At 32.4% G+C, this 72,089-nt stretch overlaps 1 protein-coding gene across 1 annotated transcript in view; it reads right to left on the reverse strand.

Annotated features, from left to right (window-relative positions):
- Positions 1–218, reverse strand: part of LOC139890690 (uncharacterized) — a 5,520-nt gene extending 5,302 nt beyond the window's left edge. The window contains exon 1 of the mRNA XM_071873598.1: positions 1–218. This exon is cut by the window's left edge and continues 95 nt beyond it. Coding sequence (XP_071729699.1) covers positions 1–98 — 98 coding nt within the window. The 5' untranslated portion in view covers positions 99–218.
- Positions 219–72,089: the final 71,871 nt, after the last annotated feature.

Below are 72,089 nucleotides of genomic sequence, written 5' to 3' on the forward strand. Positions count from 1 at the left end.
TAATTTGTTAGGGTTTCTTCTGAAGATACAACATTGAGAAACAGAACCAGTAGTGTGACGACGATGCAGATTAAGAGACGTCGTTTTGGTGCCGCCATTGGAGTCAAAAGCGAGCTCGCAAAAAGGTCGTTTCCCCCAATTTTATACTCCGTCGTAGTAGAGTATCCGGTAATGGAGAAGAAAGCGGAAGCCTAGATTAGGGGGGGCGTTTAGCTTATTTTCTAACCTTTAAGTTTACTCTGTAATTTATAATTAAGTGCTCGTTTATTTGCTGTATAGCTTTTGTGTTGTTTCGAAACTAAATGGGTCCGGTTATTTTGGAAACCTATCTATGTTCGGTGGCCTAGAGTTCGTGATTCTGATTGTCGAAGGTTTGCCGAGTCCAACAAGCGTAGCTACTTCAATCTTTCCTCAAATCCGTTGTTTAGATCCCGTTCGGAAAGATGTGTTCTTCTGGTGGACATGGTACAATTTGAAGAATCGAAGTTGAGAACTTTTCTGGTAAGTCATAATGTGCTTGTTTCTTCGGTTTCTAAATTTGGTACTTATGGCTGTGTTGTAGATTGCTTGGATGATGTGAGCTTGACTAGATTACTGGCATCTTCACCTGATTGTGATTTTGTTGTTTTAACTTCTCTTGCGGCTAAATCGTCTAGTTTTTTTAGATTTGTTTGGATTGAAATACGAGGGGTCCTGTTGGATTTTATCTCTGAAGTGAACGCTTCCACTATAGCCAAGCACTTTGGTGATGTTGCTTTTGTGGCAAAAACCTCGAATAGTTTTGAATGCAATGGGTCTATGTTTATTTTTATTGAAACAAGGGCGGTTAAACATATCCATGAATTGATTGACGTAGCATTAGTTGACTCATGAACTTGTTCGAATCCAAATGTGTGGGTTAATGAGGTTAATGATCCCGTGGTTCTTAATCGAGTATTGTATAATGGTTTCGATGCGGATTGGGTGAAGACTTTGAATAGTGTAGTATCGGCTAGTGAGGAGGATTGTGTCGGGGTTCGTGATAAGGAGTTTGGGCATTGTGTGGATGATATAGGGGATAAAATCGAGAAGGGTGGAGCTGACTTAGATTTAGGCTATAAAGATGTTAACTTTGGGTCTGGTACAGCAGGAGAAAAACCTGTTTATGCTACTGATCCGGTCATTGTTTCTGAGGGTACGTCCACTTTTGCTGCTGCTGCTGCTGATGTGGGTTTGAGTGGGCTGTTTCCTGATGTTGCGGGGTCGGGTGTAGCATTGTCTGTTGGGGCAGGGTACGACAAGTTGGATGGTTTGGCTACCGGGTCAGGTTTTGAACAGGGAAGAGGGCATCAAATGGCTGTTCAAAATACAGGGGAAACGTGTGGTGTCAAACCGGGTCTTTATAATCTTCATTATACGGGTATTGATAGGGGGCTTGGAAGTCAAGGTTTCGTTAATAAAAAAAGGGAACTTAATGAGCTCGTGAAGTTTGCTTAGGAGTTGGATGCTTCTCAATCGAAGGGTACTTCTCGTGAGCCCGGGTTAAAGATTCATGGTGCAAAAGGTAAGGCAAAGGATAAGGTTAAAAAGAAGAATGCTCGGGTTAATTCGTTTGGTTTACAGGATTGTATAGATGATGAAAAAGTGGGGAATGCGATTCAATCGTCTTTCAAATATGCTCAGCAAAAAGGGATTTGTAAGTGGTCGCGTGTGGGCGTGGGGTCGGGATGTTCGTCGTTAGGTCAAGGGGGATTTTTCGATGAGTTCAGAAGTGGCGGTTCGAATCCCCTTTGGTCAAGTCCTACCAAGGATGACGGGAACGGAAATGGTGAGCTCTTTTCGTTCAAGGCTAGTGCGGGCAACGGCGTCAACAACAATAACATCGAGGATGAGGTCATTCCATCTTCTTCAAAAAATTGTGGTAAGGAAGGTGATTTCGGTTAGAGAGGTCGGCCTTGTTAGTTAGTAGGGGTCTTTGCCGTTATGTAGTCTGTATTTTCGGTTTTTTCCTTTTCAATTTATTTGTAGGGTGGTTTTTAGTTTCGTGGCGAGGTTCGGGGTTAGTTAGCTATAGTTTTGTGCCGGTTATGTTGGTAGGTTAGTTTTCTGTCCTCGAGCCATGTCCGTATTTTTTTCTTTTTTGTTGTATCATGTTATTTCTCTGTCTCTTCCCCAGAGAAAGTTTTTTGTTATAAAGTTTTCGTTTTTTGCCACACAAAAAAAAAGAAGCTGTTGTGTTGTTTTAAGAGTATTCAATTCAATTATTCATTTATTTACCGTGGTTTTATGACTAAGAAAAGAACAATAAAAGTCGGCACAACCAATTAGGGTTGGCCAGACCCTGACTTGGTCACCAAGTAAACTCCAGGCTTGTTTTTATTGGGCTTAAATACCGAAGCCTACACCTCAACAATCTCCCACTTGGAGGCTTCGAATAACATCGATCTGCACTCTTGTACTTCTGCAATGCAAGACTCAGCTCATCTCTTCTCTCTCTAGTTCCTGCCTTCTCTTCAATGTTCCTGAAGGCTAGTTGAAGCTATGCACAGCTTCAACTTATCCAGCGTTACTGGTTTGGTGAACATATATGCTGGATTCTTTGAACCTGGAATGCTCTCCAGATTAAATGTTCCCTTGCTTATCCGTTCTCTGATAAAGTGATACTTCATGCCAATGTGCTTCGTCTTAGCATGATAGACTGGATTCTTTGCTAACTTGATTGCGCTCTCATTATCACAATATAAGACAAATTCTGTCTGTTTGCTGCCCAGTTCTTTCATGAATGTCTTCAACCACACTAGTTCTTTACTGGCTTCAGTCAAGGCCATGTATTATGCTCATTACTTACTCAAACCTATGATTTCACCAACGTTTTCGTTGACAGATTTCTATGTTTTTCTCAGGTCCTTGAACATTTGTGTGATACATGCTTCCGCTCATTACTTTTGATACTTGCTTGGATGTCGAGTAAACATGCATGCGTGGAGCGTCTTTTGGCTACTTTCATTTGTGTCGCATATGTTTAAATTGTACTTTAAACTTTGTTATGTAACTAGTTGTCGAACTACCTTGTAAACTTTGAAACATCTTTACTTTTGAAATGAATGCGAATACTTTTGGTAAAACGTTGTTTTAAAGACTTATGACCACGTAACGGGACCTAAGTAGACGGCGCCGTCAATGACGATTTTGTCGGATCGCTACAGATGGTATCAGAGCGTTGGTTGTAGGGATTTAGAGTTCATTGGTGTCAACCCCGAGTCATAGGGTACATTAGTGAGTCTAGACTACAACCGGCATATAGACTTGAAGTAGGAATTACTTGACTACTTGTGCATTATACTCGAACGTTTCTACTTATATCTACTCTTGTTTCATCTTAACCTCGCGTTGTTTAATTTGATTGACGCGCCACCTTGACTATATGAAATGATGTCGAATGCACATATGAATCAGGGTAATATAATTTCCGGGATTATATTACGGTGACTCATATGAACGTTCCGATATTGTGGCATAAAGAATTTAAGGCGAGTCAAGGAAAATTTTTTTTTCTCTATCCTTATTCCATATCATGATTAGTATTATTGAAAATACTAATCAACGGTATTCTTGTGTTTTGAAGGAACAATGCCTCCTCGTCGTGTGCTACGCCATGAGACTCCCGAACAAGCTCTACAACGAATGATAGCCACCACCGTGGAAGCGGCCATGGCCGATCACTCCTCCAACAATAACAACAACCACAACAACAACAATCAAGGGGCCGGTAACTCAAGCGAAGGGTGCTCCTACAAAGCCTTCATGGGGTGTAAACCTCACACTTTTGATGGAACCGGGGGACCGGTTGTACTCACTCGATGGTTCGAACAAACGGAAGCCGTTTTTAGCATAAGCGGTTGTCGAGACCAAGATAAGGTCAAATATTCCACTCACACTTTCGCCGGTGTCGCCCTCACATGGTGGAACACCTATGTACAATCGGTGGGTACCGATGAAGCTCACGCCCTCTCTTGGGCCGACTTGAGGGAAAAGATGATTGTCGAATATTTCTCTCGTGAAGAAACCCGAAGGCTCGAACAAGAGCTAAGAACTTTAAAGGCGGTCGGAAATGATCTCAAGGCTTATAATCAACGATTTTCCGAACTAGCCTTGATGTGCCCAAATCTTGTGAACCCCGAAGCTTTAAGGGTTGAACTTTACATGGATGGTCTTCCAAAGAGCATCAAACACGGAGTAATGTCATCCAAACCCACTAATCATCAAGAACTTTGAACATGGCCCGCAAATTGATAGAAACGGTGGACGAAATTGTAGTGCCGGCACCTAAAGCCGAGGATAAGTCGGGTAACAATAAAAGAAAGTGGGAAGCCCCCCAATCAAGCAACAACAACTTTGCTAAGAAGCCTTACACCTCCGACGGCAAGAAGGGTTATGCCGGGAACCTACCTCTTTGCAACAAATGCAACAAACATCACTTTGGTGAATGTGGCAAGTTAATTTGCCACCAGTGCCAAGGAGTTGGTCATAAGGCCAATGAGTGTAAAAGTGTTGCCCCCATCGCTCGAAAGGGGCCCAATGCACTAAAAACGGGCACTTGTTATGAATGTGGCCAAACGGGCCATTATAGAAATGCATGCCCGAAGAGGAAAGATAACCCCAATACGCACGACCGAGCTTTCAACATCAACACCGAGGAATCCCTAGATGACAATGAATTAGTCACGGGTACGTTTCTTCTCAACAACACTTATGTTACTTGTTTATTCGATTCGGGTGCCGATAAATGCTTTGTATCCGAGACTTTGATTCATTCTTTTAGCACTCCACCACTCCCACTAGATACCACTTATACCATTGAAATGGCCAACGGGAAACTATTGAGTGCCGACACATATTACCGGGGGTGCACATTAAACATTTTGGGTAATGAATTTGAAATTGACTTGATACCCATGGAACTAGGAAGCTTCGATGTAATAATCGGTATGAATTGGCTAGCCAAAACGAAATCTCACATCCTTTGTGATCTTAACGCAATCCGAATTCCTATCGAGAATGGTGAACCTTTGATTGTTTATGGCGATAAGAGTTGCACCGGACTCAACCTCATTTCGTGCCTTAAAGTTAGAAAACTACTCCGTAAGGGTTGTTTTGCGATCCTTGATCACGTTAAGAAAGTCGAGTCCGATGAGAAGCACATCGATGATGTGCCAATTGTTAGTGATTATTCCGATGTATTTCCCGATGAATTGCCGGGTCTTCCACCTCATCGACCGGTAGAATTCCAAATCGATCTTATTCTGGGAGCCGCACCCGTAGCTCGTGCACCATATAGACTTGCTCCATCCGAAATGCAAGAATTGCAAAGTCAAATCCAAGAACTACTTGACCGTGGTTTTATCCAACCTAGCCATTCACCATGGGGCGCTCCGATTTTGTTTGTTAAAAAGAAATACGGATCCCTACGAATGTGCATTGATTATCGTGAACTAAACAAATTGACGGTTAAGAACCGATATCCTCTTCCTCGCATCGATGACCTCTTTGATCAACTACAAGGGTCTTGTGTATATTCAAAAATCGATCTCCGCTCGGGCTATCATCAATTAAGGGTTAAGGGGGAAGATGTCTCCAAAACCGCTTTCCGAACTCGTTATGGTAGTTATGAATTCCTTGTCATGCCATTTGGTCTCACTATTGCACCGGCAGTGTTCATGGATCTTATGAACCGCGTGTGCAAACCGTATCTTGACAAATTCGTTATCGTGTTCATCGATGATATTTTGGTTTATTCTAAAAGCGAAGAAGAACACGAGGAACACCTCCGACTGGTGCTTGAACTTTTAAGACAGGAACGACTCTATGCCAAATTCTCCAAGTGTGAATTTTGGTTAAAGGAAGTTCAATTTCTTGGTCATGTTGTAAGTGACCAAGGTATTAAAGTCGATCCAACGAAAATCGAAGCCATTAGTAAATGGGAGACTCCTACTACTCCTACTCACATTCGTCAATTCTTGGGTCTCGCCGGATACTACCGTAGATTCATCAAGGATTTCTCCTTGGTTGCTCGTCCTCTAACCGCTTTAACTCACAAGGGAAAGAAATTCAATTGGGCGATCGAACAAGAATCCGCATTTCAAATCTTGAAAACAAAGCTAACCACCGCTCCTATCTTGTCACTTTCCAAAGGCAATGACGATTTTGTTGTGTATTGCGACGCCTCGAAACATGGTTTTGGGTGTGTGTTGATGCAACGAACGAAAGTCATTTCTTATGCTTCTCGACAACTCAAAATTCATGAACGAAACTACACGACACATGATCTCGAACTCGGAGCCGTTGTCTTTGCACTTAAAATGTGGAGACACTATCTTTATGGAACCAAGAGTACTATCTTTACCGATCACAATAGTCTCCAACACATCTTCGACCAAAAGCAACTAAACATGAGACAACGAAGGTGGATTGAAACCTTAAACGATTACGATTGCGAGCTTCGTTACCATCCCGGGAAGGCAAATGTAGTAGCCGATGCCTTAAGTCGAAAAGAAAGAGCGGTGCCTCTTCGTATCCGAGCCTTAAACATCACCATCCACACCAACCTTAATAGTCAAATTCGGGTAGCCCAAGATGAGGCTCTCAAGGATGAAAACCTTTCACACGAGCTCTTGAACATTCTCGTCTCTCGATTTGAAATTAGGGAGACCGGACTTCGATATTACGCCGGAAGGATTTGGGTGCCTAGATATGGGGACCTACGAAGCCTTATTTTAGATGAAGCCCATAAGTCACGATACTCGATTCACCCCGGTGCCAATAAGATGTACCATGACCTTAAACAACAATATTGGTGGCCGAACATCAAAAGGGACGTAGCTACTTATGTTTCCAAGTGTTTGACCTGTTCCAAAGTCAAAGCCGAACACCAAAGACCGTCCGGACTACTTCAACAACCCGAGATCCCGCAATGGAAGTGGGAAAGGATAACGATGGATTTTGTCACCAAACTACCAAAAACGACGGGCGGTTATGATACCATTTGGGTTATTGTTGACCGTCTCACCAAATCCGCACACTTTCTCGCCATGAAGGAGACCGACAAAATGGAGAAACTTGCACAACTTTACATCAAGGAAATTGTAGCCCGATACGGTGTACCTTTATCGATCATCTCCGACCGAGATGGCCGTTTTGTTTCTAGGTTTTGGCGTACCTTGCAAGAAGCGTTGGGAACGCGTTTAGACATGAGCATCGCATATCATCCCCAAACCGATGGGCAAAGCGAACGTACCATTCAAACCTTGGAGGACATGTTACGAGCTTGCGTGGTTGATTTTGGAAAAGCTTGGGACAAGCACTTACCTCTCGCCGAGTTCTCTTACAACAATAGTTATCACGCGAGTATTAAAGCCGCACCTTTTGAAGCGCTATATGGCCGAAAATGTCGTTCACCGCTTTGTTGGGCCGAGGTAGGCGACGTGCAAATCACCGGACCCAAACTCATTCACGAAACCACCGAGAAGATCGTACAAATCCGAGATAGGCTTCAGACGGCCCGGAGTCGTCAAAAGAGCTATACCGACAAACGACGCAACGATCTCGAATTTCAAGTCGGCGACCGAGTAATGTTAAAAGTAGCACCTTGGAAAGGTGTAATTCGTTTTGGAAAACGGGGGAAATTAAATCCGCGGTATATTGGTCCTTTCGAAATCTTGGAGCGTATTGGAACCGTTGCTTATCGTTTAGATCTTCCGCCTCAATTGAACTCCGTTCATCCTACTTTCCATATATCTAACTTGAAAAAGTGTCTTGCCGAACCCGATATCGTCATTCCTCTCGAGGAACTTACTATTGATGACAAACTTCATTTTGTGTAGGAACCGGTTAAAATTGTGGACACCTCCGTCAAGACATTGAAACAAAGCCGAATTCCGATTGTTAAAGTCCGTTGGAACGCCAAAAGGGGACCCGAGTTTACTTAGGAAAGGCAAGATCAAATGCAAAGGAAATACCCTCACTTATTCCCGGTTCCGGAAACGCAAGATTTCGAGGAAGAAACAACGACTACTACGTCTACTTAAATTTCGGGACGAAATTTCTTTTAAGGAGTAGGTAATGTAACATCCCGCCTTCTTCCGTTTACTTTTCCATTTAATTATTTAAAGTCCGTTATATGACTATAACATCTCCCGTTAATACGCGTTTTAAATTATCTCGTTTAGGTAATTCACGCACCCGAACGAAAGTTGAGGGACTAAACTTGACAAGGGATCAAACCATTGACTAGGTCAAAGGGTCAAACCCCTTTCATCTATTCATTTTCATTCTCATCTTTTACTACTTCCAAATCCTCTCAACATTCAATCCTTAATTCATCATCTAAATCCGATTTTGGAGGCTAACATCAAAATAAATTACATATTTGGAATCCACTCTTCATTCTCTACGTTTTGATACTAATTTCATCTCGATTGGGTAACTTTCTAAAAACTCTAAATTTCATAATCTTAGTGTTCTTGACTTAAAGGTGTGTTAATTAGTGTCTATGGCTCATTGTGATGTCGTATATGTAATTTGTATGCTCGATCTTGTGAATTGACATAACTAGCATGAACTTGAAAAAGAGCTTGTTAAATCTTTGATTTTGGATGATGAAATGTGTTTAGATGTTAATGGTTGTGTGTTCAAAGTGTTAGTTATTTCATTAGCTTCGTTTTGGTGTGTTGATTGACATGAAAACCTTACATTAACATGATTATTGGTTTTGAGATTTTGGTTAGGGTTTGATAAGCTTTATATGAACTTTTGATGTATCAAATGCTATGAAATATTGTTGATAAGTGTTTTGTTGCAATGTGTATTTGATTACCTTCGAAACGGCATATCATACATGTAAATTGGTTGCCCGAATCATGAAATGCGTTTTTAGAACTTGAACCTTTGATTATGAACGTTTAATGAGGTTTTGGGTTGTTGTAAGTGTTGAATTACTCGTTGAAATGTGTCTATTCATTTTCCTCTTCAAAATACCTTTCTGATGATATAAGATACATGTTTTGGTTGTTTGCGGATCATAAAATGTGTTAGTTTGGTTTTTGGTTCGTGCACTTAGAAGTTTTCTGCATCAGACTTGAATACGGACCTGGACGCCGTCCAGATCCTTGGACGCCGTCCCAGTTTTCAAAGCTGGACGGCGTCCAGATCTTTGGACGCCGTCTCAGCCTTCAAAGCTGGACGCCGTCCAGACAATCTGGAAACCGTCCAGATACCCTGGCAAGCTTCTGTCTTCGCTGGTCATTTTACGGAAAATGTTTGCTATACTATGGACCTCCGATTCACATGTAACTTGTTCTAACATGCTCATATATGATTAAAAACCTCAAAAAAATAGTTCGGGACCCGACCCGAATGTGTTGACTTTTTCGTTGACTTTGCCCCAACCTAAGTTGACTTTTAATCAAACTTAACCAAATGTTTGTGCAATCGTTCTAACATGCTTTTATACTTGTACCTTGCATGAAACATGACAATTTGATTCACATGCTATTATGATCGAGTCTTAACGAGCCATAGGACTAATTGAACATCTTTGACCAATCGTGACTATCGTTATTGATACAACCTATTTGTTTAGGTCAAGACTAGCATTGTTCTTTGCACACATTACTTGTTGAAGTACTAATTACTCGTGCACACAAGGTGAGATCATAGTCCCACTTTTACTCTTTTGCACTTACATTTGGGATGAGAAAACATAAACGTTTCTTTTTACTAAGTGAACACAAGTACAGGAAAACAAATATTCTACATACGAGTTTGAACAAAAATCCTCAATTCGATTATCATTAGTTACACTTGCCGGGTGTAAGCGAGAACTTATGTTATATGGCCATATGAGTTTGACAAACCCTCATTCAAACGGTTCGCTACCGTTTACGAATGAAATATATTTTCGAGAAACAGTGTATGTTCTAACACTATTGTGATGGGGTTCTATGGAAGGGATGTTAAGCATTGATAATTGGGTGCTCGTGAAACAAACTTTTGGAATGTATTAATATTATATCATTGTTGCAAATCTTGTGGTTCACTTGTACTTACTTACTCAAACCTATGATTTCACCAACGTTTTCGTTGACAGATTTCTATGTTTTTCTCAGGTCCTTGAACATTTGTGTGATACATGCTTCCGCTCATTACTTTTGATACTTGCTTGGATGTCGAGTAAACATGCATGCGTGGAGCGTCTTTTGGCTACTTTCATTTGTGTCGCATATGTTTAAATTGTACTTTAAACTTTGTTATGTAACTAGTTGTCGAACTACCTTGTAAACTTTGAAACATCTTTACTTTTGAAATGAATGCGACATACTTTTGGTAAAACGTTGTTTTAAAGACTTATGACCACGTAACGGGACCTAAGTAGACGGCGCCGTCAATGACGATTTTGCCGGGTCGCTACAATTGCATCTTCAAATTGCATATTTCAACTATATCAGAACCTGCAATTAACATATCATCGACATAAAGAAGCAATATAATATAGGAGCTCTTGAACTTCTTCAAATAACAGCAATGATCTGTAGAACTTCTCACAAATCCTGTCTTCTCCATGAAATTATCAAATTTCAAGTACCACTGTCTGGGAGCTTGTTTCAAACCATACAAGCTTCTCTTTAGATTACACACAAGACTCTCCTTTCCTTTGACACGAAACCCCTCTGGTTGAGACATGTAAATGTCTTCTTCAATGTCGCCATGCAGGAAGGCTGTTTTAACATCCAACTGTTCTAAGTGTAACTTCTCAGCTGCAACCATACTTAGAACCAATCTGATAGTCGTCATCTTCACTACTGGAGAAAAGATTTCAGCATAGTCGACTCCTTTCTTTTGTTGAAATCCTTTAACAACTAATCTTGCTTTGTATCGTTTAGAACCATTCGCTTCATCTTTGACTCTGAAAACCCATTTATTCTGTAAGACTCTTTTTCCTGGTGGTAACCTGGTTAACCTCCAAGTTTGATTTTTCAATAAAGATTCCATATCGCTTTTCATAGCCTGCTCCCACTGGAACGAATCTTTCACCTTCATTGTCTCAGAATAACTTTCTGGTTCCTCATTTTCTGTCAAAAGAAGATAGTTAACTGTTATACTAAACCTTTCTGGCTGTCTTGTAACTAGTGTAGATCTCCTGACCCAATTTGACTGGTCAGATTGTGATGGGGGCTGTGGGGGCTGCTCATCATCAGAATCTGAGCTCCCACTATCTGAAGTCTGCTCGTGATCAGACTCTGAGCTTTCACTGTTAGGAACTCCCACTGAAACTTCAGTTTCATACTCTGGAGTTTCCCTTTCATCTTCTCTAGTTGTCTCTGTGTCAACCTCAAATTCAACTGATTTTTTTTCTTTTGGTGTTGAGTTGAAATCCTTGTACAATTCTGCTTCATTGAAGGTGGCATGTTTACTTCTGATAACATGTTTTCCCTTGTTATCCCGTAACCTGTAACCCATGTCATCTCCCCCGTAACCAATGAACATGTACTTCTTTGCTTTTGCATCAAGTCTGTCACCATCTTTATTAATATCATATGCACTGTACCCAAAGATTTTTAGATGCTCATAACTGATTGCTTTACCTCTCCATTCTTCTTCGGGTATTTTGAAATTAAGAGGAGCTGATGGAGAACGGTTGATCAAATAAGTGGCAGTGCTTACTGCATCAGCCCATAGAGTCTTTGGTAGCCCACAATTAAGTCTCATGCTACGTGCTCTCTCATTTAAAGTGCGATTCATTCTTTCTGCAACTCCGTTTTGTTGTGGAGTACCTGGAACCGTCTTGATCATCCGAATGCCATGATCAGCACAATAGTTAACGAACTCGGTGCTGATGTATTCTCCTCCATTATCTGACTTCAAGCATTTTACCTTCAAATCACAAGATAATTCAACAGCAGATTTCCATTTATTAAAATCTTCAAATACATCAGATTTATTTTTAAGAAAGTAAACCCATACCTTGCGTGTTGAATCATCGATGAAAGTAACATAATAGCGTGCTCCTCCCAATGAAGAAACAGGAGTAGGCCCGAACACATCCGTGTGTACTAGCTCCAACTTCTGAGCCTTTAATGTTCTGCCTGCTTTTGCAAAGGTGACCTTCTTCTTCTTTCCTAGAACACATGACTCGCAAAAGTCCGATTCAACTCTCTTTAGACCAGGAATTTTACCATTAGACACTAGCATTTTCATTCCTTTGTCACTCATGTGACCTAAATGTTGGTGCCACTGATTGGTTAAGCTACTATCATTGGAAACTGTATTTACTTCATTAGCTGGAACTTCTACCATATAAAGAGTGCCTCTCTTCTTACCCTTGGCTATTACTAAGTTCCCCTTTATTACTTTCCACTGACCTTCACTAAATAGCACACTATATCCTTGATCATCAAGCTGTCCAACAGAAATTAGTTTCTTCTTTAGGCCAGGAATAACTCGGACATTTTCCAAGGTCCAATTAGTACCCAAAGAGGTCTTCAGCTCTAAGTCTCCAATCCCTGTAATGTCAAGACAATGATCATTAGCCAAACGAACTTTACCAAGATTACCTGTTCGTAGATTCTCCATCAAATGTGGACTTGGAGTAGCATGAAACGATGCTCCTGAATCCATAACCCACGCATCAATTGTATTCTCAATGCAGCAAACAAGGACGTTATCATAATCATCTGTTGCAACTGCAACATTAACTTCCTTTGGCTTTGATGATGTTACTGGCTTAGTGCACTGGTTTCGGAAGTGTCCAGTCTCCTGACAATTCCAACATTTAATATCATTCCTCGTTCTCAACACACTCCTCCTTCTTGACTTTGACCTGCCCCTGGTGGTGTTACTTCTGCCTTTCCTCCTACCCCTCTCTTCTGTGCTCAGCAAGTTTCCTGATGGTTCTCCTGAACTCTTTCTTCTTATATCTTCTCCAAGAATAAAATCACGAATGCTCTCAAACTTTAGCTTTGAGGACTCTGTGGATCCACTGATAGCTGTGACTGAACCTGGCCAGCTTTCAGGTAACGAAGATAATAATAGAAGAGCTTTGACTTCGTCATCGAACTTGATATCAACTGACAGTAACCGAGAGATAATATTGTTGAAGTTATTAACATGATTTGTTACTGAAGCACCTTCTTTCAACCTGGTGTTTACCAACTGTCTGATCAAAAACACCTTGTTAGAAGCAGATGGCTTCTCATACATATTTGCTAAGGTCTTCATCAAACCATGTGTCGTGGTTTCGTTCACAATGTTAAAGGTAACACTTTTTGTCAACGTGAGTCTGACAACTGCTAGGGCTTTCCTGTCAAGTGTTTTCCACTCGTCGTCTTTCATTCCTTCTGGTTTATTCTCATTCAAGGCATCGATCAGATCCTTCTGACATAACAAATCTTCAACCTGCATCTTCCACCACCCAAAATCTTGCCCATCAAACTTGTCGATTTTGATCCTTCCTTCTTCTGCCATTGAGGAAAAAAAATTATTGGATCTGAGGTCAACAGCAATTTGATCTGTAACAGTAGCAGTAAATCTGTAACAGCAGAGTCTGGTGAGTCTGGTGACGGCTAGGGTTGATCTGGATCTGTAACAGCCGAGTCTGATGGCGGCTAGGGTTGATCAGCAGAGTCTGGTGTCGGCTAGGGTTTAGTACCTGTAATCTGATCTGCAATCTGATCTGTAACATTAGAGTCTGGTGGCGGCTAGAGTTGATCAGCAGAGTCTGGTGGCGGCTAGGGTTTAGCACCTGCAACCTGATCTGCAATCTGATCTGTAAAAACAGCAACAACAACAGCAGCGACTGGATCTGTAACAGCAACAGCTATGATTGACGGCTAGGGTTAGAACCTGAGCTCTAGATACCAGTTGTTAAGGCTAGAACCTGCCTTCTATCAGAGTAGAACCCTAATCGATTAACAATCACAAACGATCAAGCCGAATAATAAACACAGAATAAAAACAACACGAGAATTATAGTGGTTCGGTTTCTAGGTGAAACCTACATCCACTTTGGAACTAGAGAGTATTATTATTAATTTGGAGGTGATAATTTACAAGTACAATGAGAGACTATATATAGACTAAGAAAAGAACAATAAAAGTCGGCCCAACCAATTAGGGTTGGCCAGACCCTGACTTGGTCACCAAGTAAACTCCAGGCCTGTTTTTATTGGGCTTAAATACCGAAGCCTACACCTCAACAATAAATTTATGTTTTTATAATTTAATTATCGAGTTTTGAGTTCGTGAGTTGCACAGAATTTGTAAATTTATACAACAACAATACCCAATCCCGCATCTGCGAGGTATGGGAGGTGAGATGTAGACAATCCTTCATCTACCATATAATAGAAGATAAGTCATTTTTCTAACTACGAGTCGAGAAATACTTCTCCACCCCTATGAAGAGAAAGTTATCACTCTCTTTACTCCAAGGTAGAGAGATTTCTTCCGTAAGGACCTCTGGCAAAAAAAAGTAGAATTAAATTTTCACGAAACTAGCATAATCAAATTTCCATGAGTTTTAAAACATGTCTGTAAATTTATGGTTTTGCAAATTAAATATTGATTTTTAGGCCCATCGTTTCACGACTTTAATAAGCGAAAAAAATATACATGTAATAGTATCGTATGATTAGAGTATTTAAAACCGTTGATTGGATTTCAACAACATCATGATTATCATTGAATATGACAAAAAAAAAAAAAAAAAAAACAAGTCAAACCCAAGTAAACCACCAACATATAACAAATTAAGTGGTTTTATCACACGTGAGTATGGATTCGTTGTGGGAGTTTTCTTCTAAGTGCGGTAGGACTTTAATGTTCTTCTCATGATATGTTCGGGTGGGTGAGTTTCGACATTTTCGGACCCCGTCACTGAGTGTTAACCGCTGTTAGAAAAATGAATCAATCTAAAAGCTACTCAGTTCACCTAATCATGAATACGTTGATTGAAGATAAAGTGTACAAACTTAAACTCGACAACCAAAGGTTCCAACTGAAAGAACCTTTTCTTGATCTGTTACATCCAATCAGAACTTTAAATTTAAATTTCGCTTGAAGCCAACTGATCAATTTGGAGATACTCGGTTAAGGATATGCAAAATAGTCATACAATAGAAACTAATAGAAAGAAATGTATGCATATAAGCTTACGAGAACCTCCATATATCACTAATTGATTTTAGAGTATTATGCAACTCATGAGCTTATATGTTGTATATGCTGGTGGACCTGAAATGATGTTACACGTGGTATCGGAGCATGGGGGCAAGGTGATGAAACTCGGTGATCGGTAGCATGTAGCAATTAGTCTTTAGAAAGAAATAGCAAGTAGTAAGAGCAAGGATGATCATCGATGCTCATGAACCTTAAAAGATCCTACACAATTCATCTTTTCTCCAGAAATAGCGTTTAATTCCTTAGTTTTTTAATCGTATCGCTCGTAGCTCATTGAACCGTTTGCAACACTTTCATATCCAACGATAAAGAAAATCTGTTATCATTTCCATTTATCGGATTCTTTGAGACTAAGGTATGAACCCGTTACAATGTTACACCGATTAATGACTCGATTTCATATTTATTTTTAGTGTTCACAAGTTAATTCCCATGCTTAAGAGTTTGACCAAGGAAGCATCGATATTTAACAAGCTACTTGTAGAGACCCGTCCTAATCCATCGGGACGAAGTCCATATCGATTAAAAACGGTTCACAATAGTTGATTACATCGCGAGGTACTTGACCTCTATATGATACATTTTACAAACATTGTATTCGTTTTTAAAAGACAAACTTTCATGACATCGAAAGTTGACGGCATGCATACCATTTCATAATATATCCAACTATAACTGACTTAGTAATAATCTTGATGAACTCGACGACTCGAATGCAACGTCTTTTGAAATATGTCATGAATGACTCCAAATAATATCTCTAATACGAGCAAATGCACAGTGGAAGATTTCTTTCGTACCTGAGAATAAACATGCTTTAAAATGTCAACCAAAAGGTTGGTGAGTTCATTAGTTTATCATAATCATTCATTTTCATCATTTTAATAGACCACAAGAATTTCATATCCAGTTCTCATAAATATACGTCCCATGCATAGAGACAAAAATCATTCATATGGATTGAACACCTGGTAACTGACATTAACAAGATGCATATAAGAATATCCCCTATCATTCCGGGAAATCCTTCGAACATGATAAAAATGAATTCGAAGTACTAAAGCATCCGGTACTTTGGATGGGGTTCGTTAGGCCCAATAGATCTATCTTAAGGATTCGCGTCAATTAGGCGTGCACTAATTCTCAAAATTAGTGATGTTCCCTAATTCTTAGGCTACCAAGCAAAAGGGGGCATATTCGGCTTCGATCATTCAACCATATAATGTAGTTTCGATTACTTGTGTCTATTTCGTAAAACATTTATAAAAATTGCGCATGTATTCTCAGCCCAAAAATATAAAGGGTAAAAAGGCGAATGAAACTCACCGTAGTGTATTTTGTAGTAAAAATACATATGACGACATTAAACAATGCAGGGTTGGCCTTGGATTCACGAACCTATATCATTTGTATATTTATTATCATACATAATCGTAATCGAACAATTATAAATTTATTAATTATATCCTTTTTTATATTGATTTTATATATATATATATATATATATATATATATATATATATATATATATATATATATATATATGTTTCTTATATTCATTTTGTATATAAAAATATATTAAATTTTTGTTATGTTATGTGTATTAAATATGTCATTTGTATAATAATAATAATACTAAAGTAATATTAATAGTGGTAAAATGATTATAATACTTAATATTATTAATAAGATAGTAATATTAATGATTCTATTAATGATAATAATAATAATGTTATTAATGATAATAAATGTAAATATATTACTTTTATTGTTAATGATAGTTTTAATAATAATGATTTACTAATAATAATAATAATAATAACCTTATATATAAAAAAATGATAATAATAATAATAATAATGATATTGTTAGTAATGATATTTTTGTTTAATAATAACAATAATAATAATAATAATAATAATAATAATAATAATAATAATAATAATAATAATAATAATAATAATAATAATAATACTACTACTACTAGTTACAAAAGTGATACTAATACTAATATTAATGAAATTAGTGATAACTTATATTATTTTCATGATAATAATAATAATAATCCTTAATGATATTGATAATAACACTTATACTAATAATAATTGTAATCTTATTAATAATGATAATATTAATAATTATACTACTTAAGATTAATACTTATAATGATAATAATATTAGTAATAATAATAATAATAATAATAATAATAATAATAATAATAATAATAATAATAATAATAATAATAATAATAATAATAATAATAATAATAATTCTACTTGTAATTATAATTTTGATAATAATACTAAAAAGGTAACTACTACTTTTTTTGGTAAAAATAATAATACTAATAATAAATATACTAATAATAATAACAATAATTAATAATAACAATAATATTAACAACAACAACAACAACAACAACAATAATAATAATAATAATAATAATAATAATAATAATAATAATAATAATAATAATAATAATAATAATAATATTGGAAATGATAATAAAAAATTGTATACCCTTCCAAATTTCTTTTCTGAAAAAAAATGCTCCGGGCGAGACTCGAACCCGAGACCCCTTGCTCGCCCGTCCACTTTTCAAACCATTGAACCATTTCATTTTTACTGATTTAACTCCTAACCAAAAATATGTATTCCGTCTCCACTGTTTCTTCTTCTTCTTCTCCATTTAAACATCGACAAGAGTTTTAACACCCAAAACAATTAATCAAGTTTTGGTTTAAATTTCTCAAATTGAGACCAAAACAATCTATAATGGACCTTTGGATTTCGGAACAGATAAAAAAAAATAAAGAAAAGGCTGTCGTGAAGAACACCCATGAACTCCATTATTGATTTTGATTTTTAAAGAGTTTTAGACAAGAATTTCTACATGAAATAGGTTTTAAATCAATCTTAGAAACTTTCTCATACCTCAATTTATCTTGAAACCTCTAAATCGTTTCGAATTTCATGATAAACCGAAAGTTTGACTTTTTGGTTTTGAACTTTGACTCGAAAATTTGAATCCAATTCACTGAATTCGATTCTGAAACTTTACAGGTAGTTTTAACAGACGATTTCTAACAAGACTTCTTTTTACATTTTGAAAATTTATATGAAATCGAGGTTTTGGAATAATGGTTCAAAAACAGACCTTCGACCTTATTTATTTATTTATTTATCTATTTTAATTCGTTCAGCTGCACAGGTATTATATAATGATCGACTTTTTGTTTGATAACGTTCATGAGATGGGCATGTAACAGATATAGTCGCCATTAATTTTAATTAGTGAAGAGAATATATATATATAAAAAAAGTAGATAAGGACCTCTAACCACTTTTGTTTGAGAATGATAAAGTGATTCAACCATTTGGATTTTATTAGTCAGAAAACGAATATTGATAAGGAAAAAAAATAGGACTAGATCGATGCAAAACTGATTAACATTAATAATTAATAATAATAATAATAATACATTAATATATAAAAGAAAAATACTAATAATGATAATAATAATAATAGAATTAATCATAATAATGTTAATAATACTAATCACAAAATAATACTACTAATAATAAAAATGATAAAAGTAATGATAATTTTTAGTAATTATGTTAATAATGATAATAATAACTATAAAAATTGATATTAATAATATTATTAATGATAATAATAATAATACTAATTAAATTAATATTATTAATGATAATAATAATATGAGTAATAATAATACTATAACATTTATATGTATCAAAATTATATCTATAGATTATATATTTAAAAATAATAATATTAATAACACTAGTATTAGTATTAGTATTAGTATTGAAAGTAATATTTATAACAACTTATTTTTATAATTAAATTAAATATATTGGTATTACATTTTATTGATTATACTATATAATATGCATTATGTAATAACTTATATTGAGTATTAATTTCTTATACATTTTAATGCATATATATTGTACATATAATAATTATGTACCGAAATCATATATATTTATATTTAGATTCATTTTAGTAATAACTTAATTATATTATTTTAGTTATTTAATTCAGATGATTAAACTGCATTCTATAATTCCAAATCATTATATGTACTTATTTTTTATATTTATATATACATATTTCTTACAACATAGGTTCGTGAATCGTCGAAATCAGTCAAAGGTTAAATGAATCCATCTAAACAGTTCAAAAATTTTAGGACTCAACATTACAGACTTTGTTTATCGTGTCGAGATCATATAAAGATTAAGTTTAAATTTGATCGAAAATTTTCGGGTCATCACAGTACTTACCCGTTAAAGAAATTTCGTCCCGAAATTTGAGTGAGGTGGTCATGGTTAACCATAAAAATGTTTTCATGATGAATATGAGTTAAAAATTAGAGTTTTATCATCATTGAATAATATAGATAAAATGATTCGATTAAATGGAGCGTACGAATGTAGTTATCACAAAAGAGTGAAATGAGGAATTTAAGATTTGTCTTACTTTTGACGTAGTCACGTTTGAATTTAGAAAATAAGGTGCGTCTTAACTTTTGACGTTGTCTTGGTTGAATTCCGGAATTCAAGAGATTTAAAAGAAAATCTTGGAAATCTATAAGATCTGATTCTTCGGCGAATAAGGAAATTAAGATCTCTCTAATTAAATACGGTGATCTGCTTCGATTACTCTGTCTGATATTTCCATTATAAATTAAACTCTTCCGTTCCATTATTCTCACCATTCCTATACTTTCCTTCTTGTTTCATACATCCAAAAGATTCTGAAAATGCTTAATCCAGTTCTGATCCTTGTCCTCATCCTTACTATCGCAACAATCATTCTCCTTTTCCAACTTCCACCAGAGGAATCTGCTTTCTTCTACTTCGCCCTTGGGATTATAATGTTTTTAATTCTCCGTGTCTTTATGTTGCGATAAACATTGATATACACGATTTGTAATTTATGTGTTGTTATCGGGCTTTATATTCTCTCTTATATTTCAAAGCTCCATGCTTTTGTTTTCTCTTCCAGACTTCAAGTCAAGCGAATAATGGTCCAGAATTTGTCGATATAGAGTTTCGAATGATTATAATGTTCTAAGCAGGAAGGAACGTGATAGCACGATTTGATTTTCAAATTTATCAACATCACGGAAGATAGAACCATCAAGAATACATTTTCTTGATTTGTTCAGGAGTTAAGTATAATGAAAAAGTTATGTAACATGGCACATGATGACGTTATGATCTGTGAATCATCACGTCCCATTAGAAACTCAGCATGACTTATTGTAATATAATCACGTTGATCAAGTGTCATTATATTATACTAACTCATGCATCAGTTCCCAACATTACTTCAATAACATTCATATTTTAAGCTCGAAAGTTTACAGAATATAGAAACTAACAGTTTCTATATGATGTAACACTGATAGCACTAAGAGATTAATGATTTCAGATAAGAATAGTTATGAAAATATCTTCAGAAATATGGAGGATATTTATAATGAAAGATACGATGATATCTTGGAATTTCTAATATTGAAGGATGGTGAAGAAAATTTGTCCGCGAGAGTTTGGAGTCAGAAGCAAGGTATTTGCTAAAGATTTCATCAGAAACAGAATCATCAGGATTCTTAATGTACAAGTTTAGTATAACAACTCTCACTTTTTGACTTCTAAATTTACTAATTTGACCATAAGGTTTACTACCCGATTGTACGTACTTATTGTTTAAGGGTTGATATATATATATAATTTAATTAACATAGACCGAATAATTACACACTTAAATAAATAATATGATTATAGTAAATATAAGTTATATTATATTAACTTATATATTGTAACATAATTTTATAAAGTATATAAAATGTAATACTTTTACTACATAGTAAATGTAATATACAATTAATTATATAATAAATGCAACTATATAAAAGTGTAATAATATTTAAAAATTAATAAAATAATAAAGTAATATTATAATTAAATTAAAAATCATATTTATTAATAATATATATATAAATAATGAAAATATTAATATTTTATATTAAATTCATTATTAATAATTAACTAAAAAAATACTTGATAAAAGTTTTTAGAAAAAAAAACATAAATCAAGTACTTGAAAAATAAATAAATAAAAAAGTAAATAAAAAATATTAAAACTAGATCTAGATCTACTTTTAATAAATAAATAAAAAGAGACAAACAACATTTTCTTATTTATTAGACACATGAGTAGGCTAGAATTCTTTTTATTTTTTTTTCTACCATATGCTTTATTTTACATTTATTTTATTTTCTTTTATATTTTTATTTATTTATTTAATATTATTTTATTCAAAAATTCAAGTATAAATACCCATCAATTTTCTCATTTGAACTTGCACCTCAAAACTTCATTCTCTCTTGAAAGTACTTGTAAGTATTCTTTCCTTTATATTTATTTTTTTATTTACTTATATATTATTTTTAGTTGAAATATATATATATATATATATATATATATATATATATATATATATATATATATATATATATATAATGTTAAATTTATTATAATTGAAACATATATAAGTAATATATTATAATTAGTGATAAATTTTACTAGAAATTTTAAAAATATTTTAATGAATTTACATATCGAATTTATATTTATTTTGTAATTATTTTTGTATTTTTTTTTGCCGAGACATATACAAGATACATATATATATTTTTTAATTAATCTATAACATAATTAAATACAAAACTTTGCATGATAATTATCAACATGAAGTTTATGATCTATAAAAATTAGTTTTCCTGATTAATAAGTCGATTTTGTATTTTTAAAAATTAATTTTGTTTTTATTATTCCAGTCGCAGTTTTTTTTAATTATTTTAATAAATATATAACGAATTTAATAAATTGTAATTTGTACATGATAATTATTAAAAAGTATTATGAGATCTGAGAAAAATATTGTTTTTCGAATGTATATCATGTTTTAATATTTTAAATAATTAAAAATAGTTTATTAAATATATATACATAATCGGCATATATAGAAAAAAAATTAAAATAAATTAGGAAAAGGGTTAAATAAATTATGAAACTATTTTTCTACTAAATTAGAATATTAAACTTAATTTACATATAAAAATTAATTTCGAATTATGTATTATTTATATGTAAAAATAAGGTAAAAATTGAAATAAATAGTTTAAACAATAATAAAAATATATATATAATTTTTCTGAGATTATAAAACTTATATAAACAATTTAAAATTATAAAAACAAATTTGTTTAGTAGAATTATATTTTTTCTTATTTAATCTTGTTTACGATTTAAAAATAAAAATAAATACAAATTAAATACAAAACGTAATGGGAATAATTTTATAAAATTTTTTTATGTTTATTGTGATATTTAGGTACTGAGAAAAATATAAAATATAAATTTCTATTCGTTTATCTATTTTTTGTATTTTAGATACTAATCGATTAAGTAAAATCATAATTAAAGCATAAAGATTAGTTTTAATTTTATAAAACATTTTTATAAAATTTTGTACAAATTATCTACTGATTTGAAGTCAATAAAATATTAATTAGAATTATTAAATGATTTATTTATATATAAATTTGAATTTAGATAATTTATATAGATAAATTTCGATATATATAATAAATATAAGATTTATATTAATCAAATAATAGTATATAAATTTAAGATCTGTAATAAATATGTAAGACATAATTATTATATATTTAACCTATCTACATAATTAAACTTATAATACTTTGTTATAAGATTAATTTTAGAATAAATTAATAATGATAATACATTAATAATATTAAATATATTCAAACTTAACATAATATATATTTACTGTATAAGTAAATTATATCAATGTGTCATAATTCTATATGCACATAACATGAAGGTTATACTTTAAAGATAACGTGCACTATATACAAACTTCATCGCTACTTACAGTCGTAAGTGAATGATGTCTAGGTTGCCATTTATGGGTAAGCTTGTGGATCTCGAATGCCATGACTTAGATTCTGGTCAAGAGTCCCGGGCCCCCGGTTACATCTGGTCATTCCTGACTTATTTGATAGCAACAAAGTTTGAGTAAAGTTGTACAACGTCTTACTAATGAAAATAACCTGAACTTATAAACTTTCCATAAGTTGAAACCTTCCTATTTTGGACTGTCACTATTAATATAATTCATTATATTAATAAACATACACTTGGTCTATTAGACATTTACTGATCGAACGTTATACCTTTAGGTTGATATCCCGGTCACTTACTTGCTTTACTTTCCTTTCTTGCGTGGAATACTTCAACTGCTATTTAAGGTGATTTTCATAGCCCCACTTTTACTGTTTATTAAATTGTTTATAACTTTTGGGGTGAGACACATGCTTGCTTTATAACTGTTTTACGTTTAGAGACAAGTACTCAAATGTTATTATGCTGTCATACTTTGATTCATGCAAATCCTCACTGTAATATCGTCAATTGCTGCGTATAAAAGGCAAACTTAATTATTGTGAATAGGCCTATTGAGAGTAACGTCTCTAACCATTCGACCGTTGGTCTTTGGTTACATAATAATGATTCAACGACACTGAATAACAAAGTGTCACGAGGTAACTTTTGTTTAGTCGCGATATTACAAACTTCAGCAACACTTTTAGATTGATATGTTTGGTATCAATCAACTTTAAACTAAATCTTGTGGTCTAATGCATATTATATAAACCTATGAATTTCACTCAACCTTTTTGGTTGACACTTTAAGCATGTTTTGTCTCAGGTGACGAATAAGATGATTGCCATGACTGCTACTTGATGAATTGAATGCTGCTGCATGGAGTCTTCATTTCATTACATTTACTTAGCATTTTAAAACTATTACTATTTCAGTTTGGATTTGATGTAAACACTCTTAATACTTTCGCTGTTTTATTAATAAAGGTTTATTTCAAAACGTCTCATATAGAGTCGTTCTCGTTATACAACTGTGTTATGATATGAATGGTCACAAATACCCCTGACCCTATTTGGGGGTGTGACAGATTGGTATCAGAGCAGTGTTGTTGTAGAGAACCAGGATTGCATTTTAAGTGTGTCTTATACAATTAGGTACCTTAGCAATGTAGGACTACAACTTTCCTTGACCATAGTGCCTTTAATTGTTGCCTTTAATTGTTAAATGCTATACTATACCTTAGAAACTATGCTTATTAAGTTCTTTAATCTTCCTTAGAACGCTTGTAACCTTCCTTCTTTCATTTTTTTAGAATGACTAGCATGAACCCTATCATCATTACCGACACCGAGGAATCTGATTTTGAGAGATCTGTCCACACGCCTAGTTACCCTCCTATTTCACCACCGGCATCACCTACTTACACCCCTGCTACACCACCTGTTTCTCCAACTTATACTCCAGCTACCCCACCTTTCTCACCTAAGGATGAGTCTTCTTCGAAAAATGAAGCTTATGATGGTGACACCGAGAATGACGCTTCGGACTCAGAATATGAGGGAGAGGTAGAAGAGATTATCGAGGAGAAGGAGGAGGAAGAGGAACCCTCTGAAGATGAACCCGAATCTCCCATTATTACCAAAACTCCTTCACCAAAAAGGAAGGAACCTGAGACACCTGCTGCGAATATTGCTAGTTCTTCCAAACAGCCTAAAACGTCTGAGTTCACTAACACCGAATACGACAACACTACAATCCGGTGTGATATTATGAACCTACAAATGCATGTCAACAACATGAAGAAGTCATCTCATGAACAATGGGTAAAGATGGAAAAACGTCAAGACTATCTTAACAGTGATGTAAAGAGAGTCTATGATATGTTCTCCCAAATGGTTACTAGGCAAGACAAGAGAATTGCGGTGTGATGACCCGGAAATTTCTGACCAAATTTAAACTTAATCTTTGTATGATTAACATTTTTGACACGATAAGCAAAGTCTGTAAACTGAATCTCAAAATTTTTGAACTACTTTCATATATTCAAATACCTTTCGGTTGTTCTTGACAATTCGCGAACAATTATATGTATATAGATACATATATATATATATATATACTATAACTTGAAAACGTAACAATGTATTAATTGTTTAATACCGTACATTAAACATATTGGTTTAAATATTTATTTAAATATATATGATAAGTTAGAATATTAATTGTATGAATAACTTGCGACGTATATTTTAAAACGTGTTTAAAAATATTGAGAATAGATATTAACTTGGTTATGAAACGTTTGATAAATACTATTATATTAATAAATAACGAGACAATGATTTATAGAAGTAAATGACCAAAACACTCGAAAGATTAAGATATACTTTGAGTGATATAGTTTATGGATAATTTAAGGCTATATTTTGACAAAGGTACGTGTCACGAAACGTAAAATGTAAGTTTTCTAAGTGTACAAAAATGCATTTGAGAAACCGAAACCGGGACATAAGTTGAGTAACAACGTACGAGTCATCGGAACGAAAATTACAGGTCAACTATGCACATGAATTTAATATAATATATAATTAATTATATAAATTAAATATATTATATATATTTAAATAATATGTCGACAAACAAGAAAACAAAAGTTTGTGAGCTGGATCAGAGGGCCATGCGATCGCATGGCCTTGAAGCACAAATTCCATGCGATCGCATGGGGTGCTTTTTCAGAAAAAGTTCTATAAATTGCACGATTCTTGTTCAGTTTTCTCACACTTTATATTACTCCGTATTACTTATGTTATTTATTTAATTTATTATTTATAATTATTATAATTATAATAATAATAATAATAATTATTATTATTAATATTAAGATTATTATTATTAATCTGATTATTAATAGTATTAGTATTATTATTTTTACGATACAAAAATAATAATATATATATAATATCACGACGGAGGGATGTCCAAATGATTTCGAAACGGGTTTTCGAGCAAGCTAGAGCTAAGGAAATTATGGGTTATTGTCAAAGAGGTTATGGGTAATATTCGGGGGTATATTTGTGAATCAAACCTAGTGTTTATCATCTCTGTTGCGTCTACGTAATTTCCTACAATATTAAATCTCAATATTGGTACGCAAGCACTCATATTTTATCTTTTATATATTAATTGTGTATCCATATCTAGTGCTCGAGTATATATATTTATACATGCTTGTATGCTAAATTTCGTCGCTAAATAGTTTATAATGATTCACGAATTAAATACATATATTACTGGTAAAAGGTATATGATATACATGTTTTTGGAAAGCTGGGAAAAAATCAATAACTTTTCATTTAGATATCGAATAGTTTCGATGAACAGATTAAAAGATACGATCAACTGAATTATGATTGACGTTAATTGGAATTGCTTTTGAATCTGCAATTAATATTTAAAACAACTTGTTTGCAAGATTGATAAATTGGATTTTTGAATATTACCAACCGAGTAAATGAATCCTTATATAAGGTATGTCTCGTTTTGTTAAACTATTGTCAAAATTGAATTTTTGAAACGACTTTGGATAACTTTTGTATGTCGATATCGAGCATTAGGATTATGATACACTATGACCAGACCTAGCTTGATAAACATTTATTGACCAACATATGTTCTCTAGGTTGAGATCTACGATTAATTGGTAATCCAATTCGGTCACATTTTGGTGAACAACTTTATATGCTGCTAAGGTGAGTTTCATAAGATCCCTTTTACTCTCTACATTTTTGGGCTGAGAATACATGCAAATGCTTTATTAACCGATATACAATATTTATATGCGTGAGTTTCATTTGCTCCCTTTTTAAATGCTTTTGCAATATATATTTTTGGGCTGAGAATACATGCAATTTATTTTAAACAATGGACACAAGTACATACTAAATTCTATACTGAGTTTGAACCAAAAATCCCTTAGCTTTGGTAACTAGTAACTGCCGGTTATAAGAACTGGTGGGCGCGAGTAGTAGTATATGGATCCATAGGGCTTGATATCCCCGTCCGAGCTAGAGCGCTAGCCTTTTGACGGACGTATGCTATTTGAGAAGCGTACACGTTGGTTTGCGTGTACTATTAAGATGATTATACAAAGGGTACAAATTATATATACGTTAAGTTTAGTTACCAGGGTGCTCAATCTTGTAGAATATTTTGATAAACGTTTCTGGATGAAACAACTGAAATCTTGTGATCCACTTTTATATACAGATTATGCGAAACACTAAAACTATGAACTCACCAACCTTTGTGTTGACACTTGTTAGCATGTTTATTCTCAAGTTCCCTAGAAGTCTTCCGCTATTTGATTATATGTTAGACAAGCTATGTGCATGGAGTCTTACATGGCATATTTTTCAAGGAAACGTTGCATTCACCAAATTATCATCATGTATCTTATTTTGACTGCATTGTCAATGGAAGTACTATTGTAAACTATTATTTATGGTGATTGTCTATATGTAGAAATCATCAGATGTCGAAAACCTTTGATTTAAATATTCATTTATGGTGTGCCTTTTCAAAAGAATGCAATGTTTACAAAACGTATCATATAGAGGTCAAATACCTCGCAATGAAATCGATGAATGACGTGTTCGTCCATATGGATTTGGAGCGATCGTCACAGTTGGTATCAGAGCGTTGGTCCTAGCGAACCAGGTCTTGCATGAGTGTGTCTAACTGATAGTTGTTAGGATGCATAAGTAAGTCTGGACTTCGACCGTGTCTGCATGTTAAAAGTTTTGCTTATCATTTCTTGTCGGAAATTACATGCTTATCATTCTTAAGTCTAGACACGTTTTCCTGCATTTATTGCATAAATAGTGTATAGACAAAAATACATATCTTAGCGTATCTGTTACTGTAAACTTTTCCTGACATCTTTCGAAAATTTCTCCGTGATTTATGGAATTTGGTATTATATATACATATGTAAATTATGTATTGAAGAATACCAAACTAAATTCTATAATCTAATTCGTGTAAAAAAAAATCATCTCCATAATTATACAAGATGGATCCCGTATCTAGTTCAAAATCCTTAAACTCCGACAGCTATTCCGATATGGATATTCACCTGAATTCCAAAGACAGTGTAACAGGAATGGATCAACCAATCAGCCATTACCTATTCTGGATGAATTGGGGATGGGTTCGTAGCCTACTTAATTATTGGAGACAAGAAGAAGGCGATCCCTTCCATCCACCACATTGCCCTCAGGGCGAAGAACCTGAAGCACTTACCGGCAAACCTGTTCGTAATACCATTTTCTCTCTCATCTCCAGAATATCTCGTCATGATCATATACTCTCTCAAATTCTGGATCTTATTCATTCACTCGTCCAAACCGCCAATCATCCCGGTGTAGTAGAAGAAGTCAACGAGCTTCGTGCTCGGGTAGTGGCTTTGGAGAATACAGTGCAAAGGTTACAGGCACCAGCAACATCACCGGCATCAACAGTACCACCGACAACAACGCCAATAGTACCATTACCACCACCAACAACATCCGCATCGCAAACCTCAACTTCACAATCTGTCCCACGAGCATCAACGTCATACGCACCGTAGTTACCAAGAAATACCAGTAACAATAACCGATGAAGTATTAATTCATTTCCCCTGAAGAAATTTTATGTATATTTAATATATATGAATTTTGAAATCAAAATAAATCTTTTTGTACCAAGTTATTACGTGTAAATCTTAACTGGTAGGTACTACTCGGTTAATTCATATTACTAATATGCTATGATGTACATCCTTCGTTAATGACTTAACCATCGTTAACTACAATCTCTGTTTCCAACTCAATGAATTTCATTTCATAATAAACTAAGTATATTATTCAATTATATGGTTGATTTTATACTTTCATCTTTGATGTATTCGAAACTTTCTATAAAACATCATTCGTACCTTGTGAAGTTAGCAAGAGTTCCATGAGCACCAACATGATTCACTGAGAAAATATCAATAAAACTGAGTATTGATTACATTAGTGAAATACTCCGTAAAGATTATTAAATCTTTAATGTTTTAGAGATTATTCATTTCTAATTCAAGTCAAAAATCAAATGAGCTTAATATGATATTAACTCATCAAATCTGTATTACATCTGAAGAAAATATACATACATATATTTTTGTAAAAACGGCAATAAAAAATTCTTTTGTACAAAATATTACTTGTGAAATCTTTAACGGGTAGGTAATTCTCGGGAAATATATAAGTTCACAATTAATATGTTATACTGTACATTCTTCAACTTTGATTCAAAAATTATTAACTATGCTCACAGCGATATACAATCGTTTCCATACAAATTCAATTACATATTCTGATATTGACGGATCAGAATCCAAGTCAAGATTTAACGGGTAACATCATTCTTAGATCTCTACATCTTTCAAAGCTATACTTTGACTTCAAAAATGTGAAAGATCCTTTAGAATTGTTATTACTGAAAATAACCTTGCAATTTCTTTTCAAAGTATCCAGTATTATCAACCGTTCAACCAGTCAACGACGACCTTTCAGACTTGTAACTTTGGCATATACGTTTTTGTTATCGGGGAATCTTTCATGTTCCACCACATTAGCAGTAAATTTACCAACAACTTCATTGATCTTTGACCTTCCGAAAAATCCTTATACTCATTGAAACCGTATCATGTACTCATCCACATCTTGTAATGGCAATTGCCATACCAACTATCGGGAATTAGCAATCAGTATTTTGAAATCTTGTAGCACGTCTACACCAACTATAACAACCCTCATATTTCCATATTTGAATTGACTAATTTGACTATAGGGTTGTTATCCATACGTAATATATAATTAAATTTGACATTGATCAAATATTTATTTTTAGGCGACACTTTTTGTTAACTAAAGTTTACACTAATTATATAAAATAACTTTAGTTAATATTAATATTAATGCGTATTATATTTAAAACTATATGAAACATAATTATTAATTAAATAATAAGTTATTTTAATCATTATATATATATTTTTAGCTTATAAAAAAAGAGATTTTTTTTATAAATTAAATAATGAGCCCATGAATTTTGACTAAATATTTTCAAAAACAAAAACTTATTAAAAACATTTTTAACATGTTTTTATTTTTTGTCAAAATTGGCACCTTTATTTTATTTATATTTTTTATTTTCACCAACCATTTTTTTCCTATAAATACCCACTTCCATTTCATAAAAACTTGTATCAAATCTTTGGAAAAACTCTCTCACAAACTTGGGAAAGTACTTGAGGTATTTTCTATATTTTTTATCGAATTACTTTTATTTTTTTGTATATTCTTTAAAAATTCAAATTTAATATATATAAATTATATTTACATATTATAATTAGTATTATAAGTATTATGATGTATAAAAATAATTTTGATAATTTATGGAATATTATTTATAATTAAATACGAATTATGTAGTATTTAAACATAAAAACAATATAAAATTCATAATAAAATATTAAACAGTAATAAAAATAATTATAATTTTTTTTTTGAGATTATTATACTTTTATAAACAAGTGAAAATTATAAAAATTAAATAAATGGGATGATTTGTATTTAAAAAGAATTTACTTTTGCATTATTCTAAACCGAGAGAAATAATAAAGAAAATACAAAATAAATACAAACGTGTATTAAATATTTTTATAAAATTTTTATATGATTAGTAGCATCACTAGATACTTTAAAAAAATATAAAAATTAATTTTAAATTATTTTTCCTATTTATTTAATTATAGGCCGATTACAATGGTTAAATAATTAGAAAACATTAAATAAATAATATTTTGATATAAAATTTGATTTAATAATTTTTATAACATTTTTACATAATATAGAACCTGTAAAAAATATAAAATTATTTATTTAGGTCGATTTAATAATTATTACCTAATTAAATTTGATTAATATAAACAGAGTATATATATAAAGAAAAGTGAGAAATAAATACAAAAACTTGATAAAATTATTTTTATAAAATATCCTACTGAATTTTATAATTAACTAAGTTTATAAAAATTATAAAAATAATATTTAATGAATTAATATTCGAATTAACATATATTAGTATGATTTTCGATTAACATAAGTATATTACATATACTAAATTAATATTATTATTATAACTTACGGTTAATAACTAAGTATACTATATAATAAAGTATAATGCTTATAATGTAAGTTAATAACAATACATTATTAATAAACACTTATTTTATAACTATACTAATTTAATAATAATAACTTATAGTATATAATATAAGATAATCAAATTGTTAATACATTAATAAATATAATATAACATATATAATAACATATAAACCTAAAGTGAAGGTTAATCAAAGATAATGTACAATTCATGTGAACTTCATCGCTACTCACGGTCGTAAGTGAATGATGTCTAGGTTGCCATTTATGGGTAAGCTTGTGGATCTCGAATGCCATGACTTAGATTCTGGTCAAGAGTCCTGGGCCCCCGGTTACATCTGGTCATTCCTGACTTATTTGATAGCAACGAAGTTTGAGTAAAGTTATACAACGTCTTGCTAAAGATTAACCCGAACTTTCTAAAATTGGAAAATTACTATAAGTGGAAACTTTCCATAAATAATAACCTTCCGAAAATGGAAATTCTTTAGTGAACCATTACTATCAATATAGTACTATATACTATTGTCTGTTAGGCAATGTCTGATCATACGTTCTATCTCTAGGTTGAGATCTCGGTCACGTCCTTCCGTTCAATTCTTTCGTGGAATACTCTTTTGTGCTACTAAGGTGAACTTCATAGCCCCACTTTTTACTATTTCATAACTGTTTTACAACTTTGGGGTGAGACACATGCTTGCTTTTAAACTGTTTTACGCTTAGACACAAGTACTCAACTGTTAACTATGCTGTCTTGCTTTGATTCATGCTAAATCCCTACTGTAATATCGTTAATTGCTACGTATAAATGCAAACTTAATTATTGTGAGTAGGCCTATTGAGAGTAACGTCTCTAACCATTCGACCGTTGGTCTTTGGTTACATAATAATGATTCCACGACACTGGCAGTACAAGGTGTCATAGGGTAAACTTGTTTAGTAGCGATATTACAAAATGCAGCAACACTTTTAGATTGATATTTCTATATCAATCAACTTTAAACTAAATCTTGTGGTCTAAAACTTTGGATATTATTTATAAACCTGTGAATTTCACTCAACCTTTTTGGTTGACACTTTAAGCATGTTTTGTCTCAGGTGATGATTGAGCTAGCTGTTTGCAACTTTGTGATGATAGATTTGATGCTTGCATGGAGTCCACATCGCATATTATATTTTAGTTCATAAACATTTATTTTACGTTTTAATAATAATGTAAACATGTATTACTGCTTCCGCTGTTTTATTAACAAAGGTTTTATTTAAAAAGTCTCATATAGAGTCGTTATCGTTTATACAACTGTGTTATGATATGATTGGTCACAATTACCCCTGGTCCATTTTGGGGGGGGGGGGGTGACAGATTGGTATCAGAGCAGTGCTGTTGTAGAGAACCAGGATTGCATTTTAAGTGTGCCTTATACAATTAGGTACCTTAGCATTGTAGGACTACAACTTTCCTTGACTATAGTGCCTTTAATTGTTAAATGCTACACTATATTTTAGAAACTTTACTTATCTTAGAATGCCAAGTCAATCTAAGAACTCTGTTCACTTTTCTAAGTACTATCCAATTACGCCACCGCGTTTAAATGCGACACTACGATTTCTGAAATTCTTGACATTCCTAAGTCATCTATCATGGTTTGTGTATTACATATGTATTACATAAAATATTATCCATGAATTTTGAAACTCCTATATTTGTTACTATTCATACTCAAACGTATATAACTCCCTGTTATATCACGTACCTATATGCCTTATGCCTTTATGCATCGGTTTGCGAACTAGAAAATGTTATTGAGTTATCGAAAATCTCAAAGACATTATAATGTCATCACTATTCATATTCATTACTTTCTTTGTTTTCTTGTTGTTTTGATCATTGAATTTTCCTGGCGAATGACGTCTACAAAACTATAGAATAGAAAGCGTTTGGATTACTGATTTAAAAGATCCTATAGCTCAAGCCCCTGGACCTGAATAAGACATTACGAATTGAAAATCTTTAATCAAAAGATTATCAGATTACATACTTATCATCTAGACACGTCATACTACCATTATTAGAGTATAGACACATCATATCTTATTATATCTTATCGTATCTATCCCAATAATCTTTGTCTAACACTTTTCCTAAATTTCCTCCGTAAATTATGGAAATCTTTTTGCTACATATACATATTCAAGGAGATGAATATATCATCCAGTATTCAACACTAATCTCATATCAAACCCTAATTCAAATCACATAATATGGATTTCTCAACCGATTCCTCGAGCTCCAATGGCAGCGTAACCGGAACAAACGAACCAATCAGCCATCATCTATTTTGGATAAATTGGGGATGGGTTCATAGTAAACTTAATCAATGGAGACAAGAAGAAGGTAATCCCTTCCACCAACCGAATTCACCTCTTGGTGAAGAACCTGAAGCACTTACCGGCGAACCCGTTCGGAACACTATTTTCACCCTCATTTCCAGGATATCCAGTCACGAATATATAATATCTAAAATTCTATATCTTATTCATCCACTTGTCCGAACCGCCAATCATCCCGGAATAATAGAAGAAGTCAACGAGCTTCGCGCTCGAGCGGTGGCTCTGGAGAATATGGTGCGAAACCTACGAACACCAGCAGCAGCACCAGCAGCATAACCATTACCATCACCATCACCACCAACATCATCAATTTCACCAACAACAACATCCGCATCCTACGCCTCAACATCACACTCAGTACCTCGAACATCAACATCATACGCCCCATAGATACCAAGGAATATTAGTAATAATGAGTTAAGATGTATTGACTCATTCTTCCTGAAGAACTATATATGTATACTTTATATATATGGATTGGAACAATAATAAATCTTTTCGTACTAAGCTATTACGTGTGAATCTTAACTAGTATGTACTACTTGGTTAATTCATATCACAATATGCTATGATGTATATCCTTTGTTAACGACTTAACAATCGTTAATCACTGCTTCAACACAATAAACTCCGTTTCATAATAAACCAAGTGTATTACTCAAATACAAGATTGATTGTATACTTCCATTTTTGATATACTCGAAACTTTTTAGAAAAACATTATTCGTGTCTTGTGAATTTCACAAGGATTACACGAGCACTAACATCATACACTAAGGTATATCTATAACAATGAACGATGAACTATTGAATCATAACTTCATTAGCGAAATATTTCGCGACATTTATGAAATCTCTAAGATTTTGGAGATTATTTACTCTCGTTTCAACAGCAAATTAAATGAGTTTAATATTATATTACTCATTAAACCTATCTGAAGAATACATATATGAACGTATATCTTCATAAAGATTGTAATTCTTTTGTACAAACTGTTAATTGTGAAAATATTTTAACGGGTAGGTAATACCTGAGAAATATTTAGATTTCACATTAATATGTTACACCGTACATTCTACAAATTCTGATTCAATAATCAGTAACTATACATCCACAAGATATATGTATCCGTTCACTAAAAAGAACAACCATCTTCATACAAATTCAATTATCTATTCTAATTTTGACATATCATAATCCAAGTAAAGCTTTAGCAGGTGTTATCCTTCTAAAAAAATCACTACATTCATGAATTATATTCATTCGTATTCTATGATGAATTATCACATCAAACCACCGAAATTATCGTTCATTTCTTTTGAAATCAACAATGCCTATTCATCAACCATTAGATCCGTTGACGATTACAATCAGCGTTTAATCATCTAAAAACGAAATTTCTTGAAACCATCTTGGATTGATAACCAATGATTCAAATATGGTTGCATTAAATGCAGAGGAAACAGCAAAATTGTAGATGGTCTCAATGGCCAAAAGTTTTATAATAAAGAATGGTACGTTGGAAAAGCTCAAAAGAAAATTTGGAACTGAAAACTGGATTGAGCTAACCATGGAGGAGACCAAGGACAAATACAGGGACCAAACCCTATATTCAAAGAATCCAGGTAATTCTGGATCCGATGAATTCTTTAGAGAATATCTTGCTCCGAAGTCATGTTAAAAGCTTGCGGAAAATTTTTCTTCATCAACTTTCGAACTTAGAAATTCCAAAATATCATCATAAATATCCTCTAAATTTCTGATGATATCATCATAACGATTCTTGTCCGCAATTAATTATCTCTTTGCGATATCTTTATCACATCATAAAGGAAACTGTATTAGTTTCTATATTCTGTAAAATTCAAGTTTAAATTATGAATGATTTGAAGAAGTGTTGGGAATTGAAGCATGAGTTAGTATAATATAATGACGTCAGGCCAACGTGATTATATTACAGTAAGTCATGCTAAATTTTTAATGGAAGATGATGATTCATAGACTGTATAAATCACCATTCGCCATGTTACACGACTCTTACATTCTATTTAACCTCTAAACATATCAAGAAAATATTTTTCTTGATGATTCGGTCTTTTTCGAATATTCTGGTAATTTGACAAATCAAATCGTGCTATTACCTTTCCTTTCTACTTTATAAATTATGATCATTCGAAACTTCATACCTACGAGTTCTGGACCATTATTCGCTTGACTTGAAGTCGGAAAGAAGAAACAAAAGCATAAAGCTCCGACATAAAAGGGAAAATATAAAGCCCGATAACAACATGGAAATTACAAACCGTGTATATCAATGCGTATAGCAACATAAAGACACGGGAGAATTAAAAACACTATAACCCCAAGGTAATTGTAGAAGTAAACAGATTCCTCTGGGGGTAAATGAAAAAGAAGAATGACAGAAACGATAGTCAGAAAAATATCCAGGATAAGAACTGGATGGAGCATTTTCACAATTTTTGGAAGTATGAATCGAGAAAGAAAGTATAGAAGTGGTGAAGATAATGAAACAGAAGAAGCTAATTTATAGCAAAATTCTAGACACAACAATCAAGGCAATTTTAATTTCCTTAATTACCGGAGAATCAAATCTTATACAGATTATAAAGATTTCCTTTAAATCCCTTGAATTTCGGAAATCACCTTTAATTATGTCAAAAGTTAAGGCAAACTGATATTTCCTTATTTCAAACTTTTAAGATAACTTCATTTATACTCTTCCTATAATCGAATCGTTTTATCCATATTACCCAATGTTGATAAAACAATATTTTCAACTCATATTCATCATTATTGTTGTAAAGAATGACAATCTCTATCAAATTTCACGACTATGATTTTCATGAACTCCTCTCTATTTTGTCTACCCTAGTGTGGTGGCATAAACGCTCAAGGTTTAAATGAGCTCGATATTATTCATAACACATTTTATTTATCCAATTTACTGAAATGACTTGTATAACATCATCATTTTGAATGATCTCCGCATTAATAATAAAATGCACTTCGTAGAAGAACTTGTAGAAATTATGATTTGTATGATTTTAATTCTTGAAACAGAACAATATTCTATCCGTTGGAATTCACGCAAGGCCCCGAGCATACCTGGGAACGTGAAAACCAAATAAAACATAAATATCCTCGTCTATGTACGAACAACACCGATTAATGGCAACAACTAAATTTCGGGACGAAATTTCTTTTAACGGGTAGGTACTATAACAACCCTCATATTTTCATATCTGAATTGACTAATTTGACTATAGGGTTGTTATCCATACGTAATATATAATTAAATTTAACATTGATCAAATATTTATTTTTAGTCGACACTTTTTGTTAACTAAAGTTTACACTAATTATATAAAATAACTTTAGTTAATATTAATATTAATGCGTATTATATTTAAAACTATATGAAACATAATTATTAATTAATTGATAAGTTATTTTAATCATTATATATATATTTTTAGCTTATAAAAAAAGAGATTTTTTTTATAAATTAAATAATGAGCCCATGAATTTTGACTAAATATTTTCAAAAACAAAAACTTATTAAAAACATTTTTAACATGTTTTTATTTTTTGTCAAAATTGGCACCTTTATTTTATTTATATTTTTTATTTTCACCAACCATTTTTTTCCTATAAATACCCACTTCTATTTCATAAAAACTTGTATCAAATCTTTGGAAAAACTCTCTCACAAACTTGGGAAAGTACTTGAGGTATTTTCTATATTTTTTATCGAATTGCTTTTATTTTTTTGTAAATTCTTTAAAAATTCGAATTTAATATATATAAATTATTTTTACATGTTATAATTAGTATTATAAGTATTATGATGTATAAAAATAATTTTGATAATTTATGGAATATTATTTATAATTAAATACGAATTATGTAGTATTTAAACATAAAAACAATATAAAATTCGTAATAAAATATTAAATAGTAATAAAAATAATTATAATTTTTTTTTGAGATTATTATACTTTTATAAACAAGTGAAAATTATAGAAATTAAATAAATGGGATGATTAGTATTTAAAAAGAATTTACTTTTGCATTATTCTAAACCGAGAGAAATAATAAAGAAAATACAAAATAAATACAAACGTGTATTAAATATTTTTATAAAATTTTTATATGATTAGTAGCATCACTAGATACTTTAAAAAAATATAAAAATTAATTTTAAATTATTTTTCCTATTTATTTAATTATAGGCCGATTACAATGGTTAAATAATTAGAAAACATTAAATAAATAATATTTTGATATAAAATTTGATTTAATAATTTTTATAACATTTTTACATAATATAGAACCTGTAAAAAATATAAAATTATTTATTTAGGTCGATTTAATAATTATTACCTAATTAAATTTGATTAATATAAACAGAGTATATATATAAAGAAAAGTGAGAAATAAATACAAAAACTTGATAAAATTATTTTTATAAAATATCCTACTGAATTGTATAATTAACTAAGTTTATAAAAATTATAAAAATAATATTTAATGAATTAATATTCGAATTAACATATATTAGTATGATTTTCGATTAACATAAGTATATTACATATACTAAATTAATATTATTATTATAACTTACGGTTAATAACTAAGTATACTATATAATAAAGTATAATGCTTATAATGTAAGTTAATAACAATACATTATTAATAAACACTTATTTTATAACTATACTAATTTAATAATAATAACTTATAGTATATAATATAAGATAATCAAATTGTTAATACATTAATAAATATAATATAACATATATAATAACATATAAACCTAAAGTGAAGGTTAATCAAAGATAATGTACAATTCATGTGAACTTCATCGCTACTCACGGTCGTAAGTGAATGATGTCTAGGTTGCCATTTATGGGTAAGCTTGTGGATCTCGAATGCCATGACTTAGATTCTGGTCAAGAGTCCTGGGCCCCCGGTTACATCTGGTCATTCCTGACTTATTTGATAGCAACGAAGTTTGAGTAAAGTTATACAACGTCTTGCTAAAGATTAACCCGAACTTTCTAAAATTGGAAAATTACTATAAGTGGAAACTTTCCATAAATAGTAACCTTCCGAAAATGGAAATTCTTTAGTGAACCATTACTATCAATATAGTACTATATACTATTGTCTGTTAGGCAATGTCTGATCATACGTTCTATCTCTAGGTTGAGATCTCGGTCACGTCCTTCCGTTCAATTCTTTCGTGGAATACTCTTTTGTGCTACTAAGGTGAACTTCATAGCCCCACTTTTTACTATTTCATAACTGTTTTACAACTTTGGGGTGAGACACATGCTTGCTTTTAAACTGTTTTACGCTTAGACACAAGTACTCAACTGTTAACTATGCTGTCTTGCTTTGATTCATGCTAAATCCCTACTGTAATATCGTTAATTGCTACGTATAAATGCAAACTTAATTATTGTGAGTAGGCCTATTGAGAGTAACGTATCTAACCATTCGACCGTTGGTCTTTGGTTACATAATAATGATTCCACGACACTGGCAGTACAAGGTGTCATAGGGTAAACTTGTTTAGTAGCGATATTACAAAATGCAGCAACACTTTTAGATTGATATTTCTATATCAATCAACTTTAAACTAAATCTTGTGGTCTAAAACTTTGGATATTATTTATAAACCTGTGAATTTCACTCAACCTTTTTGGTTGACACTTTAAGCATGTTTTGTCTCAGGTGATGATTGAGCTAGCTGTTTGCAACTTTGTGATGATAGATTTGATGCTTGCATGGAGTCCACATCGCATATTATATTTTAGTTCATAAACATTTATTTTACGTTTTAATAATAATGTAAACATGTATTACTGCTTCCGCTGTTTTATTAACAAAGGTTTTATTTAAAAAGTCTCATATAGAGTCGTTCTCGTTTATACAACTGTGTTATGATATGATTGGTCACAATTACCCCTGGTCCATTTTGGGGGGTGTGACACCAACAGTTATATGTGTACATATAACGTCTACCTCCTGGACTTACATACTTCGAATGTGAAGTTTCCGAAAAACACCCCAAACTACGAAACTAGTTCTCCGAATTTTGGAAAAATGTTGATGAAGCAGCAAAAACTATAAACGACCTTAACAGTCAAAAGTTTGATGATAAAGAATAGTATGGTGGTAAAGCTGAGAAAAAGAGAAGGTTTGGAATTGAAAAACGGATTGAGCAGACCATGAAGGAGGCTGTGGACAAATCACAAAGACTAAATCTACCTTCAAAGAATGCAAATGATTCAGAGTCTGCTGAAATCATTAGCGAATACCTTGCTCCTTACTCTAAAACCTTTGCGGACAATATTCTTCATCATCATCTTATCTTAAATATTCTAAGATATCATCGTATCTCCCATTATAAATATCCTCCATATTTCTGAAGACATTTGTCGAAACCATTCTTATCTGAAATCATTACCTCTTCGCGCTATCTGTGTTACATCATAAAAGAAACTATTTTAGTTTCTAAAATCTAAAAAATTCGAAAAATGGATGTTTTGAAGTAATGTTGGGAACTGATGCATGAGTTAGTATAATATAATGACACTTGATCAACGTGATTATATTACAGTAAGTCATGCTGAGTTTCTAATGGAACGTGATAAAGGTTCACAGATCACACCCTCATCATGAACCATGTTACATAACTCTTTCATTCTATATAATCTCTAAAAATATCAAGAAAATATTTTCTTAATGATTCGTTCTTTTTCGAGGTATTCTGGTAATTTGACAAGGCAGATTGTGCCATTACCGTTTCTTTCTTAGAACATTAATTATGTTCATTCCGAAATTCATACCTACGAATTCTGGACCATTATTCGCTTGACTTAAAGTCGGGAAGAGAGAACGGAAGCATGAAGCTCCGAAATATAACGGAGAATATAAAGCCCTATAACAACCCCGAAATTACAAACCGTGTATATCAATGCGTATAGCAATATAAAGACACGGGAGAATGAAAAACACTATAACCCCAAGGTAATGGTAGAAGAAAATAACTTCCTTTGGTGGTGGATGAAAAAGAAGAATGACAGATATGAAAGTTAAAAGTATATCAAGAATCAGAACTGGATGAAGCATTTCACAATCTTTTGAAGTATGAAATGAGGAAGAAGATGTAGGAGTGGTGAAAATAATGAAACGGAAGTAGTTAATTTATAGCGAAATATCAGACATAACAATCGAGGCAGATTATGCATTTAATCAAAGGAAATCATAATTTCCTTAAATTTCGAAGAATCAAATCTTATTATGAAGATTTTCTATTCCTTAAATTTCGGAAACCAATCATTACTACGTCAAAAGATAAGACGAATCTCTATTTCACTCTATTATTGTAACTTCTCTCATACGCTTCGAGTAATTGGATTGTTTTATCCATATTATTCAAACAGTGATAAAACTCTATTTATCGACTCATATACGGCATGAAAACATTTTTATTGTTAGTCATGACGACCTCACTCAAATTTCGGGACGAAATTTCTTTAACGGGTAGGTACTGTGATGACCCGGAAATTTCTGACCAAATTTAAACTTAATCTTTGTATGATTAACATTTCCGATACGATAAGCAAAGTCTGTAAACTGAATCTCAAAATTTTTGAACTACTTTCATATATTCAAATACCTTTCGGTTGTTCTTGACAATTCGCGAACAATTATATGTATATAGATACATATATATATATACTATAACTTGAAAACGTAACAATGTATTAATTGTTTAATACCGTACATTAAACATATTGGTTTAAATATTTATTTAAATATATATGATAAGTTAGAATATTAATTGTATGAATAACTTGCGACGTATATTTTAAAACGTGTTTAAAAATATTGAGAATAGATATTAACTTGGTTATGAAACATTTGATAAATGCTATTATATTAATAAATAACGAGACAATGATTTATAGAAGTAAATGACCAAAACACTCGAAAGATTAAGATATACTTTGAGTGATATAGTTTATGGATAATTTAAGGCTATATTTTGACAAAGGTACGTGTCACGAAACGTAAAATGCAAGTTTTCTAAGTGTACGAAAATGCATTTGAGAAACCGAAACCGGGACATAAGTTGAGTAACAACGTACGAGTCATCAGAACGAAAATTACAGGTCAACTATGCACATGAATTTAATATAATATATAATTAATTATATAAATTAAATATATTATATATATTTAAATAATATGTCGACAAACAAGAAAATAAAAGTTTGTGAGCTGGATCAGAGGGCCATGCGATCGCATGGCCTTGAAGCACAAATTCCATGCGACCGCATGGGGTGCTTTTTCAGAAAAAAGTTCTATAAATTGCACGATTCTGGTTCAGTTTTCTCACACTTTATATTACTCCGTATTACTTATGTTATTTATTTAATTTATTATTTATAATTATTATAATTATAATAATAATAATAATAATTATTATTATTATTAAGATTATTATTATTAATCTTATTATTAATAGTATTAGTATTATTATTTTTACGATACAAAAATAATAATATATATATAATATCACGACGGAGGGATGTCCAAATGATTTCGAAACGTGTTTTCGAGCAAGCTAGAGCTAAGGAAATTATGGGTTATTGTCAAAGAGGTTATGGGTAATATTCGGGGGTATATTTGTGAATCAAACCTAGTGTTTATCATCTCTGTTGCGTCTACGTAATTTCCTACAATATTAAATCTCAATATTGGTACGTAAGCACTCATATTTTATCTTTTATATATTAATTGTGTATCCATATCTAGTGCTCGAGTATATATATTTATACATGCTTGTATGCTAAATTTCGTCGCTAAACAGTTTATAATGATTCACGAATTAAATACATATATTACTGGTAAAAGGTATATGATATACATGTTTTTGGAAAGCTGGGGAAAAATCAATAACTTTTCATTTAGATATCGAATAGTTTCGATGAACGGATTAAAAGATACGATCAACTGAATTATGATTGACGTTAATTGGAATTGCTTTTGAATCTGCAATTAATATTTAAAACAACTTGTTTGCAAGATTGATAAATTGGAATTTTGAATATTACCAACCGAGTAAATGAATCCTTATATAAGGTATGTCTCGTTTTGTTAAACTATTGTCAAAATTGAATTTTTGAAACGACTTTGGATAACTTTTGTATGTCGATATCGAGCATTAGGATTATGATACACTATGACCAGACCTAGCTTGATAAACATTTATTGACCAACATATGTTATCTAGGTTGAGATCTACGATTAATTGGTAATCCGAGTTTCGGTCACATTTTGGTGAACAACTTTATATGCTGCTAAGGTGAGTTTCATAAGATCCCTTTTACTCTCTACATTTTTGGGCTGAGAATACATGCAAATGCTTTATTAACCGATATACAATATTTATATGTGTGAGTTTCATTTTCTCCCTTTTTAAATGCTTTTGCAATATATATTTTTGGGCTGAGAATACATGCAATTTATTTTAAACAATGGACACAAGTACATACTAAATTCTATACTGAGTTTGAACCGAAAATCCCTTAGCTTTGGTAACTAGTAACTGCCGGTTATAAGAACTGGTGGGCGCGAGTAGTAGTATATGGATCCATAGGGCTTGATATCCCCGTCCGAGCTAGAGCGCTAGCCTTTTAACGGACGTATGCTATTTGAGAAGCGTACACGTTGGTTTGCGTGTACTATTAAGATGATTATACAAAGGGTACAAATTATATATACGTTAAGTTTAGTTACCAGGGTGCTCAATCTTGTAGAATATTTTGATAAACGTTTCTGGATGAAACAACTGAAATCTTGTGATCCACTTTTATATACAGATTATGCGAAACACTAAAACTATGAACTCACCAACCTTTGTGTTGACACTTGTTAGCATGTTCATTCTCAGGTTCCCTAGAAGTCTTCCGCTGTTTGATTATATGTTAGACAAGCTATGTGCATGGAGTCTTACATGGCATATTTTTCAAGGAAACGTTGCATTCACCAAATCATCACCATGTATCTTATTTTGACTGCATTGTCAACGGAAGTACTATTGTAAACTATTATTTATGGTGATTGTCTATATGTAGAAATCATCAGATGTCGAAAACCTTTGATTTAAATATTCATTTATGGTGTGCCTTTTCAAAAGAATGCAATGTTTACAAAACGTATCATATAGAGGTCAAATACCACGCAATGAAATCGATGAATGACGTGTTCGTCCATATGGATTTGGAGTGATCGTCACATGCGGAGGTTGAGAAATCTATAATGTATCTTGTGAGCTACTTCAAGGATCAACACAAAACCTCCACTTCAAGGAAAGACTGATAATTCTTATGATTTTCGTTTCGTCCGTTATTTCTATTTCATTTATGTAAAGGCATTTCCTACTGTACTTCTCATCTCCTTTGTATAATAAGGATGATTTATCCATTCGTTATTAATAACAAGTTAAGTGGTTGTTTTTATATTTTGACTTATCCTGCCTTAGCCACATGTGTGTGATTATGTGATGATTATTGATGATAATTACAAATTATATTGCACCATAACTCTTCAACTAATACTGTAATTATGTATTGAAGAACAATGGCTGGAGAACAACAACCAAGTGACAACACCAACTCTCCTAACTTTACTCTCACAAATGAACAATTTCGACAACTCCTTGCTGCCGCTCAAGGCAACAACAATAATCAAAACAACAATAACGAAAACCGAAACCCTTCGAACTCATGATCACATAAAGAATTTATGAATTGTAAGCCACCAAGCTATAAAGGGACCGAAGGACCAATTGAACTAAACCGTTGGTTCGAAAAGATGGAATCTGTGTTTCGTCTGAGTAATTGCGGTGAAGCTGACAAGGTCAAGTATGCTACTGGAAATCTATCTGGTGGAGCTCTAACTTGGTGGACTGCTTATGCTGGTACAGTTGGATGGACTACTGCCCTAGCCATACCCTGGGAAACATTAAAAACCAAGCTGGCTGGCAAGTATTGTCCCAGGAATCAAGTTCAGAAATTTGAAGTCGAATTTTGGGAGTTGAGAATGAAAAATCTTGAAGTTGAGGAATACAACAACCGATTTCTGGAGCTAGCTGCTCTATGCCCTAGTATGGTTACTCCTGAGAGTAAGAAGATTGAAAAGTATATCATCGGTCTTCCTCCTCAAATCCAGGGGAATGTTATAGCTGCTGGTAAAGAATCTATTGAGGCTACGATGTTAATGACCCAAAATCTGGTTATGGCTGCAAGGAGAAATGCCAAGGAAAAACAAACCGAAGTGAAGACTACTGATAACAAAAGAAAGTTTGAGCCTACTCAAGGTGCAAGTCAGAATTCAAACAAGAAGATTGGTGATATTACAAAAAATGGTTATGTTGGAACAAAGCCGCAATGTAAACGCTGTAATAAACATCATCATGGGTTGTGCACTGCTAAGTGCAGAAGGTGTAAGAGGATTGGCCACTCCAACCGTGCCTACTTGTTTCGGTTGTGGGGAAAAGGGGCATTACATGAACAACTGCCCTAAGAACAAGACTGCAACAACTAATACTGCTAAGGGAAGAGCTTTCGTCATGACCGTTGAAGAAGCTAGGAATGATGATGACGTCATCAATGGTACGTTTCTTGTCAACAACTGCTATGCTTCTATTTTATTCGATACTGGTGCTGATAGAAGCTATGTGTCTATTGAATTCTGTACCTTATTTGACGAGAAACCTCAAACCTTAGACACTAAGTGTCTTGTAGAAATGGCCAACAAGAAATTTGTAAAAGTTGACCAAATCTACAAGGAATGTAATCTGAATCTAGCCAATAAAACCTTCAAGGTTGACTTAATGCCTGTTGAACTAGGAAGCTTTGATGTAGTCTTAGGGATGGACTGGTTATCCCCGATGAAAGTGGGTATCCAATGTTTTGATAAGACAATTAATATTCCTCTCAAAACTAGTGAAATTCTTGTCATCCAAGGAGACAAGGGTGGTTCCAAACTTAATCTTATCTCATGCATCAAAACCCAAAAGTACCTTATGAAAGGATGTCAAACCATTTTGGCTCACATAAAAGAAGTCAAGTCAGATGAACAGCGTATTGAAGACATTCCTGTTGTTAAAGACTTTCCTGAAGTTTTTCCCGATGAACTCCCTGGTCTTCCACCACAAAGACAAGTTGAGTTTCAAATTGATTTGATCCCCGGTGTTGCACCTGTTGCAAAGGCTCCATACCTATTAGCTCCATCTGAAATGAAAGAATTATCCATTCAGCTACAAGAACTCTTAGAGAAAGGATTCATTCGTCCTAGCTCATCTCCATGGGGAGTGAAATGTCCCGTTCTTATTGATTAAAAACGTTCCATATTAATTGATTTCGTTGCGAGGTTTTGACCTCTATATGAGACTTTTTTCAAAGACTGCATTCATTTTAAAACAAACCATAACCTTTATTTCATCAATAAAGGTTTAAAAAGCTTTACGTAGATTATCAAATAATGATAATCTAAAATATCCTGTTTACACACGACCATTACATAATGGTTTACAATACAAATATGTTACAACAAAATAAGTTTCTTGAATGCAGTTTTTACACAATATCATACAAGCATGGACTCCAAATCTCGTCCTTATTTAAGTATGCGACAGCGGAAGCTCTTAATAATCACCTGAGAATAAACATGCTTAAAACGTCAACAAAAATGTTGGTGAGTTATAGGTTTAACCTATATATATCAAATCATAATAATAGACCACAAGATTTCATATTTCAATACACATCCCATACATAGAGATAAAAATCATTCATATGGTGAACACCTGGTAACCGACATTAACAAGATGCATATATAAGAATATCCCCATCATTCCGGGACACCCTTCGGATATGATATAAATTTCGAATTACTAAAGCATCCGGTACTTTGGATGGGGTTTGTTAGGCCCAATAGATCTATCTTTAGGATTCGCGTCAATTAGGGTGTCTGTTCCCTAATTCATAGATTACCAGACTTAATAAAAAGGGGCATATTCGATTTCGATAATTCAACCATAGAATGTAGTTTCACGTACTTGTGTCTATTTTGTAAATCATTTATAAAACCTGCATGTATTCTCATCCCAAAAATATTAGATTTTAAAAGTGGGACTATAACTCACTTTCACAGATTTTTACTTCGTCGGGAAGTAAGACTTGGCCACTGGTTGATTCACGAACCTATAACAATATATACATATATATCAAAGTATGTTTAAAATATATTTACAACACTTTTAATATATTTTGATGTTTTAAGTTTATTAAGTCAGCTGTCCTCGTTAGTAACCTACAACTAGTTGTCCACAGTTAGATGTACAGAAATAAATCGATAAATATTATCTTGAATCAATCCACGACCCAGTGTATACGTATCTCAGTATTGATCACAACTCAAACTATATATATTTTGGAATCAACCTCAACCCTGTATAGCTAACTCCAACATTCACATATAGAGTGTCTATGGTTGTTCCGAATTTATATAGATGTGTCGACATGATAGGTCGAAACGTTGTATACGTGTCTATGGTATCTCAAGATTACATAATATACAATACAAGTTGATTAAGTTATGGTTGGAATAGATTTGTTACCAATTTTCACGTAGCTAAAATGAGAAAAATTATCCAATCTTGTTTTACCCATAACTTCTTCATTTTAAATCCGTTTTGAGTGAATCAAATTGCTATGGTTTCATATTGAACTCTATTTTATGAATCTAAATAGAAAAAGTATAGGTTTATAGTCGGAAAAATAAGTTACAAGTCGTTTTTGTAAAGGTAGTCATTTCAGTCGAAAGAACGACGTCTAGATGACCATTTTAGAAAACATACTTCCACTTTGAGTTTAACCATAATTTTTGGATATAGTTTCATGTTCATAATAAAAATCATTTTCTCAGAATAACAACTTTTAAATCAAAGTTTATCATAGTTTTTAATTAACTAACCCAAAACAGCCCACGGTGTTACTACGACGGCGTAAATCCGGTTTTACGGTGTTTTTCGTGTTTTCAGGTTTTAAATCATTAAGTTAGCATATCATATAGATATAGAACATGTGTTTAGTTGATTTTAAAAGTCAAGTTAGAAGGACTAACTTTTGTTTGCGAACAAGTTTAGAATTAACTAAACTATGTTCTAGTGATTACAAGTTTAAACCTTCGAATAAGATAGCTTTATATGTATGAATCGAATGATGTTATGAACATCATTACTACCTTAATTTCCTTGGATAAACCTACTGGAAAAGAGAAAAATGGATCTAGCTTCAATGGATCCTTGGATGGCTCGAAGTTCTTGAAGCAGAATCATGACACGAAAACAAGTTCAAGTAAGATCATCACTTGAAATAAGATTGTTATAGTTATAGAAATTGAACCAAAGTTTGAATATGATTATTACCTTGTATTAGAATGATAACCTACTGTAAGAAACAAAGATTTCTTGAGGTTGGATGATCACCTTACAAGATTGGAAGTGAGCTAGCAAACTTGAAAGTATTCTTGATTTTATGAAACTAGAACTTTTGGAATTTATGAAGAACACTTAGAACTTGAAGATAGAACTTGAGAGAGATCAATTAGATGAAGAAAATTGAAGAATGAAAGTGTTTGTAGGTGTTTTTGGTCGTTGGTGTATGGATTAGATATAAAGGATATGTAATTTTGTTTTCATGTAAATAAGTCATGAATGATTACTCATATTTTTGTAATTTTATGAGATATTTCATGCTAGTTGCCAAATGATGGTTCCCACATGTGTTAGGTGACTCACATGGGCTGCTAAGAGCTGATCATTAGAGTGTATATACCAATAGTACATACATCTAAAAGCTGTGTATTGTACGAGTACGAATACGGGTGCATACGAGTAGAATTGTTGATGAAACTGAACGAGGATGTAATTGTAAGCATTTTTGTTAAGTAGAAGTATTTTGATAAGTGTATTGAAGTCTTTCAAAAGTGTATAAATACATATTAAAACACTACATGTATATACATTTTAACTGAGTCGTTAAGTCATCGTTAGTCGTTACATGTAAATGTTGTTTTGAAACCTTTAGGTTAACGATCTTGTTAAATGTTGTTAACCCAATGTTTATAATATCAAAAGAGATTTTAAATTATTATATTATCATGATATTATGATGTACGAATATCTCTTAATATGATATATATACATTAAATGTCGTTACAACGATAATCGTTACATATATGTCTCGTTTCAAAATTATTAAGTTAGTAGTCTTGTTTTTACATATGTAGTTCATTGTTAATATACTTAATGATATGTTTAATTATCATAATATAATGTTAACTATATATATAACCATATATATGTCATCATATAGTTTTTACAAGTTTTAACGTTCGTGAATCACCGGTCAACTTGGGTGGTCAATTGTCTATATGAAACCTATTTCAATTAATCAAGTCTTAACAAGTTTGATTGCTTAACATGTTGGAAACATTTAATCATGTAAATATCAATCTCAATTAATATATATAAACATGGAAAAGTTCGGGTCACTACAGTACCTACCCGTTAAATAAATTTCGTCCCGAAATTTTAAGCTGTTGAAGGTGTTGACGAATCTTCTGGAAAGAGATGCGGGTATTTCTTCTTCATCTGATCTTCACGCTCCCAGGTGAACTCGGGTCCTCTACGAGCATTCCATCGAACCTTAACAATTGGTATCTTGTTTTGCTTAAGTCTTTTAACCTCACGATCCATTATTTCGACGGGTTCTTCGATGAATTGGAGTTTTTCGTTGATTTGGATTTCATCTAACGGAATAGTGAGATCTTCTTTAGCAAAACATTTCTTCAAATTTGAGACGTGAAAAGTGTTATGTACAGCCGCGAGTTGTTGAGGTAACTCAAGTCGGTAAGCTACTGGTCCGACACGATCAATAATCTTGAATGGTCCAATATACCTTGGATTTAATTTCCCTCGTTTACCAAATCGAACAACGCCTTTCCAAGGTGCAACTTTAAGCATGACCATCTCTCCAATTTCAAATTCTATATCTTTTCTTTTAATGTCAGCGTAGCTCTTTTGTCGACTTTGGGCGGTTTTCAACCGTTGTTGAATTTGGATGATCTTCTCGGTAGTTTCTTGTATAATCTCCGGACCCGTAATCTGTCTATCCCCCACTTCACTCCAACAAATTGGAGACCTGCACTTTCTACCATAAAGTGCTTCAAACGGCGCCATCTCAATGCTTGAATGGTAGCTGTTGTTGTAGGAAAATTCTGCTAATGGTAGATGTCGATCCCAACTGTTTCCGAAATCAATAACACATGCTCGTAGCATGTCTTCAAGCGTTTGTATCGTCCTTTCACTCTGCCCATCAGTTTGTGGATGATAGGCAGTACTCATGTCTAGACGAGTTCCTAATGCTTGCTGTAATGTCTGCCAGAATCTTGAAATAAATCTGCCATCCCTATCAGAGATAATAGAGATTGGTATTCCATGTCTGGAGATGACTTCCTTCAAATACAGTCGTGCTAACTTCTCCATCTTGTCATCTTCTCTTATTGGCAAGAAGTGTGCTGATTTGGTGAGACGATCAACTATTACCCAAATAGTATCAAAACCACTTGCAGTCCTTGGCAATTTAGTGATGAAATCCATGGTAATGTTTTCCCATTTCCATTCTGGGATTTCGGGTTGTTGAAGTAGACCTGATGGTTTCTGATGCTCACTTTGACCTTAGAACACGTCAAACATTCTCCTACATATTTAGCAACATCGGCTTTCATACCCAGCCACCAAAAATGTTTCTTGAGATCCTTGTACATCTTCCCCGTTCCAGGATGTATTGAGTATCTGGTTTTATGAGCTTCTCTAAGTACCATTTCTCTCATATCTCCAAATTTTGGTACCCAAATCCTTTCAGCCCTATACCGGGTTCCGTCTTCCCGAATATTAAGATGTTTCTCCGATCCTTTGGGTATTTCATCCTTTAAATTTCCCTCTTTTAAAACTCCTTGTTGCGCCTCCTTTATTTGGGTAGTAAGGTTATTATGAATCATTATATTCATAGATTTTACTCGAATGGGTTCTCTGTCCTTCCTGCTCAAGGCATCGGCTACCACATTTGCCTTCCCGGGGTGGTAACGAATCTCAAAGTCGTAATCATTCAATAATTCAATCCACCTACGCTGCCTCATATTCAGTTGTTTCTGATTAAATATGTGTTGAAGACTTTTGTGGTCGGTATATATAATACTTTTGACCCCATATAAGTAGTGCCTCCAAGTCTTTAATGCAAAAACAACCGCGCCTAATTCCAAATCATGCGTCGTATAATTTTGTTCGTGAATCTTCAATTGTCTAGACGCATAAGCAATCACCTTCGTTCGTTGCATTAATACACAACCGAGACCTTGCTTTGATGCGTCACAATAAATCACAAAATCATCATTCCCTTCAGGCAATGACAATATAGGTGCCGTAGTTAGCTTTTTCTTCAATAACTGAAACGCTTTCTCTTGTTCATCATTCCATTCAAATTTCTTCCCTTTATGCGTTAATGCAGTCAAGGGTTTTGCTATTCTGGAAAAGTCTTGGATGAACCTTCTGTAGTAACCAGCTAGTCCTAAAAACTGGCGTATGTGTTTCGGAGTTTTCGGGGTTTCCCACTTTTCAACAGTTTCTATCTTTGCCGGATCCACCTTAATACCTTCTTTGTTCACTATGTGACCGAGGAATTGAACTTCTTCCAACCAAAATGCACACTTTGAAAACTTAGCGTACAATTCTTCTTTCCTCAATACTTCTAACACCTTTCTCAAATGTTCACCGTGTTCTTGGTCATTCTTTGAGTAAATAAGTATGTCATCAATGAAAACAATGACAAACTTGTCAAGGTATGGTCCACACACTCGGTTCATAAGGTCCATGAACACAGCTGGTGCATTAGTTAAACCAAACGGCATGACCATAAACTCGTAATGACCGTAACGTGTTCTGAAAGCAGTCTTTGGAATATCATCTTCTTTCACCCGCATTTGATGATACCCGGAACGTAAGTCAATCTTTGAATAAACAGACGAGCCTTGTAGTTGATCAAATAAGTCGTCGATTCTCGGTAGTGGGTAGCGGTTCTTGATGGTAAGTTTGTTCAACTCTCGATAGTCGATACACAACCTGAATGTACCATCTTTCTTCTTGACAAACAAAACAGGAGCTCCCCACGGTGATGTGCTTGGTCGAATGAAACCACGCTCTAAAAGTTCTTGTAATTGGCTTTGCAGTTCTTTCATCTCGCTGGGTGCGAGTCTGTAAGGAGCACGAGCTATTGGTGCAGCTCCTGGTACAAGATCTATTTGAAATTCAACGGATCGATGTGGGGGTAATCCCGGTAATTCTTTCGGAAATACATCGGGAAATTCTTTTGCAATGGGAACATCATTGATGCTCTTTTCTTCAGTTTGTACTTTCTCGACGTGTGCTAGAACAGCATAGCAACCTTTTCTTATTAGTTTTTGTGCCTTCAAATTACTAATAAGATGTAGCTTCGTGTTGCCCTTTTCTCCGTACACCATTAAGGGTTTTCCTTTTTCTCGTATAATGCGAATTGCATTTTTGTAACAAACGATCTCTGCTTTCACTTCTTTCAACCAGTCCATACCGATTATCACATCAAAACTCCCTAACTCTACTGGTATCAAATCAATCTTAAATGTTTCGCTAACCAGTTTAATTTCTCGATTTCGACATATATTATCTGCTAAAATTAATTTACCATTTGCTAATTCGAGTAAAAATTTACTATCCAAAGGCGTCAATGGACAACTTAATTTAGCACAAAAATCTCTACTCATATAGCTTCTATCCGCACCCGAATCAAATAAAACGTAAGCAGATTTATTGTCAATAAGAAACGTACCCGTAACAAGCTCCGGGTCTTCCTGTGCCTCTGCCGCATTAATATTGAAAACTCTTCCGCGGCCTTGTCCATTCGTGTTCTCCTGGTTCGGGCAATTTCTAATAATGTGGCCCGGTTTTCCACATTTATAACAAACTACATTGGCATAACTTGCTCCGACACTACTTGCTCCGCCATTACTCGTTCCGACACCATTTGTTCCTTTCGTTCTATTAACCCCTGGTCCGTAGACCTCACACTTCGCCGCGCTATGACCATTTCTTTTACACTTGTTACAAAATTTGGTGCAGAACCCCGAGTGATACTTTTCACACCTTTGGCATAGCTGCTTCTGATTGTTGTTGTTGTTGCGGTTATTATTGTTGTTGGAATGATTGTTGTAGTTGCTGTTGTTGTTGTTGTTGTTGTTGGGCCGTTTGTTGTAGTTGCGATTGATGTTGCGATTGTTGGGATAATTGTTGCGATTATTGTTGTAATTGCTGTTGTTGTTGTATTGGTGATTCTTATCACCGTTTTCCTCCCACTTTCTTTTGACTTGCTTCACATTGGCCTCTTCAGCAGTCTGTTCTTTAATTCTTTCTTCAATCTGGTTCACTAGTTTGTGAGCCATTCTACATGCCTGTTGTATGGAAGCGGGCTCGTGTGAACTTATATCTTCTTGGATTCTTTCCGGTAATCCTTTCACAAACGCGTCGATCTTCTCTTCCTCATCTTCGAATGCTCCCGGACACAATAGGCACAATTCTGTGAATCGTCTTTCGTACGTGGTAATATCAAATCCTTGGGTTCGTAACCCTTTAAGTTCTGTCTTGAGCTTATTGACCTCGGTTCTGGGACGGTACTTCTCGTTCATCAAGTGCTTGAATGCTGACCACGGTAGTGCGTACGCATCGTCTTGTCCCACTTGCTCTAGATAGGTATTCCACCATGTTAACGCAGAACCTGTGAAGGTATGCGTAGCGTACTTCACTTTGTCCTCTTCAGTACACTTACTTATGGCAAACACCGATTCGACCTTCTCGGTCCACCGTTTCAATCCGATCGGTCCTTCGGTTCCATCAAATTCCAAAGGTTTGCAGGCAGTGAATTCTTTGTAGGTGCATCCTACACGATTTCCTGTACTGCTAGATCCAAGGTTATTGTTGGTATGTAGCGCAGCCTGTACTGCGGCTATGTTTGAAGCTAGAAAAGTACGGAATTCCTCTTCATTCATATTCACGGTGTGTCGAGTAGTCGGTGCCATTTCCTTCAAAATAGTCAAATGGAACAAGTTAATCATACAGAATATTAAGAGTAGTTAATAGTATTTCGTAGCATAATATGAACTCATTTATAAAAGCTTTTTCTTCATATTAGCGTTTTATAAGTTTAAATTCGGGTAGTACCTACCCGTTAAGTTCATACTTAGTAGCTAATATACAATTCAACTACTACAATTCTATATGAAAAACTGATTATAATAATATTTCGCTTTCAAACTTTTATACAATATTTTACAAACTTACAATACCGCTTATTTTACATAAAGCATGAAATATAGCACACAATAACTTTGATACAAGATAGTTGTGAAGATAATTCTAGCTAGTACACAAGTCGTTCAGCAAAGGCAATAAAGACACGTAATTCATACGTCCAGAAACAAGTCATGCATTCTGGTTTTACTAGGACTACTTCCCATCCTTGGTCTTGTGCAACATAACCGTTATGGCCGTTGATAAGACAGCGTGTTGTAACGTCGTCAAAGGGACGAGGGTTACGTAATGTCCAACAGTCCCGTAATAATCTAAAAACCTCATTTCTTACCCCAATTACCGACTCCGTCACTTGTGGAAACGTTTTGTTTAATAGTTGTAGCCCGATGTTCTTGTTCTCACTTTGGTGAGAAGCGAACATTACTAATCCGTAAGCATAACATGCTTCTTTATGTTGCATGTTAGCCGCTTTTTCTAAATCACGAAGTCCAATATTCGGATATACTGAGTCAAAATAATTTCTTAACCCGTTGCGTAAAATAGCATTTGGGTTCCCCGCAATATATGCGTCAAAGTAAACACATCGTAACTTATGGGTTTCCCAATGTGATATCCCCCATCTTTCAAACGAAAGTCTCTTATAAACCAAGACATTCTTGGAACGTTCTTCAAATGTCTTACAAACTGATCTCGCCTTAAATAGTTGTGCCGAGGAATTCTGGCCGACTCTAGACAAGATTTCATCAATCATGTCTCCGGGTAGGTCTCTTAAAATATTGGGTTGTCTATCCATTTTGTGTTTTTAAACTGTAAAATAGACAAGAGTTAGATTCATAAAAAAAAATACTTATTAATACAAGCAATTTTTACATATATCATAAAGCATAAGAACACTATATTACATATATTACACCACACGAATACAACTATCTTATTCCGACTCGCTCGTTTCTTCTTCTTCGGTTTTGGTTCATTTTGCCAAGTTTCTAGGGATATATGATGTTCCCCTAATACTAGCCGTCGTTGTCCACATTGGTTTAGAAAAACCTGGTGGTTTAGAGGTTCCCGGGTCATTGTTACAACTTAAGGACTTCGGGGATTGACGATACATATAAAGTTCATCAGGGTTGGAATTAGATTTCTCTATTTTTATGCCCTTTCCCTTATTATTTTCTTTTGCCTTTTTAAATTCAGTTGGGGTAATTTCTATAACATCATTGGAATTCTCGTCGGAATCCGATTCATCGGAGAATTGGTAATCCTCCCAATATTTTGCTTCCTTGGCGGAAACACCATTGACCATAATTAACCTTGGTCGGTTGGTTGAGGATTCTCTTTTACTTAACCGTTTTATTATTTCCCCCACCGGTTCCGATTCTTCTTCCGGTTCCGACTCTTCTTCCGGTTCCTCTTCGGGAACTTGTGAATCAGTCCACGAATCATTCCAATTTACATTTGACTCTTCATTATTATTAGGTGAGTCAATGGGACTTGTTCTAGAGGTAGACATCTATCACATAATATCAAACACGTTAAGAGATTAATATATCACATAATATTCATATGTTAAAAATATATAGTTTCCAACAAAAATGTTAAGCAATCATTTTTAAAGAAAACACGGTCGAAGTCCAGAATCACTAATGCATCCTAACAAACTCGATAAGACACACTAATGCAAATTTTCTGGTTCTCTAAGACCAACGCTCGGATACCAACTGAAATGTCCCGTTCTTATTGATTAAAAACGTTCCATATTAATTGATTTCGTTGCGAGGTTTTGACCTCTATATGAGACGTTTTTCAAAGACTGCATTCATTTTAAAACAAACCATAACCTTTATTTCATCAATAAAGGTTTAAAAAGCTTTACGTAGATTATCAAATAATGATAATCTAAAATATCCTGTTTACACACGACCATTACATAATGGTTTACAATACAAATATGTTACAACAAAATAAGTTTCTTGAATGCAGTTTTTACACAATATCATACAAGCATGGACTCCAAATCTCGTCCTTATTTAAGTATGCGACAGCGGAAGCTCTTAATAATCAACTGAGAATAAACATGCTTAAAACGTCAACAAAAATGTTGGTGAGTTATAGGTTTAACCTATATATATCAAATCATAATAATAGACCACAAGATTTCATATTTCAATACACATCCCATACATAGAGATAAAAATCATTCATATGGTGAACACCTGGTAACTGACATTAACAAGATGCATATATAAGAATATCCCCATCATTCCGGGACACCCTTCGGATATGATATAAATTTCGAAGTACTAAAGCATCCGGTACTTTGGATGGGGTTTGTTAGGCCCAATAGATCTATCTTTAGGATTCGCGTCAATTAGGGTGTCTGTTCCCTAATTCTTAGATTACCAGACTTAATAAAAAGGGGCATATTCGATTTCGATAATTCAACCATAGAATGTAGTTTCACGTACTTGTGTCTATTTTGTAAATCATTTATAAAACCTGCATGTATTCTCATCCCAAAAATATTAGATTTTAAAAGTGGGACTATAACTCACTTTCACAGATTTTTACTTCGTCGGGAAGTAAGACTTGGCCACTGGTTGATTCACGAACCTATAACAATATATACATATATATCAAAGTATGTTTAAAATATATTTACAACACTTTTAATATATTTTGATGTTTTAAGTTTATTAAGTCAGCTGTCCTCGTTAGTAACCTACAACTAGTTGTCCACAGTTAGATGTACAGAAATAAATCGATAAATATTATCTTGAATCAATCCACGACCCAGTGTATACGTATCTCAGTATTGATCACAACTCAAACTATATATATTTTGGAATCAACCTCAACCCTGTATAGCTAACTCCAACATTCACATATAGAGTGTCTATGGTTGTTCCGAATTTATATAGATGTGTCGACATGATAGGTCAAAACGTTGTATACGTGTCTATGGTATCTCAAGATTACATAATATACAATACAAGTTGATTAAGTTATGGTTGGAATAGATTTGTTACCAATTTTCACGTAGCTAAAATGAGAAAAATTATCCAATCTTGTTTTACCCATAACTTCTTCATTTTAAATCCGTTTTGAGTGAATCAAATTGCTATGGTTTCATATTGAACTCTATTTTATGAATCTAAATAGAAAAAGTATAGATTTATAGTCGGAAAAATAAGTTACAAGTCGTTTTTGTAAAGGTAGTCATTTCAGTCGAAAGAACGACGTCTAGATGACCATTTTAGAAAACATACTTCCACTTTGAGTTTAACCATAATTTTTGGATATAGTTTCATGTTCATAATAAAAATCATTTTCTCAGAATAACAACTTTTAAATCAAAGTTTATCATAGTTTTTAATTAACTAACCCAAAACAGCCCACGGTGTTACTACGACGGCGTAAATCCGGTTTTACGGTGTTTTTCGTGTTTTCAGGTTTTAAATCATTAAGTTAGCATATCATATAGATATAGAACATGTGTTTAGTTGATTTTAAAAGTCAAGTTAGAAGGACTAACTTTTGTTTGCGAACAAGTTTAGAATTAACTAAACTATGTTCTAGTGATTACAAGTTTAAACCTTCGAATAAGATAGCTTTATATGTATGAATCGAATGATGTTATGAACATCATTACTACCTTAATTTCCTTGGATAAACCTACTGGAAAAGAGAAAAATGGATCTAGCTTCAATGGATCCTTGGATGGCTCGAAGTTCTTGAAGCAGAATCATGACACGAAAACAAGTTCAAGTAAGATCATCACTTGAAATAAGATTGTTATAGTTATAGAAATTGAACCAAAGTTTGAATATGATTATTACCTTGTATTAGAATGATAACCTACTGTAAGAAACAAAGATTTCTTGAGGTTGGATGATCACCTTACAAGATTGGAAGTGAGCTAGCAAACTTGAAAGTATTCTTGATTTTATGAAACTAGAACTTTTGGAATTTATGAAGAACACTTAGAACTTGAAGATAGAACTTGAGAGAGATCAATTAGATGAAGAAAATTGAAGAATGAAAGTGTTTGTAGGTGTTTTTGGTCGTTGGTGTATGGATTAGATATAAAGGATATGTAATTTTGTTTTCATGTAAATAAGTCATGAATGATTACTCATATTTTTGTAATTTTATGAGATATTTCATGCTAGTTGCCAAATGATGGTTCCCACATGTGTTAGGTGACTCACATGGGCTGCTAAGAGCTGATCATTAGAGTGTATATACCAATAGTACATACATCTAAAAGCTGTGTATTGTACGAGTACGAATACGGGTGCATACGAGTAGAATTGTTGATGAAACTGAACGAGGATGTAATTGTAAGCATTTTTGTTAAGTAGAAGTATTTTGATAAGTGTATTGAAGTCTTTCAAAAGTGTATAAATACATATTAAAACACTACATGTATATACATTTTAACTGAGTCGTTAAGTCATCGTTAGTCGTTACATGTAAATGTTGTTTTGAAACCTTTAGGTTAACGATCTTGTTAAATGTTGTTAACCCAATGTTTATAATATCAAAAGAGATTTTAAATTATTATATTATCATGATATTATGATGTACGAATATCTCTTAATATGATATATATACATTAAATGTCGTTACAACGATAATCGTTACATATATGTCTCGTTTCAAAATTATTAAGTTAGTAGTCTTGTTTTTACATATGTAGTTCATTGTTAATATACTTAATGATATGTTTAATTATCATAATATAATGTTAACTATATATATAACCATATATATGTCATCATATAGTTTTTACAAGTTTTAACGTTCGTGAATCACCGGTCAACTTGGGTGGTCAATTGTCTATATGAAACCTATTTCAATTAATCAAGTCTTAACAAGTTTGATTGCTTAACATGTTGGAAACATTTAATCATGTAAATATCAATCTCAATTAATATATATAAACATGGAAAAGTTCGGGTCACTACAGGGAGCACCCATTCTTTTTTGTCAAAAAGAAAGATGGCACAATGAGAATGTGTATTGATTACCGAGAACTCAACAAGTTAACCATCAAGAACCGTTATCTACTTCCATGTATTGATGACCTTTTTGACCAATTACAAGGGTCAAGTATTTATTCAAAAATTGATCTTAGGCCGGGTTATCATCAGTTGAAGGTTAAGGAATCCGATGTTTCCAAGACTGCCTTCCGGACTCGTTACGGACATTATGAATTTTTAGTAATGCCCTTTGGATTAACCAACGCTCCAGCTGTATTCATGGATCTCATGAACCAAGTATGCAAGCCTTATCTCGATAAGTTTGTGATTGTTTTCATCGATGATATTCTCATTTACTCTAAGAGTGAGAAAGAACACGAACAACACCTTCGACAAATTCTGGAGTTATTAAAAAAGGAACAGTTGTATGCTAAGTTCTCCAAGTGTGATTTTTGGTTTAAGACTGTTCAGTTTTTGGGACATGTAGTTGACAGCAATGGGATACATGTTGACCCCGAAAAAATCACGGCTATTCAGAACTGGGAAACACCTAAGAATGCGAAACACATTCGTCAGTTCTTAGGACTTGCCAGTTATTATCGAAGATTTATCAAAGATTTCTCCATTCTTGCCAAACCACTCACTAAGTTGACTCATAAGGATAAGAAGTTTGAGTGGACTAATGAACAGGAATCTGCGTTTCAGACCCTGAAAGAAAAGTTGACTACCGCACCAATCTTATCACTACCTGACGGAACTGAAGACTTTGTAGTCTATTGTGATGCTTCAAACAAAGGTTTTGGGTGTGTGTTAATGCAACGCCAGAAAGTCATTGCATATGCATCCCGACAATTAAAGAAGCATGAGAAGAACTATACTACCCACGACTTGGAACTAGGAGCTGTAGTATTCGCATTAAAGATGTGGCGACACTATCTTTATGGAATCAAATTCACCATATTCACCGATCATAAGAGTCTCCAGCACATATTTGATCAAAAGCAACTGAACATGAGACAAAGACGTTGGGTCGAATTACTAAATGACTACAACTGTGAACTCAAGTATCATCCTGGTAAGGAAAATGTTGTTGCCGATGCACTCAGTCGAAAGGATCGAGTTAAGCCTATCCGAGTGCGAGCTTTGAATATGATCATTCAAACAAATCTGACAGCTAAAATTCGGGAGGCACAACTAGAAGCTATAAAGCAAGAAAATATCAAACATGAAGGACCTTCAGGTTTTGAAAACCAACTATAAATCAAGGAAAACAGAACACGGTATTACCACAACCGTATATGGGTTCCCCAATTTGGAAGTCTACGAAAGCTAGTCTTGGATGAAGCACATAAGACTAGATATTCTATTCACCCAGGCTCCAGTAAGATGTATCACGATGTGAAAGAATTCTATTGGTGGCCTAATTTGAAGTCTGATATTTCTGAATATGAGAGTAAGTGTCTTACTTGTTTGAAAGTTAAGGCCGAACATCAAAAGTCGTCTGGTTTACTACAACAACCGGAAATTCCGCAATGGAAGTGGGAATGTATCACTATGGACTTTATTACTAAATTTCCCAAGAATTCTAGTGGCAATGATACTATATGGGTCATAGTAGATCGTCTTACTAAATCTGCTCATTTCTTACCGATCAAAGAAACCGACAAAATGGAGAAATTGTCGCAACATTATATTAAGGAGATTGTCTCACGTCATGGAGTTCCCATTTCTATCATTTCTGATCGTGATAGCCGATTCACTTCTAGGTTTTGGAAATCACTACCAAGTGCACTTGGAACTCAACTCGATATGAGTACTACAAAGTGCACTTGCAAACCGATGGTCAAAGTGAATGAACCATTCAAACGTTGGAAGATATGCTTCACGCTTGTGTTATCGACTTTGGCAAAGGCTGGGATAGACATTTGCCTTTGGTTGAATTCTCTTACAATAATAGTTACCACTCAAGTATTAAGGCTGCACCTTTTGAGGCCTTATATGGACGAAAATGTAGATCCCCTCTGTGCTGGGATGAATTAGAGGACAGACAATTAACCGGTCCTGAAATCATACACGGGACAACTGAAAAGATAGTTCAGATTAAGAAACGAATAGAAACTGCCCGTAGCTGACAGAAGAGCTATGCTAATAAAGGTCGGAAAGATTTGGAATTCCAAGTTGGTGACAAAGTCATGTTGAAAGTATCCCCTTGGAAAGACGTCGTTCGTTTTGGTAAACGAAGTAAATTAAGTCCGCGTTTTGTTGGACCCTTCAAGATTACTGAAAGAATCGGACCCTTGGCTTATCGATTAGAACTACCTACTGAGCTTAGCAGTATACACGATGTATTTCATGTCTCAAATCTTAAAAAGTGTCTCGCTGATGACACTCTCATTATTCCTTTAGATGACATTCGTATTGATGATAAAATGCACTTCATAGAGGAACCCGTAGAGGTCATGGACCGATCTGATAAACGCTTGAAACAAAGCACCATACCTATTGTTAAGATCCGTTGGAATTCACGACGTGGCCCCGAGTATACCTGGGAACGTGAAGACCAGATGAAACTAAAATATCCCCATCTCTTCTCAACCGCTGAAGCATCCGAGAAGTCTACCTAAAACTTCGAGACGAAGTTTTTTATTAACGGGGAGGTACTATAACAACCCTCACTTTTCGACTTCTAAATTTACTAATTTGACCCTTAGGTTTACTACCCGATTGTACGTACTTATTGTTTAAGGGTTGATATATATACAATTTAATTAACATAGACCGAATAATTACACACTTAAATAAATAATATGATTATAGTAAATATAAGTTATATTATATTAACTTATATATTGTAACATAATTTTATAAAGTATATAAAATGTAATACTTTTACTACATAGTAAATGTAATATATAATTAATTATATAATAAATGCAACTATATAAAAGTGTAATAATATTTAAAAAATTAATAAAATAATAAAGTAATATTATAATTAAATTAAAAATAATATTTATTAATAATATATATATATAAATAACGAAAATGTTATTATTTTATATTAAATTTGTATTTAATAATTAACTAAAAATAATAGTTGATAAAAGTTTTTAGAAAAAAAAAACATAAATCAAGTACTTGAAAAATAAATAAATAAAAAAGTAAATAAAAAATATTAAAACTAGATCTAGATCTACTTTTAATAAATAAATAAAAAGAGACAAACTACCTTTTCTTATTTAATAGACACATGAGTAGGCTAGAATTCTTTTTATTTTTTTTCTACCATATGCTTTATTTTACTTTTATTTTATTTTCTTTTGTATTTTTATTTATTTCTTTTATATTATTTTATTTAAAAATTCAAGTATAAATACCCATCAATTTTCTCATTTGAACTTGCACCTCAAAAACTTCATTCTCTCTTGAAAGTACTTGTAAGTATTCTTTCCTTTATATTTATTTTTTTTATTTACTTATATATTATTTTTAGTCGATATATATATATATATATATATATATATATATATATATATATATATATATATATATATATATATATATATATATATATATATATATATAATGTTAAATTTATTATAATTGAAACATATATAAGTAATATATTATAATTAGTGATAAATTTTACTGGAAATTTTAAAAATATTTTTATGAATTTACATATCGAATTTATATTTATTTTGTAATTATTTTTGTATTTTTTTTGCCGAGACATATACAAGATACATATATATATATTTTTAATTAATCTATAACATAATTAAATACAAAACTTTGCATAATAATTATCAACATGAAGTTTATGATCTATAAAAATTAGTTTTCCAGATTGATAAGTCAATTTTGTATTTTTAAAAATTAATTTTGTTTTTATTATTCCAGCCGCTATTTTTTTTAATTATTTTAATAAATATATAACTAATTTAATAAATTGTAATTTGTACATGATAATTATTAAAAAGTATTATGAGATCTGAGAAAAATATTTTTTTTCGAATGTATATCATGTTTTTATATTTTAAATAATTAAAAATAGTTTATTAAATATATATACATAATCGACATATATAAAAAAAATTAAAATAAATTAGGAAAAGGGTTAAATAAATTATGAAACTATTTTTATAGTAAAGTAGAATATTAAACTTAATTTATTGGAGCAATAAATATTATATATAAATTAATTTCGAATTATGTATTATTTATATGTAAAAATAAGTTAAAAATTGAAATAAATAGTTTAAACAATAATAAAAATATATATATAATTTTTATGAGATTATAAAACTTATATAAACAAGTGAAAATTATAAAAACAAATTTGTTTAGTCGAATTATATTTTTTCTTATTTAAGCTTGTTTACGATTTAAAAATAAAAATAAATACAAATTAAATACAAAAAGTAATGGGAATAATTTTATAAAATTTTTATATGTTTATTATGATATTTAGGTACTGAGAAAAATATAAAATATAAATTTCTATTCGTTTATCTATTTTTTGTATTTTAGATACTAATCGATTAAGTAAAATCATAATTAAAGCATAAAGATTAGTTTTAATTTTATAAAACATTTTTATAAAATTTTGTACAAATTATCTACTGATTTAAATTCAATAAAATATTAATTAGAATTATTAGATGATTTATTTATATATAAATTTGAAATTAGGTAATTTATATATATAAATTTTGATATATATAATAAATATAATATTTATATTAATCAAATAGTAGTATATAAATTTAAGATCTGTAATAAATATGTAAGACATAATTATTATATATTTAACCTATCTACATAATTAAACTTATAATACTTTGTTATAAGATTAATTTTAAAATAAATTAATAATGATAATACATTAATAATATTAAATATATTCAAACTTAACATAATATATATTTACTGTATAAGTAAATTATATCAATGTGTCGTAATTCTATATGCACATAACGTGAAGGTTATACTTTAAAGATAACGTGCACTATATACAAACTTCATCGCTACTTACAGTCGTAAGTGAATGATGTCTAGGTTGCCATTTATGGGTAAGCTTGTGGATCTCGAATGCCATGACTTAGATTCTGGTCAAGAGTCTTGGGCCCCCGGTTACATCTGGTCATTCCTGACTTATTTGATAGCAACAAAGTTTGAGTAAAGTTGTACAACGTCTTACTAATGAAAATAACCTGAACTTATAAACTTTCCATAAGTTGAAACCTTCCTATTTTGGACTGTCACTATTAATATAATTCATTATATTAATAAATATACACTTGGTCTATTAGACATTTACTGATAGAACGTTATACCTTTAGGTTGATATCCCGGTCACTTACTTGCTTTACTTTCCTTTCTTGCGTGGAATACTTCAACTGCTATTTAAGGTGATTTTCATAGCCCCAATTTTACTGTTTATTAAATTGTTTATAACTTTTGGGGTGAGACACATGCTTGCTTTATAACTGTTTTACGTTTAGATACAAGTACTCAAATGTTATTATGCTGTCATGCTTTGATTCATGCAAATCCTCACCTTAATATCGTCAATTGCTGCGTATAAAAGGCAAACTTAATTATTGTGAATAGGCCTATTGAGAGTAACGTCTCTAACCATTCGATCGTTGGTCTTTGGTTACATAATAATAATTCAATGACACTGAATAACAAAGTGTCACGAGGTAACTTTTGTTTAGTCGCGATATTACAAACTTCAGCAACACTTTTAGATTGATATGTTTGGTATCAATCAACTTTAAACTAAATCTTGTGGTCTAATGCATATTTTATAAACCTATGAATTTCACTCAACCTTTTTGGTTGACACTTTAAGCATGTTTTGTCTCAGGTGACGAATAAGATGATTGCCATGACTGCTACTTGATGAATTGAATGCTGCTGCATGGAGTCTTCATTTCATTACATTTACTTTGCATTTTAAAACTATTACTATTTCAGTTTGGATTTGATGTAAACACTCTTAATGCTTTCGCTGTTTTATTAATAAAGGTTTATTTCAAAACGTCTCATATAGAGTCGTTCTCGTTATACAACTGTGTTATGATATGAATGGTCACAAATACCCCTGACCCTATTTGGGGGTGTGACATTTAGTCCTTGTGATTTGTTCAGAGACTCATTCGTAGTTTGCTCAATCAGTTTTTCAGTTTCAAACTTTTTAAAGCTTTGCCAACATACAATTCTTTATCATCAATTGTTGGCTGTTGAGGTCGTTTACAGTTTTTGTTGCTTCATTCAACTTTTCAAAATTCAGAGCATTAATTCGCAGACTGGTTTCTTTTTAGAATTTCAGAATGAAAGATCATAGTCCTAAGAGATAAATGTTATATGGATACATATAACTATTGATGTGGAAACGTTGCGAGACTCACAATACAGATTTGCTGATTCCCGATAATTGGTATGACAATTCTTGTTACAAGATGCGGATGAGTACATGATGAGACTTCAATAGATAAATATAGTGATTTGTCGGAGAGATTTAAGCCAAGGAGCAACGAGGTTGCTGGTACGTCTACTGGTAATATGATGGAATATAAAAGGTTCTCCGGTAACAATAAAAGAGCACACATATATATCAAGGTGATTATAAGGTTGTTTTGAACGAAAAGTCGAAGTTGACTTGCTGGAGCTGTGACAAAATTTTCTACATTGAAAGGAATTACCAAGTTATTTTGGGTAATAATAACACTAAGGAATTAGCACAGATACGTGTTAAACGTTAACTCAGATTCCGAGTGTTTTCAGGTGCATAACTATATGCATCAATCTTTTTTTCCATAGATGAAGTACGGTTGGTTCATCCTCTCGAGTGAGGTGTTTTCAAGAATTATGAAAGGTTTGAACACAGATTGTAATCGTCGAGATACAAATGAGGTTTAAGATGAAATCAAGTGGCAAACTTTAAAAAAATATTTAGTTTCATATGTTATAATCAATATTTTAATTCATTTTAATTGTCCAATATCATTAGTCCACAGTCGATAGTCCACAGTTAACAGTCCAATAATTCATATATAATTTAATATATAATATTCGAATTAATTAATACGTATCGTGACCCGTGTACATGTCTCAGACTCGATCACAACTCAAACTATATATATTATTATAGAATCAACCCCAACCCTGTATAGCTAACTCTAGCATTACTACATATAGAGTGTCTATGGTTATTCCAAATAATATATATAGATGCGTCGATATGATATGTCAAAACCTTGTATACGTGTCCCGATTAAAGTGCGTAAAATAATTAATAGAAATTAAATAACGATAAATAAAATTGCAAGAATTAAAAATTGCGATAAATAAATTGCGATAATTAAATTGCGATAATTAAAATGTAATACGGAATTAACAGTTAGTTAGGAACAGTTAGCTAGGATTTTGTTAGCGTGGATTCTTAACAAAATTTCTCATAATTAATTTGTCTGTTTCTAACAAATTTTATTTTGTCAAATGTTTTCTTCATTATGCCACTTGTTGGATTCTGATAGGTCAAAATTCAAATATGAAATTGAATGAAAATGATTATTCTGCGGTGAACGGATACGTATATCGGTAGTTGTAAGTAGGATAGTAAATGACTGTTGAATCAGATTCGAAGAATGTACAATGTAACTTATTAATGTGAAATCTAAATATTCCTCGGGTATTACCTACCCGTTAAAATATTTTCACAATTAACACTTTGTACGAAAGAATTTTTAATTACAATCTTTATGAAAAATATATATACCTATATATTTTCTTCAGATGTAATCATGGATTTAATGAGTCAATATGATATTAAACTCATTTGATTTACCGTTAGAACAAGAATATATAATCTCTAAAACATTAGAGATTACATAATCGCTATGTCGAACGAAGATAAATGACGTAGAACGTCATGTAGAACGATGATTATACTCGAGGTACAGAATGAGATGTCGAAACTGGTGACGCGGATGTTGTTGTTGGTGGTACTAGTGCTGTTGGTGCTGAGGCTGGTGATGTTACTGGTGTTGGTGATACTGCTGGTGCTTGCAAATTATGTACCGTGCTCTCTAAAGTTAACACTCGAGCTCGGAGTTCTTTAACTTCTTCTACTAACCCTGGTTGGTTATCAGTGTGAGGTAGAGGTCGGATATCTTCTCTAGTTCCATTAATGGTAGCCTCAAGACGAAAAATTCTTGCAAAAAGGGTATAAACGGTGTTGCGAACAGGTTCACCGGTGAGCGGGTCGAGTACTCCAAGGTTAGGTGGTAGATTCGGTTCATGATATGGAGTACCTTCTTCCCTTCTCCATAGGGTGAGTATGTCGCGAACCCACCCCCATTTTATCCAGTAATCACGGTAGTTGATTGGCTGGTGTGCTCCTGTCACGCTGTCTTCGGAGTAAGAGGAACGTGGTCGATTCGTAGAGGTCATCTTACGCGATTACAGAAAAGATTTTTGGTATGAAGAGTTTAGTAACAACAATTGATAGTTGGATGAATTCTCAATGCATAATATGCATAGATATATATATAGTACCAGGATCCCTTGAATTACGGAGAAATTTACGAGAGATATCAGGCAAGGTCTACCGTAACAGATACGCTAAGATATGAATTTTGTCTATACACTATTCATGCAGTCAATGCAGTAAAACGTGTCTAGACTAAGAATAATGAGCAGGTAATTTTCTAAGGATGATAAGCAGATGATTTCCGGCAAAAATGATAAGCAAAACTTTTGACATGTAGACACGGTCGAAGTCCAGACTCACTAATGCATCCTAACGACTATCAGTTAGACACACTAATGCAAGACCTGGTTCGCTAAGACCACCGCTCTGATACCAATTGTAGAGACCCATCCTAATCCATCTGGACGAAGTCCATATCGATTACAAACGGTTCACAATAGTTGATTACATCGCGAGGTACTTGACCTCTATATGATACATTTTACAAACATTGCATTCGTTTTTAAAAGACAAACTTTCATGACATCGAAAGTTGATGGCATGCATACCATTTCATAATATATCCAACTATAATTGACTTAGTAATAATCTTGATGAACTCGACGACTCGAATGCAACGTCTTTTGAAATATGTCATGAATGACTCCAAATAATATCTCTAATACGAGCAAATGCACAGCGGAAGATTTCTTTCGTACCTGAGAACAAACATGCTTTAAAATGTCAACCAAAAGGTTGGTGAGTTCATTAGTTTATCATAATCATTCATTTTCATCATTTTAATAGACCACAAGAATTTCATATCCAGTTCTCATAAATATACGTCCCATGCATAGAGACAAAAATCATTCATATGGATTGAACACCTGGTAACCGACATTAACAAGATGCATATAAGAATATCCCCTATCATTCCGGGAAATCCTTCGAACATGATAAAAACGAATTCGAAGTACTAAAACATCCGGTACTTTGGATGGGGTTCGTTAGGCCCAATAGATCTATCTTAAGGATTCGCGTCAATTAGGCGTGCACTAATTCTCAAAATTAGTGATGTTCCCTAATTCTTAGGCTACCAAGCAAAAAGGGGCATATTCGGCTTCGATCATTCAACCATATAATGTAGTTTTGATTACTTGTGTCTATTTCGTAAAACATTTATAAAAATTGCGCATGTATTCTCAGCCCAAAAATATAAAGGGTAAAAAGGCGAATGAAACTCACCGTAGTGTATTTAGTAGTAAAAATACATATGACGACATTAAACAATGCAGGGTTGGCCTTGGATTCACGAACCTATATCATTTGTATATTTATTAACATACATAATCGTAATCGAACAATTATGAATTTATTAATTATATTCTTTTTTATATTGATAATATATATATATATATATATGTTTCTTATATTCATTTTGTATATAAAAATATATTAAATTTTTGTTATGTTATGTGTATTAAATATATCATTTGTATAATAATAATAGTAGTTATAGTAATACCAAAGTAATATTAATAGTGGTAAAATGATTATAATACTTAATATTATTAATAAGATAGTAATGTTAATGATTCTATTAATGATAATAATAATAATGTTATTAATGATAATAAATGTAAATATATTACTTTTATTGTTAATGATAGTTTTAATAATAATGATTTACTAATAATAATAATAATAATAACCTTATATAAAAAAAATGATAATATTAATAACAATAATGATATTGTTAGTAATGATATATTTGTTTAATAATAATAATAATAATAATAATAATAATAATAATAGTAATAGTAGTAGTAATAATAATAGTTACAAAAGTGATACTAATACTAATATTAATGAAATTAGTGATAACTTATATTATTTTCATGATAATAATAATAATAATCCTTAATGATATTGATAATAACACTTATACTAATAATAATTGTAATCTTATTAATAATGATAATATTAATAATTATACTACTTAAGATTAATACTTATAATGATAATAATATTAGTAATATTAATAATAATAATAATAATCCTACTTGTAATTATAATTTTGATAATAATACTAAAAAGGTAACTACTAATTTTATTGGTAAAAATAATAATACTAATAATAAATATACTAATAATAATAACAATAACTAATAATAACAATAATATTAACAACAACAACAACAACAACAACAACAACAATAATAATAATAATAATAATAATAATAATAATAATAATAATAATAATAATAATAATAATAATAATAATAATAATATTAATAATAATAATGGAAATGATAATAAAAAATTGTATACCCTTCCAAATTTCTTTTCTGAAAAAAAATGCTCCGGGCGAGACTCGAACCCGAGACCCCTTGCTCGCCCGTCCACTTCTCAAACCATTGAACCATTTCATTTTTACTGATTTAACTCCTAACCAAAAATATGTATTCCGTCTCCACTGTTTCTTCTTCTTCTTCTCCATTTAAACATCGACCAGAGTTTTAACACCCAAAACAATTAATCAAGTTTTGGTTTAAATTTCTCAAATTAAGACCAAAACAATCTATAATGGACCTTTGGATTTCGGAACAGATAAAAAAAAATAAAGAAAAAGCTGTCGTGAAGAACACCCATGAACTCCATTATTGATTTTGATTTTTAAAGAGTTTTAGACAAGAATTTCTACATGAAATAGGTTTTAAATCAATCTTAGAAAATTTCTCAGACCTCAATTTATCTTGAAACCTCTAAATCGTTGCGAATTTCATGATAAATCGAAAGTTTGACTTTTTGGTTTTGAACTTTGACTCAAAAATTTGAATCCAATTCACTGAATTGGATTCTGAAACTTTACAGGTAGTTTTAACAGACGATTTCTAACAAGACTTCATTTTTACATTTTGAAATTTTATATGAAATCGAGGTTTTGGAATAATGGTTCAAAAACAGACCTTCGACCTTTTTTATTTATTTATCTGTTTTAATTCGTTCAGCTGCACATGTATTATATAATGATCGACTTTTTGTTTGATAATGTTCATGAGATGGACATGTAACAGATATAGTCGCCATTAATTTTAATTAGTGAAGAGAATATATATATATAAAAAAAGTAGATAATGACCTCTAACCACTTTTGTTTGAGAATGATAAAGTGATTCAACCATTTGGATTTTATCAGTCAGAAAACGAATATTGATAAGGAAAAAAAAAAGGACTAGATCGATGCAAAACTGATTAACATTAATAATTAATATTAATAATAATAATAATACATTAATATATAAAAAAAAATACTAATAATGATAATAATAATAATAGAATTAATCATAATAATGTTAATAATACTAATCACAAAATAATACCACTAATAATAAAAATGATAAAAGTAATGATAATTTTTAGTAATTATGTTAATAATGATAATAATAACTATATAAAATTGATATTAATAATATTATTACTGATAATAATAATAATACTAATTAAATTAATATTATTAATGATAATAATAATATGAGTAATAATAATACTATAACATTTATATGTATCAAAATTATATCTATAGATTATATATTTAAAAATAATAATATTAATAACACTAGTATTAGTATTAGTATTGAAAGTAATATTTATAACAACTTATTTTTATAATTAAATTTAATATATTGGTATTACATTTTATTGATTATACTATATAATATGCATTATGTAATAACTTATATTGAGTATTAATTTCTTATACATTTTAATGCATATATATTGTACATATAATAATTATGTACCGAAATCATATATATTTATATTTAGATTCATTTTAGTAATAACTTAATTATATTATTTTAGTTATTTAATTCAGATGATTAAACTGCATTCTATAATTCCAAATCATTATATGTACTTATTTTTTATATTTATATATACATATTTCTTACAACATATGTTCGTGAATCATCGAAATCAGTCAAAGGTTAAATGAATCCATCTAAACAGTTCAAAAATTTTAGGACTCAACATTACAGACTTTGCTTATCGTGTCGAGATCATATAAAGATTAAGTTTAAATTTGGTCGAAAATTTTCGGGTCGTCACACTACTTTTGTAAAGTTATATTTTAGCCCGAAATTCATTTCAAAACACTTAAGTGATTTCATGATATTGCTTACGTTAACTCTATTCCACTCGCGAAAAAGGATAGTAATATCGTATGCGCATTGGCAGTGACATAAAACACCTTATC

The sequence above is a fragment of the Rutidosis leptorrhynchoides genome, chromosome 2 (assembly GCF_046630445.1).
Source record: "Rutidosis leptorrhynchoides isolate AG116_Rl617_1_P2 chromosome 2, CSIRO_AGI_Rlap_v1, whole genome shotgun sequence".
NCBI lineage: Eukaryota > Viridiplantae > Streptophyta > Magnoliopsida > Asterales > Asteraceae > Rutidosis > Rutidosis leptorrhynchoides.